We start from the raw sequence: 71,700 nt of genomic DNA on the forward strand, positions 1-71,700 counted from the left end.
ATGATGAAGAGATTTTGGAGCCTGAAGTTCCTTATCTAAGTGCGATAGGCGCTTTATTGTACTTAGCTCAATGCACTAGACCCGACATCTCCTTCGCTGTTAATCTTTTGGCAAGATACAGCAATGCACCAACACGCAGACATTGGACTGGCGTGAAAGACATCTTCCGTTACCTTAAGGGTACTACGGATTTGGGCTTATTCTATCCCTACGAATCCTCGAGTGATGCCGCACCCTATGCTCATCGGGTTGATTCTCGCCTTGTTGGTTATGCCGACGCTGGATACTTATCTGATCCGCACAAGGCGCGTTCTCAAACGGGTTATGTCTTTACCGTTGGAGGCACCGCAATATCTTGGAGGTCAACTAAACAGACCTTAGTTGCCACTTCGTCTAACCATGCTGAAATTCTCGCCTTACATGAAGCAACTCGGGAATGCTTTTGGTTGAGAGCAGTAGTGGGCCATATTCGAAGCTCCTGTGATCTTCATCCCGCCGTTAATGCCCCGACGACGATTTTTGAAGACAACGCAGCTTGCATCGAACAGCTCAAGAAGGGTTACATCAAAGGAGACAACACCAAGCATATTGCGCCGAAGTTCTTCTTTACACATCAACAACAAGAGCATCAGAAGATTGAAGTCACGCAAATCCGATCACAAGACAATCTGGCCGACCTCTTCACCAAATCACTACCGAAGGCGACGTTTCAGAAGCTTGTTCATGGAATTGGTATGCGTAAACTTTCTGAGTTGTAACTTTGCTATTTCTCTTTGGAATTATGTCAAACTCAGGGGGAGTATCTTCTAGATACTTGCTTGATCTTAATGTACTCTTTTTCCCTACGATTAGGAGCATTTTTCCCACTGGGTTTTTGCTACCTAACTAGGTTTTAACGAGGCACCCACCTTGGGCTGGTCATATCCCTGACGACGTCCTGTAGACGTTTCTTTTGACTTTGCATTTCTCACGCATTTTTCCTTAGACTATGGATTTTGCCCCTACTTGGGTTTTTGCCATAGCCTTAGGGTTTTTTTTAGTGAGACTTACTACTTATGCAAGTTCCTACCTTATTGAGAATAAGCGTTGTTCCTTGGAATCAGTGCCGGCGAGTCGACTTCCTCAACTTCTGCATGATGCTGAATCTACCTTGAGTATTTACCCACTCAAGGGAGAGTGTTGTAAACATTCCTAGTTTAAGTATGATTGTGTAAATCCTAGATAAGATTTGATTCTAGTTATCCTTTCCTATTACAACTTGTATTACTTGGAGAAGAAGAAATATCTTCTCTCCCTTTACTACTATAAATAAAGGCACAATGTAGGAGGGATAACAACACATACATTCCCCTACAATTCTACAAACACACATCTCTCTCCTCTCTCTCTCTGCCGCCGGCCCTAGTCCCTCTGTCAGATAAAATAGACCACAACAGATTATCTGTTTTCTTATGTTTTTTTTACACAATATTTTATAATATTAACACGAAAATTAACGTTAAATTATAAAGTGGCAAAATGTCTCATAAGAGTCTCCTTAGCAGGAACAAACCAAATGGAAGCATTTGATGCGGCAAATGATATTTACTTTTAAATTATATTATATGGTTTAAAAGTTAATCCCCTATGGTCCCTGCGTAATTATGAAATCTATCATCGATAATCTTAATCTCTTCTCTTTATGCAGAATAAATAATTAGTATTTTAGTTCCACATGCATCCAATCCAAGCTTTCATGATTTCTTTGCGAAACAAGAAGGAACAAACCAAGTTTCGGTCTCGAGAAACTTCCGACTTTTCGTGCGGACGTGCATCGTTAGGGGCACCCGACCCACCATGCTTCGTATTGGCAAATCACACTTCCCCCATCCACATGGGTGTTTATTTATTTTTATTTTTTTTCCACCATCTTCTTATTTGGTTGACTTGGGATACTCTTTTTTCCGTTTACAAATGTGCATTCCTTGCCGGTGAAATGTCATTTATGATTTTTTATTTAATCGACTACATCTCGGATTTGAATTTTTGTTCCTCTCTTTAATGTAAGTTGGTATAGCAATTCAAGTTAGATGATGCTAAACAAAATTTGTTTGTTGATGAAACTCTTTTCATGGTTTTGTAAATTTCTTTTATACTATCGATATTTTCATGAAAATATCCAAAAAATCAGATAAAATTATAGAAATTGGAGGTTAAGTCTAAACTTCTTCTCATATCAGATAGACTCTTAAGTTCAGGCTAAAATAGACAAATATCGTCGATATTTCTGATACATCTGTTAAATACCGGATAAACTGTTATATTTCGTCCAAACTAATATTTGACAATCTCTTAAGAATCATTTTAAATCTATTATTAAAAGCAACCATATCAATATTAATATTCGATATATCCACCGATAATTATACAATTTACATATCTAGCACCGAATATTTTAAGCACCTGTTATAACTGTACCCACGATCATAGACTCCATGATTGGAAAATAGAAATCTAAAATATTAAGCAGTCCCCACAAACAAGGCCCACTTTTAGCTCCCAAATTCCCCGGCAACCCAAACCCACAACATGGCCCAAGCCCAACAATCTTTCACCACTCTCTTGTCTCCCCCGCCCTTCAAAACCTCCTCTCGCTCCCTCCTCGCTCTCTCAGCAAAGCAGCTCTCCTTCCTTCTGTCTCACTCCTCACTCTCTCTCTCTCTCTCCCTCCTCCGCAATGGAGCCCTGTCTGGACGACTTAGCCGACGACCTCCAAAGCCTGAGCTTCACCTCCACCACAACCACCAACACCACCACCACCAAGCGCAGCACCAGCTCCTGCTCCGAATCCACGCTCCCGCCCTCCGCCTCCTCCTCTGCTCGCCTCCCCGCCTCCGTAGTCCCCAAGTCCCGACCCCAATCCTCTTCCTCCGACCCTCTCTGGTCAGCAATCTACAAGATCCGGTCCGAATCCCCGACCCGGCAACTCTCCCTTTCTGACCTCAAATTCGCGGAGCGCCTCGGCTCCGGCGACATCGGCTCCGTCTACTTGGCCGAGTTGAAGTCCCCCGGTGGGGTGCAGGGGTGCATATTTGCGGCGAAGGTGATGGACAAGAAGGAATTGATTAGCCGGAGAAAGGAAGGGCGGGCGAGGACAGAGAGGGAAATATTGGAAATGTTGGAGCACCCGTTCTTGCCCACGCTCTACGCGAATATCGACGCGCCCAACTGGTTTTTCCTGCTGACAGAGTTCTGCCCCGGCGGCGACCTCCACGTCCTCCGCCAGCGCCAGCCGCTCAAACGCTTCGACGAACCTGCCGTCAGGTGCGCACGTTAGCATTTCCTTCCTTAATTCACTACTTTCCATAACGAAATTAAATTCAGGGCAGTAATTAATGACGATCGGAGGGCTTAGATTTGATGTGATGTAATGGTACGCGTTTGCACGGTTCAGACTTTTCTGAATCGTGCTGTGCGGCCCCGACACTTATAGCGCTTTACCTGTCAGGTTGTTTGGTGGGGTCTACCTATTTTAATGGAAAAATATTTGGACAAGGATTGTCTACCTTTCTACTTCTTGTTCATTCTGTCATCTCCTGTTTTGTGTGGTCATAATTAAATCACGTCAGTATTTTATATTGTTTTTTATTTTGTATGGCCTAAACCTTATTTATTTTTATCTTATTATCTTTATAAAAAAATAATATAAAATGTTGACGTGGTTTAACTGTGATCATATAAGCATGAGGTACTGAAGTTGGAGGGCAAACAATCTTTATACAAAATATTTAGAGTGTGCCTGACAAGCACCTGATAAAAAACTGGAGACATAGATTGATGGGTGAAAATGAAATTTAGGATTTTGGAGTAAATTGTCAATTGTGGTTAAGCAAACGTAAGCACGCTACAAGAAATAACAACTTTTATGACGTAAGCACGTTGGAAGAATAACAACCTATGTGACACGAAATCAATAAGTGGCTGTTTATGTGTACTGAATTTTTTTAATTCTCTTTTGCAAATAATATTACTATTTTAAGCTACATTAAAGATAGAGAAAATATGAAATTCAGATGCTCGTAGAATGTTCTCTGCTAAGACGATTGACCACCTTCACTTGGAGAGCAATTTGTATGAAAGGAGTCCAACTACACCACCAAACATTCCAGTCTAATAATATCATGTTATATGGAAAATATATATGTTTATATTATGATATTATTAGACCGAGATGTCACGCTACGATAGTATTGGCAAATCGTTCCAATAAGTCATCTGCTTTGTGCTTGAGATGCCATGTGGGTCGTTTGTTTCGTTGAAAGTACGTTTGATTAGTTTTGACTGTCATGTGCTTAAAAAGGCCAATAATAATTACATGCACGTGCACACTATATAGTTTGAGTCAAGGCTATCACTAATATGGCACGTCGAATGACATGTGCTTCACCCTACACTTAGCAGCAGTTTTATTCTCTTTGCCAAATCACATTTTTGCCGCTGTAGTTTTCCCCGTTTGCCACTTTGGTCCTGGTCGTTTAGGCAGCTTTAGTCCTTTAGTTTAGTTTAGTTAGCAATCAAGTCCTACAAGTTAAAAATTGCTAAATAAAATAGATTGAATAATTACGTTTTCGGTTGATTGCAAATGTTTTGGATGTTAATTTTATCTGAGTTTTTCTTTTCCCTATTTCTTGTTGATTTGTTGGATAGGTTTTGTTGCATTCAAGGACCAAACAGGTCCCTTAAAATCTGAAATTCCAGTATTTTGGGTTCAGATAATTGTTGCAGAATTTCCAAAAATAGTGGCCCCAGTATTGTTTTCTTGCTTTTGGCTTGTGGTTGAGACTACTCTTAATTTAGGCAGTTGTGTCTTTTGAATTTCAATAATAGTAGGGATAAGGTCCCAGCAGTCTGAGTATGTCTGCAAATGAAAGGTGAAATGCCGACGTAACGTGGGACACAAAAACATGATTTAGAGGGCAAGGTGGGTCGTCAAAGTGACCTCCGGGGGCAAAGTGGATTCACGAACGCTCTCAGGAGGCAATGCTGTGATTAAGCTTAGTAGTAAAAATTTTAGCAAGTAAAAGATAAAGATGAAATGTTGTTGGTGATCTGTTTTCTTAGCATAAAAAATGGTGAGGTTCTTCTTTTTCGTCATTTTCCATTCCAAAAGTGTTCCTAGCCAAAACACATTAAGGAACCACCATGGGGTGTGGTTAGGGATGAATTACAGGTCCGTATTCCACTCAACACATCCTCGGTTCGATTTCTGGTGCTGGTGAATCGCACGATGGTGGTCAAGAAGAGGCTGAAATATCTTTGTAAGTCTTTCTGGGCCCGAAAGAGTGGAGGCGAAGCCACTAGCTGGTCCCCTTTTAAAACAAAAAAAAAACACATTAAAAAAAAAAACAAAAAAACACATTAAGGGCATGGGCCAAGGGACTTTAGCATTTTAGGAAATGAAAGGAGCAACCAAGTAGTTCAAAATATAATAGCAAAAGTAGGTTAGGTGATGTGAATAAAGGTAATTTTCATATGCTTTTGCTATTAATTGATGGTATGTGAAAGTAGAAAGTTGGTGTGTGCCATGCAACTAATGTATGATACATTTCTCATTTATTTAGACAAATTTGGAAAGATTAGAAACCACATGTAGAGAAGCACATCAAAAGTACTTATTTCATCAATTATATGCAAGTGCTTTTCGCTTTTCTTTATCATCATCAATTATATAGAGTTTTTGTTTGTGATAATTGCAATTTACAAGTGCTTTTGACTATAATGGCAATGGATTGCTTGCATGTGTTTTTATCATTAACTTGCAAATTGGTTGAGAACCCTGTTAATTTAGAGAGTTATGTCTTTTGAATTTCACCTAAAAAGTCAAACCTCTCTATATATGATTGAATACTCGAAGTAGGGCTAAGGTCCAGTATGTTAATAACCCAGCTATATTTTCGTATACTTTTCTCTTTCCCCCCCCCCCCCGCCCCCTCTTTTTTCTTCCTTTGCGCACTTATGTTTACTCTGGTCTTTTGATTGAATAAATCAAAGAGAATCGAGGGACAAAATCAATTGGGGTGTGCAGAAAGAGAAAAAAGATGTGCGGAATTCACTTCCGGAAGTGACCCCAACCAAACGAATGACATTTTGGTAAACTAAATTATTTTGGTCACATGTAGACAAGTGAACAAAATGTTTGTTAGAAATGATGTGGTTGGTTGTGTCCTATACCTTAAATCCATAATACTTTTGTTGAAGGATAACAATTGATCATGATATAACAAATCATATGTTGGATCCTTGATTAGCATACTAACTGGTATTTAATATCATGATTAGGTTCTACGCATCGGAGGTGATTGTAGCTCTTGAGTACCTCCACATGATGGGGATTGTGTACCGTGATCTGAAGCCGGAAAACGTTTTAGTTCGATCTGACGGTCACATCATGCTTACGGATTTTGACCTCTCATTAAAATGCGACGATGGTACATCAACGCCTCAGATCATCTCTACTCAAAATACCCCAAATGCTGCACCACAAAAAGACTACTCACTTGATCCACCCCCATTTGCATCATCTTCATGCATACTTCCCAGTTGTATGGTCCCTTCCGTGTCATGTTTTCACCCGAAAAACAAGCGGAAGAAGAAGCAGAGCCATAAAAATGGCCCCGAGTTTGTGTCCGAGCCCGTTGACGTCCGGTCCATGTCGTTTGTCGGGACACACGAGTACTTGGCTCCGGAGATTGTGTCCGGTGAGGGACATGGTAGTGCAGTGGACTGGTGGACGTTGGGGATATTTATTTTTGAACTATTCTATGGTGTGACACCCTTTAGGGGCGTGGACAATGAGCTAACCCTAGCAAATATTGTGGCTCGAGCCCTAGAGCTTCCGAAAGAACCGGCTGTGCCGGCCACAGCCAAGGACCTCATCTCACAACTGCTGGTCAAGGATCCGGCTCGGCGATTGGGATCGTTGATGGGTGCATCGGCAGTCAAGAGGCACCCATTTTTCCAAGGGGTTAATTGGGCGTTGTTGAGATGTACACCTCCACCATTTATTCCCCCACCATTTAGTAGACGAGTTGTATCTGATCAAAGTTGTTCTGAGAAAATCGAGTATTATTAGTCACAAAACAACTTAAATAAGAAATATATGTTGCACACTCGTCACAAATATTTCATTACGTTGTCACAAAACAAAACAAAGTAGATAACACGTACATTTACTCTTAAACACTTCATCTTTATATGGGGTGGCTTAATTTATGTGGCCACATATGATTTGGTAAACCGACATGCTAAATTAATTCACATATTTCCAAAGTCAATACCGGTGTTGAAATCCCGACAATATGAACATAAGCAATGACATTAACTTCGGACGGCTTGGTAGATCCGCTCGGCTTTCGTTGTCCACCCGCTAATGATCCACCTCATAACAACGCCGCCCCACCCCGCCCCCCGGGGGGAGTGGCTGCCCCTGTAGCCCTTGGAGCGTTCATCGTTTGGATGGAGTTTAGAGTGGTTGTGAGAAATTGTGAAATGAGTGTTTGGGCCGCCTTCCCATGTGAAGTGCTTGGTTTGGAAGGAGATGGGGTTGGGATTAGGCTGAAGGTGTTTGAGAGCTAGTATTCTTGAAAATTTGTTTCATTCTTTAAGAGAACCTACCTCACATGAGTTTTGGTTGCTTGCTTGCAAAGTTTCATTCATCTCCATTAATTTTTATTTTGTTTTTGGATGAGTAACATCTACATTTTGTTTGCATCTCCTTGTTTTCTCCTTTTTTAAGTTTGTATCTTGTATTTATTGTTAGCAAAGGTGGATTGAGTTTTCAAATCTATTATTGTCATGAATAGTTTACTGGCTCTTATTGTTTAATTTTTTTTTTAGTAGTGTTCTAAAGAATGGCCTAGGCGCTGGGCATGGTGGTGCCGATGCAATTAGGTCCGAATTGTTAAGAAAAATTGAGGAGCTGTTAGGTGCTCGCCTAGGCGCTCTTAGACCTAGTTTGGGAGTGAGGTGCTTAAAAAAAAAAGCACCTATGAAAAAAAGCTGTGAGGGTTTTAGGTGTTTGGTAAACTGAAAAAAAATGGCTTATTTTGGAAGCTGCTGTGAGAATAAGCTGAAATCAAAGGAAAAAGCTGAAGCTGCTATTTGCAGCTTTGGAAAACTGGCTTTTTTTCAAAGCACATGGAGCTACCGTGCTCCTTTAATGAAAAGACCCACTATCAGACTGCTTTTTTTTTCCAAAAGCACTTTTACAAAAAAGTTTACCAAACGCTCTGCTGCTTTATTTCACAGCCGCTTATTCTCACAGCACAGCCGCTTATTCTCACAGCAGTTTTTTTTCAAAGCACAGCAATACCAAACCAGCCCTTAGGATGCTGTCTAGGCGATGGTCTAGGCGGAGTGGAGGTTTCCTGGGAAGAAATTCCACAGCTTCGACTCCCTCTCTCTATGCACCACAACTTTCTTAACTGTTGTGACTCCCTCTCTTTGAAATCCATCAAAAAAGAGGAACTTGCAGCGCAAAACAGAAGAAGAGAAAACAAGAAAAAAAAGGGAGAATGTATAGAAGGAAAACAGAAAGAAAAAGAAAGAAGAAGTGGAAAGAAAAGAAGACGAAGATGATGAGAAAAAGGAAAGAATAAAAATGAATAAACATTTTCGGTTTTCAAGGTGTTAAAAAAGGAGTCTCTTGACTGATGTGAGGGATGGGGACTAGGGTGGAAGGCAAGGGTCACACCACACACGTGGTGCTTTTTGAAATTGGGGAGGATGCATGCACCTCTTCACACCACACACGTGGGATTTTTATTTTTATTTTTATGAAAATTAGATATAATTATTAAAAATACCTTAACTAATATGGCATATATGTGTGTTTTTAAATTTTGAACTTTGGATACTAGTTTTGCATTTTATCATTTTTTATTTATTATTGTATTCATGGATTTCATATAAGTATAATTTTTTTTTAAGTGTCAATATGCACTTACTTACAAGATATACAAGAAATTTACCTAAATCCGCCTAGGCACCCACCTAGACTCCGCCTAGGCGCTAGGCGCCAACCTGCCGTCCGACTAGCGTCTAGTGTTTTTTAGAACCTTGTTTTTTAGTCACGTTTTGTTGATGTAATGTTTCATTAGTTGCCCCTTAAACCTAGCAAATGGGTCGTCTTTGTCATGTTTGTGTCAATTTGTTAGCTTAACGTGTCATGTCATGTTAACTTGTTAAGTTAACGAATTCAAAAATCCAAATATGAACTTGACCTGTCAAAATAACGTGTTACCAAACCCAAACTATGTCACATTTTAAGATTCTTTTCTCTTTTAAGTTATCACATTACAAATGGTCAAATTATTGATTTTACTTAATGAACACATTACCTACTTCAAATTTACTTGAAGTTATAACTTATATGCGTTCCATTTCGGTGTTACGTAGCATTAAATGCTATGAGCATTGGATGACTTGGATCCATGGGATCACAACAAAAAAAAAGCAATAATCCAAATCAATGTCAAGAGCATCCAATGTTCGTAGCATTTAATGTTAAGTAACATGATTTTAAAAGATGCTAGGCACTAGTTGAGCGATAGGCTGGGATCTAAACGGATTTAAGTAAATTTATTATTGTATCATATAAGTAAGTGTCTATTCACACTTTCAAAAGCCTCATGATTGTAATTTAGTAAGCAAATAACAATTCAAAAGTCTTGCATTATTTATAAAGGAATTTGACAGTGGTTAGTAGGTCTCGACTCTCATCTCATCAATCACGATTCGCTCCAGATAAGAACAAGTTCAGAGAGATGTGTGTTGAGTCTAAATCACAGAGTATTTTCAAATTACAGACGCGATGAATAGACAGCACAAAGGCAGAGCAATGGAGGTTGTAGGATCAACTGATCAAGTATGGGTTTACACAGAGCTTTTGGGTTTGTAAGATCAACTAATCAAGTCTGGGTTTATAGGATCGACGAGATGACATGCGGCGCGAGCGAAAGCTTTGGGTTTGCACAAACATAAAGCAACGAGGCAAGATGCGGCACCAGAGCTTGTGGGTTCCTTTGTGTTTTGGGTAGGTTACGCGTTACCCACTTTAACTTAATTAGTTTATTAAAAAAATTTGGAACCTAGCGTTTAGACCGCCTAGTTCCTTCTCAATTTTAGTGATTGTTTTTGCCCAAAATCGTCACGGAACCCCACCACCTAGCACCTAAGCGTTGTCCAAGCTGATTTTTAGTAACACTACTACGTAGCATAGAAGAAATTTCCCACATTACATGTCAACAAATGTAGTATTCTCTTGGCATTTACTTAATAGAAATAGTAATTCTTCTTTTTACTAGCTAGAAATAAATCGGGTATGATGCTTTATTTTATTCACCATCGCTTGCGACGCTTTCTTTTAGCCATGAAAGTAAGTTATTTTTGTGGAGCTTCATTTTAACCATTGTAATTAGGAGAAACCTTATCATATTAAAAACGAAATAGTTATGCAAGTGATGAATGACTTGGTGGAGACGACATCTTGGCATTCGTGTCGTGTTTTTCGTGTTCGTATCGTTTTCGTGTCATATCCGATATTTTAACGGGGTCGTGTCGTGTAACACTCATTAAAATAAACGGATAAAATGACTCAACCCAAAATCGACCCCGATAATATTAACTGATAATATGACCCGACCCATTACCCGTTAAGGAAAATATATTTAAAACCAATAAATAATCAAATGAAAAACATAATATTAAATAAGTATATACATACTATATTGTCATATTCAAAACATAAAAACGCATTTTTCTTTTAAGTATATATTTACATATCCAAAATAAGAGCATAATTAAAAAAACATTAGAACATTACAAAATATCAAATGTTCAAAAGATTTGCAAAATTAAGGACATTGGAACATTAGAACATTGGAACCTTGCACATTTTCTTCCAATCAAACCCTTCAATTTTACTTAATCACCATAGGAAACAATATTGGAACTTTGGCTTGATATGTTGTCTTCAAAGCAATCCTCACAATTAGACCACTTTTAATGCACAAGATCCAAGATACCCCATTCAAACAAAAAAAAAAATCCTAAAACTTCTTATCCATCTCAAAGCAATTTCAAAATGTATCCTCCAAAGCAATAATCTCAACTGACGCCAAAACACCAATCCCCACCAGAGCTCGTATTTGACCTTTATCCAATAATTGACATAAGATATTAAAAAGAGGTTGAATGCTCTTCAACCCCTACAAGACTGTCCAATGAGCATAGGGTAATTTTTCATACTTGTGATCACTCTCTAGTTATTTTTTATCAAGCATATATTGTGATGCATATTAAGTCACATAAGAGTTGGATATTACTCATCGCATTTTCGATACATAAAACAAATTAGTACAAATATGATTATACTCACTCATCTTCATCAAACCCAAAACTGTATCTTTCAAACAAACCCATCTAATTACACTCACATACAGGTCCCTAAGCACTAAATTTACAAAAAACTGCACGCATTCAAAATTTCAAACTTGACAGAAATAAATATTACACTATACCTAGGGCTGGAAAAATATCCCAAAAATCCCAAACCAAACCGAAAAAATCCCGATCCCAAACCAAAAAAATCCCAAACCAAAAATCCCGAAATTTTCGGTATGTAATCCCGAACCAAACCGATATTTTCGGTACGGGATTCGGTTTTGAATCTCAAATTTTCGGTATTCCCATACCGAACCGAAAATAAATATATATATTTTTTTTCTTTTAATTATAAGAGAATTATTTCAACCGTTCATTGTTTTAGATTTAATCTTTGCCGTTCATATGTTATTAGGTCAGAAACCATTTCACAACCATTTCACAAACTTCACTTTCGTTCTAGCCGACCCTAATCTCTTCTCTCGTCTCTGATCTCTCCCTCATCTAGCCGACGAGCCCTCATCTCATCTCTCTCTCTGTGACGAATTCCGGCCAACCACCGGCCCACCACCACACTTGACGAATTGCAGAGTTCACTACTTCACTTCTTCCTCGTCCTTTCCTTCCACAACCCACGGTCCACCTTAGGCATCCTCTTCCTTCTTCTTCTTCCTCCACCTCAGGTAAAAAAGTTCGTAACTTCCGTGTTTCTTACTTGTAAATTTAAGACTGTTTGGATGTATATGTTGTTCTGTTTGAATTAATGTTTGGGATTTAAGACTGCTTGGTTGAACTTTGAACTCGTGGGTAACAGTCACTTGAAATGGAAAAAAAGAGATTTCCGAAACGTTTCAGTTAATATGATGTTTGGTTGGTTAGGTATCGGTGGTTGGGATGGTTTTCGATAAGCCGAAAGGAACACTGATGTTGGTTTCACTGTGGATGACGGGACAGGGCGAATCAAGTGCTGAAGATGGTAACTTTTTGCATTGTCCGTTTTGATTCCGTTTATATTATCACAATGTTAATTGTTTGAAGAGTTTATTGCGTTTTGATGTTCAGTGCAATGCATAATCTAGCAAAATAAGCTAGACATGTGTTTCGATTATATGGATAGACGCATAATGATATAAGTTCTGAATCTTCTATGTTTAATTATCTCAACAGGGTGAATGAGAATTTTGACTCGAGAAATGCAGGAAATACAGTAAGTTCTCTCATTATCATCTGTGAGCTTTACGTTGGAATTGAATCTTCGTATATAGATATTGGGATTGTTGAGTAACCAAAACCTTGTGAAGTGCTTATACATATTAATATATTATGTTCTGACCTATTTTGCAACAGAAACGGTATGTATGTTCGTGTTAACGGACACTTGAAAGTCATTCAAGGTGTTCGAAAGATTGTAGCCTTTCTGTGAGGTACGGGTATATAGATCTTTTTTTTTTTATTACTTTGAGTGCCTGTAGAAATTTACACTTCTCATTGCACCAATGCATCATATGGATAATTTCAGATGTCAATTGATGTAGAATGATGCTAGCAGGACTTGTCAAATATGAATATTTGTACATAGCACACACAATAACACAGGTGCACTGTGCATGTGAACTCAAACAAACATTGTGTCTCATATGTTTGAAGCAAGATAAAGGTGAATTTATAAATCTGTTAGCATCAATGTATTGTGACTACTGAGCTTTTGATCTGGCTCAACAATTTCTTAACTTGTTGGGAGCAGTCCCCCTGTCCTCTAGGTTACGTTGAAGTCTTTATGTATTGTCAAAGAACTTAGATTTTCAGACAACTATTGTTGAAAAATGACATTCACTTTAATTTGCTTATCTGATTAAAAACAATTGGTCAATTCTTTTTCTTTCTGTAAGGGAGCATTCTGTTATTGTTGATTTGCTGCATGATTGACACAAACTAGTACTCCTTTTGGATGCTTTTATTTATCTTGTTTTTGATGAATATATGATCGTTGTGTATCATGCTTTGTTGATACTGCTTTAACAACCACTCATACTAAAACCGACAGTATATGCCTTGAATTTGTTATAGGCCTGTGAAAAACTTTGACGAAGTTACCCTGTTGAGACGATCTCCATTGTTGGAAATATTTGCTCTGAGGTAACTCCATTTATTATCTATTAGACTATAATTCAATGTAAATGATTTGTGGTTTATTGTTTTAGACATGGCTAATTTGGGAGGTGAGGAGAATACAACACAAGAAAATGAAATGCCACCTCCACCTCCTCGACCACCTCAAGTACAAGTTCAACAACGTCAAAATCAATCACTACCTCCACGACCACGACCACCCATTGTAAGGGGAAGGGCTCAACCATCAACATCAAGGGGAAGATTACAAGTGCCAACAAGAAGGGGCCGAAGGGGCCGAAGAGGTCAACAATCTTCATAAACTTGAAACTTTGTTTTTTTGCTTTTGGTTTGTAACTTAATTATTAAAACTTTGGATTGTAACTAATTTTTTTGCTTTTGGTTTGTAACTTAATTATTAAAACTTTGGATTGTAACTTAATTATTAAAACTTTGGATTGTAACTAATTTTTTTGCTTTTGGTTTGTAACTTAATTATTAAAACTTTAGATTGTAACTAATTTTTTTGCTTTTGGGTTTGTTACTTTATTTATTTTAAAACCTTGGCTACCATACAAGTGGAAAATGCAGCTGAACTGCTCTTATAAACATTGCAGGTTTGCCCAATATTTTTTTTATTTGGTTGAATAAAAGTTAAGCCCATATGTGGGGGCTGTTACATTCAGTGGGCAGGCCCAATATTAGGTTTTTGTCCAATTGGATCAATATTAGCTTTTTTTTGTCCAAAAGCCCAAAAGCCCAAAATTATTTTTGGGATTCCCGATTTGTCCCGAAATCCCGAAACTATTTCGGGATTCCCGAAAATTGGGATTCCCGAAAATTTCGGTATGGGAATCGGGACAAGGGTTTCGGTATGGGATCCCATACCGAACCACCCCTAACTATACCCACTATTTTGTAACACAAAAAAAATGTTCAGAAATAACGATTTTATCTTTTTTTTATTGAAAAAAAAAATTGTTCACTCGGATGAAAAGCAAAGCACATTGGCCACCAGAAATACCAAAGTAAAGGAAAAACACGTTAGATCTCAAAATGTCCAACTTCCAATTCGCAATTCCAAAATTTTCTTAGGAACCAAACAAAGAAGGATAAATGATGACTAACCACTGTCGCCAATGAGGAGAAGCTTGATGAGATAATCGTAATCCGCTCGAGCCCTCATTGGTTGCAAAGTAGCCATGAATTGATTGATTCTCTAGCCGACCCCAAATTCCAAATCGAAACCACTCTTTGCAACCCAAATTCCAAACCAAAAAATCAACAAAAATCAAAATCTAAGAAACTGCAGGAGACCACAGCAAGAGAGAGAGAGAGAGAGATGAGAGAGAACCCTTCAAAGAAGCTTGTAACGGGCGGTCGGTGGCAATGTGAAAACGATCCAATGAATTTGGGAGGCGACGTCGAGTTTCAGGAATTCGAGTTTTTGGGTTGTCTGTATAATACGTGGGATCTGATCATCAGTAGTAATTCTTTCTTGATGCACAATCTCGTATTCCTTACCTACATTCTTAACAGCTAAACCAAAATCAAATTAGTTGGAGGAACATGGAAGAGGAGCAATACTATAGGATGCAACATCGATATGTGTACTTGCAGTAGCTTCATGATTAGCGATTGGAAGCTCAACATCTGGTTCAAGGGAATTGGAATATCGCAAGCAGGCTCACGTGTCCAACCTCGAGGCACCCCCATTTTGAGGCGCCAATCTCTAATCGGCTTGAACAATCTAATCAAGAACGAATATGGAACAATTATGGAGAAAGGAGATGCAGAGATGTAGAGATGTAGAGACAATCAGAAATGACAAGGATGATTCCGTCCACTGCACGAGGGAGGAGAAAAGAGAGACTGAGAGAGGCTACCGGAATAACTGAACAATCTAATCAAGAACGAATATGGAACAATTATGGAGAAAGGAGATGCAGAGATGTAGAGATGTAGAGACAAAATCGAACCTGGAGTGGAATATGGAGAATGGAGAATAGAGATGCAGAGATGAAGAGATGTAGAGACGATCAGAGATGACAAGGATGATTCCGTCCACTGCACGAGGGAGGAGAAAAGAGAGATTGAGAGAGGCTATCGGAATGACTAAACATACGGCGGAAGAGAAGGGCTAGGAAAAATAGACGGTGGGATCGGCAGAGAGGGTTACAGCCTTATGGGAGTGGGGAGAGAGAAATGGATTAGGGCTTTTGTTTTGATCAAATGGTAAAATTGGAAAATAATGGAATAGAAAAGGGGAGAAGGGGTTTTTTTCGTCCAAAAAAGTTCTAATAATATAAGTGAAATAGAATCCAGCGGTACAGATTTACTCTAATTTATCTTACGGCTGTTATTTAAGTAAAGTCTTTAATAGTTTTTTAATTAATGTAGAAGTGTAAAAAATATAGAAAAAAAATATATAAACGCTCATAATGACAAGCTTTACAACTTCGTGAAGAGCTTAACTTCGAAATTTGCCAGTATAATCATGTAAATCATATATCAAAATTTAAACGTTGATTGTTGTTTACATTTACGCTTCATTTTTCTCATCAAATTTTATTTTTTCGGATTTTCTTTTTTGAAAACATGATCTATTAGAGGATGGAGGAAGATTAATGGTTTGCATCGTTGATATTATGTTCAAAGTTTTACGGTTAGTGAAAATATTGCTTGATATTTATCAAGGTTCTACAAACTATATGACATCGATTTATATTTCAGTTAACCATAAATATCGAAACGTGATATCAAAGGTTTGAACCGTTCATCTTCTTACATCCGCCAGATGATCATGTTTTCAAAAAAGAAAATTAAAAAAAATGAAATTTAGTAAGAAGAATAGCGTAAATGACAATCGACGATTAAATATAAATTTAAGGTTTATGGATTATAATGTTGGATTTCGAAGCTGACCCCTTCATGAAAGTTGTAAAACTTGTCACTATGAGTGATTGTGTGTGTATATATATATATATATAATTTTTTTACATTTTTTACACTTCTACAATAATTATTATTGATTTTATTAATTTTGCGCTCAAATAAAAAACATTATTCATGAGGATTTGGAGGATTTTAAAAATCTAAACGATAATATAAGTGTAACCATTATCTACTCGTGGAGGAATAATGATGAATCACGAGTGTTTATATATTTTTTCACATTTTTCATAGCTATATGTATGTCTTCTTAGTTCTTGCCTATACAAATACTATACTAGTTTATTTTAATTTTGAACAACAACATGTTAAGTAAAATTTATCCTAGTAATGATAATAAGGAACTATTTTTTTCTTAACTTATATAGATTAATAATACAAAACTATATATTTAATATAGAATATATTGTATTTATTAAAATGGCTATTGTATTTTATAATAAATCTTTTAGTAATTAAACTTTAAAATTATCAAAATAATTTTTTTCTTAACGGGTCGAAATAGGTTACCCAAGCCTTATCCGCGTGTATACCTGTTAAGAACTTGTTATTAACGGGTCACCCGATAATGACCAAATTAGTTATCGTGTTGATCCGAAACCTGTTATTTTCGTGTCGTTTTCATGTCGTGTCAGAAACTGCCGGGTCATTCTCTTCAACCCACTACATCCGTCATTCAAACACCCCCTTAGAGTAGCTTCAAGTATTAATACCATTTCTAGTAAAAGATAGAAGTAAGAACGAAATAGTTATTGGTAGCAGCATAAACAGGCCAGCCTTAGGACCATAAGGCCATCTCTAATCGAAGGGTCCAAGGGGCCAAATGGCCGAAAATAGCCCGAAAACCATCTCTAACCGAGGGCTAGGCCAGAGGGCTCTGGAATCTAGAAGGGCCCCACGGAATCGGAGAGGGCTGGCTATTTTTTTTTAATGTTTTGTTATTTCTGTCGGTTATAACCGACATGATTTCTTAAGAAAAAATTCAAATGCAACGGCTAGTAGTCGTTGCATTTTTTTTTACAGTTTTATTATTATTTTTTATTTACAAAATTTTTCATATAACTTCTATTTTTTCCTATAACTTCTATTTCACAAAATTTATTTCATATTTTTTTTAAATTCCATTTTTTTCCTATAACTTCTATTTCACAAAATTTGTTTCATATTTTTTTTTAAATTCTGTTTTTTTTTTCTATAACTTCCTAAGCCATTATACAACATTAAATTAAATTGTAGTTTTAGTTTTGAATTTAAGTTGTATTTCCTTTGGCCCTCAGTTGGAGACAGTTTTTTGTAAAAGGGCTAAAACGAGCCCTCTGGCCCTCGGTTGGAGACGGAGGCAAATATGACCCTATACTGTTCATTAAAATATTAATATTTTGGAGAATCTTGGAGGGCCAGAGGGCTAAAACGAGCCATCTGACCAACAATCGGTTGGAGATGGTTTAAGGTCCACAACCAATCATCGTTAGGTCCAAAGATTACACTAGTCCGGCCCAATCTTGAGCAAAACTAGCCCAACTTGTAACGGTCCGGAACCCCGTCTGAAAAATGGCGGCGGTGTTTCATTGTCCCTGTTTAAATTAAAAAATCCAGATTTCCAGTGCCTTCCTTTCACTCCAACAAAATCCAGCTTCGCCTTACAAACCTACTGCTTCGGTGCGATTGCAGTGTTTCGTCTCCAGCAAAACCCTAGGAGCAACCATGGAGGAGCCTCAGAACGGAGGAGAAACCCTAGCAACAGACGTAGCCGAACCCCAGAACGGCGTGGCGGAGACCGAGGAGGAGCCCATGGTGGGTCCCGGCCCACCCCCACCCCCTCGCACTCGCCCCAAGCGGCCCCTCCAGTTCGAGCACGCCTACCTCGATGCTCTTCCCTCCGCTCAAATGTATGTATTGATTTTCCTCCCTTTCGGTCTCCTGATTGTTTTTTTTTGGTCCAATTCTTAGTTTGAATTGGGAATTTCCGTGATTATGTATTCCAATTTAGTTGGAGTTTCAAAATGTAGTTTCGACTCGAAAATGTCAGTTTGTTGTTTGGCTTCATAAACCCTTAAACCCTAGGAAACTCAGCTCGTGTTAATTGGGCAAATCCCATGTGTTATGATCCCATGTGTTATGATCCCTATTGTTTTGGCCGAATGAGTTGAATTCAAATTCTTATGTTGATTTCTTTTGGTTCTCCCTGCCAAGAGCATTAGCAGTTAGGTAGAATAATTCTCATGTAATTTTTTCTTGTATTCTCTGATTTTTGGTGGCATAAACAGGTACGAGAAAAGTTATATGCACCGTGACGTTGTTACGCATGTTGCTGTGTCAACGGCGGATTTTGTTGTAACTGGAAGCATTGATGGTAATGATTTTGCAAGTCCGAAAATTAATTTGAAGTTATTTCTCTTGTATTGTACATGTCATCTGCTACTTGGGTAGATATGGTGTTAGTTAATGAATTGGCTACCCAGTTAACTACTCTTGTGAAATCTGTACGGGTAACGTGATTAATGTGCATCCACGTGGCATGATGTGGGTAAGATAAGGAGTTGTAGCCTAAGCAGTGGTTGCTAAGTTTTGATGACATTGTGGTCAGTAAGAGTTTAATGCAGGGCAGGGTGGCATATATTCTAAGACCAGGTTTGGTCCCAAGGATTGGATTGGATAAATTGCCACTTTGAAGGTATGTTGAATTAAGAAATGAAGGCCTACTTCCAAATTTTTATCCAAGTTGAAGGAATTAGATGGACAAGTGAGCTATCCAGTCCTATCCAATCCAAGTTTAGGAACCAATTGGATTGGAATGTATAACCTACAAATTAAAGGTATGTCGAAGGAAGAAATTATAAAATTATTGCAGAGGATAGAAGATGGATTACTCATGAAGGAAACTTACCCATTGTAATCCTCTTTAAAATGGTAGGATTAGAATGGATGAATTTCCTTCAAAGCTAATCCTCTTCTAATCCCCTCCAAATGAAAAACCATTCACTTCCACCTTCAATATACCTTGAAATTTGAGAGTTCTCCATTCCAGTCCAATCATGTGTACCAAATGAGCCCCATATGTAGCCTAATAGTATATATATGTCTGCAAGAAAGAGAAAAAAGATTCTTTAGCCTAATTTTGATTCCTATGTGTTCTAGTAAAATGGAAGTATGCATTTTAGATGATGACTGCGTTTTAGTAAAATGGAAGTATGCATTTTAGATGAAGTGTGTGTTTGAGTCAAATGAGATTTGCATGGCTAGGATACTATGTCTATGTTTACATCCTGAAATATCAAGGAATGGACTTTCCTGATTTTCAAAATAAGTGTGTAAATACAAGGATGGGTATAAGTTTCCTTCTGCCACTAAATATCGCAGTAATATGGCCAATTCCTATTACTACCTGGACTGGGGAATTGATGATGTTACTCATAAGACCTTGCGTTACGATCTTTTGGTTTTCTTCTATTTGTAAGCTATTTATATGTGTTTGATTCCATTCCTTATTCTTGTTTTTTGTTTTCGTTTTTCTACCAGGACATTTGAAGTTTTGGAAGAAAAAGGCTGTTGGCATTGAGTTTGCAAAGCATTTTAGGTCCCACCTTGGTCCAATTGAAGGCTTAGCTGTGAGTTATTCCTCCACATTACTACATGATTACTCATGCCGTATTTTACTTTTAGATTGATCACTGCTTTCTTTCTAAATATTGGGTTGACTCTAAACATGCAATCGGAAGTAGTTTATCCTTAATACAACAGCGTACACATAAAAGCTGCATATTTTTCTCCTGTTTTAGTTTGCGCGACTTAGGATTCCTGAATATGTGTTAGGTTGTATTAATCACAGTTAGCTGAAGTTTTAGCTCTCAAACTAATGAGGTACAGTTATCTGTTTCTAATCCTGTTTGATAGAGGATATGTTTGTCAAGCACACAAGCTCTGTATTCTCAGTTTATTGTGTAGAGAACTAGTGGTCATCCTGTTATTCCATGTATTCAAAGTTAGCTGCGCTTTTTTTTTTCCTTTTTTTTTTCGATCCCCAGTTTTGTTACTAAATAAAAGTGATTTCTGATGCTGTGTCCTCAAATTTCAGACTCTGATGGTAATGAGAAAAGTTTGTCCATAACCATGTTTAGTTCTCATGTTTTTCTTAGTTCCTCTTACTCATGGTCATGGCATATACATGAGCGTCCTGATTTGTGTGTGTTGATATGTGAGGATTTTTTGTATTTGGTTTGTAATTTTCAGTTTATTGTACACCTATTTATTTGCGTGAGCCAGCCTACCTTTTTTATTTCTTTGATTATTAATGATTTTATGTAGATTTCAAACTCCCTGTATTGCAGTCATCAACCATAACTTGTTCAGCTATGCAGGTTAGTGTTGATGGTTTGCTTTGCTGTACAATTTCAAATGACAAGTCTGTGAAGATATATGATGTAGTCAACTACGATATGATGGTCATGATTCGCACAGAGTTTGTTCCTGGTGCTGTTGAGTGGGTCTACAAACAAGGGGATGTCAAAGCCAGGCTTGCCATCAGTGACAGGAACTCGTCATATGTACACATTTTCGATGCACGATCTGGTACAAATGAACCTATTATCTCCAGAGAGGTATGTTGTTGCAATGTTGGAGTGGCATATTTTTATTAGAAAAATACGTACCTACTTTAAACAAATTGAACTTCCAATTTTGTTTTCCATTTCTTTTCTTAATCCACTCCTCAGGTACACTTGGGCCCAGTGAAAGTTATGAGGTATAATCCTGTATTTGATACAGTGATTTCAGCTGATCAACAGGGAATGATCGAGTATTGGAGTCCTGACACCCTTAAGTTTCCAGAGACTGGGTATGTGCACTTTGGCATGTTAATACGATAATTTTCCTTCACCAATATGGTAGAGAAACTGTATAAAAGTACACCAAATTTTTGTATGGAAAACTATATGAGGATCATAATCTCGGCTGGTTCCCCGTCTTTTCTTCCTTTTTGTAAGTTTGTGCTTGGTAACGGGGAGAGGTTGAGGTTTTGGGAGGATGGCTGGCTGGAGGGCGGTCTTTTGAAAGATATCTTCCCCAGATTATTCATGCTTTCTACGACAAAAAACCTGAGCATTTCACGGCTGACGGTTCATTCTTTACAGTCGGTAAGCTGGAATTTCGATTTCAGGAGAAACCTTAGAGATTCTGAGATTGAAGAGGTGGCCGGTTTACTGCAGAAGGTGGAAGCTGTGCGGCTGTGTCTTTCCAGAGCTGACAGGAGAAGGTGGATTTTGGAAGGTTCCGGCCAGTTCACCTGCAAGTCCTATTTCTCCTTCCTTCGAAATAACGATTCTGTGCATCAATTCCTTCCGTCCCCTCAGATTTGGAAAGCTAAGGTCCCCCCAAAAGTTAAAGTCCTGGTGTGGCTAGTGGCGCTTCGGAAAGTTAACACTTGTGATCAAATCCAAAGGAGAATGCCCTATACTTGTTTTTCTCCTCATTGGTGCGTTCTGTGTAAGTCAGGGGAGGAAAGTGTCAATCATGTGTTCCTCCATTGCCCGTACAGTATCCAACTCTGGTGGAATTTGCTCAAGGAAGTTGGAGCAGTCTGGGTCATCCCAAAGGGCTGTTTTGAGCTTCTAAGCACCGAGTTTGATGCCTTAGGAAAAGGGAGGAAAGCCAAATCCTTGTGGGGTTCCCTGCTGATGGCCCTCATCTGGAACATTTGGAGGGAGCGTAACAAAAGAGTTTTTGAGGATTACATGGGAGTTGAAGTCGAGGAGCTCTGGGATAAAACGAAACACTGGGCTGCTCTATGGTCTTCTGTGGCTGCTGAATTTAGAGATTATAATCCTCTTTCTATAGCTAGGGATTTGGTGGCAGCTGTCATTTGATTTGGCGTAGCCTTTCTTGTTTTTCTAGTTAGTTTTTTTTTCTAGTTCAGGGGTTTTCTCCTGGTTTTTTCACTGCGCCTGGTGGTTATCTTGTCCACTTGGCTGTCCTCTTCTTTCCGCGTTTTGCCCTCTTTTAATATATTTTCTCTCGTTTCTTCTCAAAAAAAAAAATAAGATCATATGATCAACATTCACATTTCCGGTAAGATTGGTTTTGGTATAAAATTGCGGTAAGACAATAGTACTACTGTAGCAGTCAGAGCAGTCAAACTTACCAAATTTTGCTTACCTTTATCCTAGTCAAATATAACCAAGCCAGCTTTTTAGAAACTAGAGAGATAGAGAGAGAGAGAGACTGCTAGTAAGAATTCAACATGTGCTGTTTTTGAGAGTGTTGGCAATTACATTTTGTGTGCATATTTTTTGTTCTCCATTCACTTTTCTATCATTAACATAGCAAATAACACAATTCTGGTTACATCTGTTCATTAAGGATTTACTAATCAGGTGTTTAATTTGTTCACTTCCTAATAGAACTATACTGCTTTCATGTGGTGTTTGCAGGGTGAAGTTCAGAATGAAAAGTGATACTAATCTTTTTGAAATCCCGAAATGCAAAACTACCGTTTCTTCTATCGAGGTACTGTATGCGATCAATCTCATAAGAATATAGATCTGGAAATTGATTTGACTTTTTCAGGCTTTTGATCCTTATGAAGTATGTAGTGTACTGATTCTATTTGCACATTTAGATAAAGCTCAAACTTGTCTTTTGTTTTGTTTCAAACTTTTTTAATAGCTGATGTATGATGAAAGAAATTTGTTACAAAATCTCTTTGGTTCCTCAGGTTAGCCCAGATGGTAAGCAATTTTCGATTACATCGCCTGATCGCAGGATTCGTGTATTTTGGTTTAGCACAGGAAAACTACGACGAGTTTATGATGAAACTCTTGAGGTATCAACAGTTTTTTACCTGAACATTTTTTTTGTATGTATGTTAATTTCTAATGCGTAAGTGATTAGATACCAATGAAGGAGAGTGTGATATCTATGAATTAGCTAGAGTAAGGGAAAAGAAGACAAGGGACCTAAACCAAGTGAGATGCATAAAAGATGAGAATGGAAAGGTTCTTGCTACAGAGAACGCAGTCAAAGACAGATGGAGAGGTTATTTTCATAATCTTTTCAATGAAGGACATGAAAAGAGTACTTCTTTGGGGGAGTTGACTAACTCACAAGAGTGTAGAAACTATTCTTTTTACCGCTGAATTAGGAAGGAAGAAGTGGTTGTAGCTTTGAAATAGATGAAGCATAGAAAAGTAGTGGGCCTAGATTATATACCGATGGAAGTGTGGTAAGTCTTGGGAGAGACAGGTATAGTATGGCTCACAAATCTTTTCAATAGGATTTTGAAAATGAAGAAGATGCCAAATGAGTGGCGAAAGAGCACTTTGGTACCTATCTACAAGAATAAGGGCGACGTACAAAATTGCATGAATTATAGGGGTATTAAGTTAATGAGTCATACAATGAAGCTCTAGGACAGAGTAATTGAGCCTAGACTGAGGCAAGAGACATGGGTCTTGAACAACCAATTCGGGTTCATGCCAGAACGGTCAACCATGGAGGCAATCTATCTCTTCAGTGCAAACGGAGGCTCAAATGAGTTAGGGGTGAGGATTGGAGATCAGGAAGTACCAAAGAGCAAGCGCTTTTGCTACCTAGGATCTATCGTGCAAAAGAATGGAGAGTTGGATGGAGACCTCAACCATAGAATACAAGCTGGGCGGATGAAGTGGAAGAGTGCATCCGGCGTGTTGTGTGACCGTCGTATGCCATTGAAGCTCAAGAGAAAATTTTATAGGATGGCAATAAGGCCGGCAATGCTTTACGGCATAGAATGTTGGGCGATGAAGCATCAACACGTACATAAAATGGGTGTAGCAGAGATGAGAATGCTTCGTTGGATGTGTGGGCATACGAGAAAGGATAAGATTAGGAATGAGGATATCCGAGGTAAAGTAGGAGTAGCTGAAATTGAAAGAAAGATGAGAGAAAATCAGTTACGGGGGTTTGGACATGTGAAACAACGGCCTACTGATGCTCCGGTTAGAAGATGCAATTACAGAAGATGTGACACAGAACCGAGCGCAATGGCATTCTAGGATTCATATAACTGACCCCACTTAGTGCAAAAAAGCTTTGTTGTTGTTGTTGTTGTATGTTACTTTCTAATGTTTTAAGAATCTTTTTTTTTTGACACTCCTATTGATCATCCTGCGCTGATTAGGTGGCCCAAGATCTCCAAAGAAGTGATGTGCCTTTGTACCAGCTGGAAGCTATTGACTTTGGGCGAAGAATGGCTGTTGAGAGGGAAATTGAGAAAACAGAATCTGCCCCACAGCCGAATGCAGTTTTTGATGAAAGCTCAAATTTTCTCATATATGCAACTCTCCTTGGAATAAAAGTAATATAATAGAGTTGGACTATCCTCTCCCCCTTCCCATTACCTCTCTTGAGTAAAGAAGGAAACTAATTTGTTTTTTTTTTTTTAATTTTGTTTTTCTATTTCAGGTGGTAAATTTACACACTAATAAAGTTTCCCGAATTTTCGGAAAAGTGGAGAATAATGATAGGTTTTTGAGAATTGCCTTGTACCAAGGTGACAGAAGCAGTAAAAAAGTTAGAAAAATTCCTGCTGCTGCAGCAAATGTTAATGAAAGCAAAGAGCCTTTGACAGATCCTACTCTCATATGTTGCGCTTTCAAAAAACACAGAATCTATCTATTCAGGTACTAAAATAATTCAGACATCCTCGAAGACACTTGTGTGTTGTTTTTTTCTTTTAAGCTTATACTTTTGGTTCATGACTACATGGCTAATGATGATCGGATGCCCAAATATATTTTTCTGGCCCAGATTTGTACTTGGAGGAAATCTTGATAATGGTAAAAGTTCTTGGAAAGAAGAAATTGGATTACGATTTGGGATATAGGATTGAAGTATTCATATAGCTATTGTGGGATGCATATCTCATCCATTAGTGTGACTACTTTATATTCTGGTGTTTTGGAACTGTGATTCTGCATTTTTAATATGATCTGACTTCCTTGTGCTCTGTTCAGTCAGAGAGAACCAGAGGAGCCTGAAGATGCAACCAAGGGAAGAGATATATTCAACGAAAAGCCTCCTGCTGATGAACTCTTGGCTGCATCAGAGATTGGTAAATCAGCTACAACATCTCTTCCTGACAATGTGGTAAGTTTGTTTTTTCCTTGTATCTTGAATGTAATGGTCTTCTCCTCCACTTTACTTGTACTTTTCTTAATTTTTCAATAACAACGCTTGATTCTCTTGTAAAATAATTTTAAGCATGGAAACTGAAATTCAAACGGTACACTTCCCTTCTGTTCTTTTCTGACTTTACTGTTGTCCTCAAATTAGAATGCAAAGGGGAGATAAAAAAGGAGTAAAAAGAGGAAATATAGGTTTTGCATGTTTTTCGATTGTAAAGCATATTGGACTCTTTTTGCTTCTTCCTGTTTTCTTGGTATGCTATCATTCTCACATTACAAAACAACAACAACAACAACAACAACAACAAAGCCTTTTCCCACTAAGTGGGGTCGGCTATATGAATCCTAGAACGCCATTGCGCTCGGTTTTGTGTCATGTCCTCCGTTCGATCCAAGTACTCTAAGTCTTTTCTTAGAGTCTCTTCTAAAGTTTTCCTAGGTCTTCCTCTACCCCTTCGGCCCTGAACCTCTGTCCCGTAGTCACATCTTCGAACCGGAGCGTCAGTCGGCCTTCTTTGCCCATGTCCAAATCACCGGAACCGATTTTCTCTCATCTTTCCTTCAATTTCGGCTACTCCTACTTTACCTCGGATATCCTCATGCCCAATCTTATCCTTTCTCGTGTGCCCACACATCCCACGAAGCATCCTCATCTCCGCTACACCCATTTTGTGTACGTGTTGATGCTTCACCGTCCAACATTCTGTGCCATACAACATCGTTGGCCTTATTGTCGTCCTATAAAATTTTCCCTTGAGCTTCAGTGGCCTACGACGGTCACATAACACGCCGGATGCACTCTTACACTTCATCCGTCCAGGTCGTATTCTATGGTTGAGATCTCCATCTAATTCTCCGTTCTCTTGCAAGATAGATCCTAGGCAGCAAAAACGGTCGCTTTTTGTGATCTTCGCTAGATTGCTCCGGTCATTAGTGTGGATAAGTATATAAATGAATAGAGATAGGAGAGCAAACACAAAATGTACGTGGTTCACCCAGATTGGCTACGTCCACGGAATAGAAGAGTTCTCATTAATTGTGAAGGGTTTACACAAATACATAGGTTCAAGCTCTCCTTTAGTGAGTACAAGTGAATGATTTAGTACAAATGACATTAGGAAATATTGTGAGAGAATGATCTCGTAATCACGAAACTTCTAAGTATCGGAGTGTGGTATCGTCTTGACTTGCCTTATCTGTCTCATAGGTAGATGTGGCATCTTCTCTGGAAGTACTCTTCCTCCATCCAGGGGTGGTATCTTTAACTGGTGGAGATGCACAAGGTAATGTATCAATTTCACTTGAAGCTTACTTGTAGTTTCAGGCTTGGTCAAGCGCGATACAAACCATGTAGTAGGAGTCTCCCAAGTCGCCGAGCTAGGGGATTTGCTGAAAGAGGTGACAGACAAGGTAAGCAATCAGAGCTCCGGCTGATTGTTCACCTTCTCCCCATCTTGCAGCAGCATGAAGGATAAAGAGAAGAAAGATGAGAAGAGATGATATGGGATACTTTTGCTTTTGAAGAAGTAACTTTCCACAGGCTTATTCTTGAACTGAGCTGGAGGGTTTTCTGGTTTCCTCCAGAGCCGACTGAAGAATTTGAGGGTCAAAACAAGTCCATCAAATCTAGAGTACGTTCGACCCTGCTGATATGGGATACTTTTGCTTTTGACAGAGTAATGGATGTATCGGCACGTGTGCTGTTACGCTTGTCTCCACATGCTTCCTTGTATCCTTCGCACTTGCCCTATCTGTTCCTCAAGCAGATGCGGTATCTTCCCTGGAAACATAAGATGTTGAAGATGAGTACTCGAGAGCAATGCCAGGTAAGTAATCAGGTAAGGGGTTCCAGGCAATCAGTTCCTGGCTGGAAGCTTGATTCCAAGTGCTGACTGATTGCTCTCTTTCTCCTTGTCTTGCAGGTAACAACAAGGCCAAAGGAAAAGACAGGGAAAAAGCATGATATGGGATACTCTTGCTTTTAACCCTGATGATATGAGATATTCTTGCTCTAGTATAGCTTGTTTGCAAAGGTATTATCGGGGGGAAAGAAAGCTGAATATTTCGAAAGGCTTCGTTGGGAGTGCCCTCTCAAATATGAGGAAGGGTTGAACATTTTTGCAGGTCTGCCTGTCCGTTGGGGATGGAGGTCGACATATATAGGAGTCTCCCTAACAACAAGTAGTAATGCTATTCCTTTACCCTGCTTGGTCATAGCACGGTAGTGGGAGCTGCCAGCTTCACATGTTTTAACTCTGTCAGAGCACTTTGAAAAAGTGGTCTGTGCTCTCGAGAAGTCTTCGACATAATGCCCATAATTTCCGCAAAGCTGAGTGTGCGTGTGACAGGTGCTGACAAGGCTAGAAAAGTAGGGGCCTCTTCGATTTCTGAGATCGGCCCTCGTGGTCTCTGAGCAGCCCAGCTTTTGAGAAAGCGAGGGTCTCTTCGATTGATTCGGAGAACGATGCATCTTCGATTTTTAAGAAAGCAATCATGATGGGGGTCTGGCTCTCGAGATTCGGAGAGCAGTGTCACTTCAATTTTTGAGAAAGTAATCATGTTGGGAGTCTGGCTTTCGAGATTCGGAGGGCGGTGCCTCTTCGATTTTGGAGCAAGCAATCTTGTTGGGAGTGTTTTCTCGAATGTGAGTAAAGGTTGGGCATGTTTGCTAGTCTACCTTGCCACGAAGCACAGAGGTTGACACACAGGGATTTTCCAATTATCCAGCAATGGTACTGTTCCTTTACCCTCTCTTCGATTTTTGAGAAAGTAATCATGTTGGGAGTCTGGCTCTCGAGATTCGGAGGACGGTGCCTCTTCGATTTTGGAGCAAGCAATCTTATTGGTAGTGTTTTCTCGAGTGTGAGTAAAGGTTGGGCATGTTTGCTAGTCTACCTTGCCACGAAGCACAGAGGTTGACACACAGGGACTTTCCAATTATCCAGCAGTGGTACTGTTCCTTTACCCTTGTGGGTAATAATATGGTAGCTAGACCTTCAAAATTTATGGGTCTAAACTTTGTTAGTGCTGTTTCTTTGCTATTCTTTTACCTTTCTTGGTCAGAGCGATGTAGTGGGAGCTGCAAGCTTTACGTGCTCAATTTTGGCAGAGAACTTTGGCAAAGTTATCTGTGGTACCCATGAGCTAGTGTTGCGTGTGGGAAGTGGGTGATTGAACAGTAAGATTCATGTGTTTTCTACTTCCTCAGAAGTCTTCGACAGAATGCCCATAATTTCCGCAAAGCTGAGTGTGCGTGTGACAGGTGCTGACAAGGCTGGAAAAGTAGGTGCCTCTTCGATTTCTGAGATCGGCCCTCGTGGTCTCTGAGGAGCCCAGCTTTTGAGAAAGCGAGCGCCTCTTCGATTTCTGAGATCGGCCTTCGTGGTCTTTGAGCAGCCTAACTTTTGAGAAAGCAAACGCCTCTTCGATTTCTGAGATCAACCCTCGTGGTCTCTAAGTAGCCCAGCTTTTGAGAAAGCAAACGCCTCTTCGATTTCTGAGCAGGCGCCTCTTCGATTTCTGAAGATCCGTCGAGTGCAGATTTTTATAGGGGCTGGCATTAAGTTCCAAAGCACACTTGAATCTCCACCAGTAGAAGCTCCATTCTTGCACTTCTAAGATCTTGATTTGTCCAACCTCTTCTCTCTTCAAGACCTTTGAAAATGTCTGGCCCCTCCGACCGTCGTTTTGACTTGAACCTTGTTGAAGAGGCAACCCCGCCTTCTCCAGACAACATATGGCGCCCATCCTTCGTCTCCCCTACTGGTCCTCTTACCGTTGGGGATTCCGTGATGAAGAATGATATGACTGCTGCGGTGGTGGCCAGGAACCTTTTCACTCCCAAAGATAACAGACTACTTTCCAAACGGTCTGATGAGTTAGCTGTTAAGGATTCGCTGGCTCTCAGTGTTCAGTGTGCAGGTTCTGTGTCTAATATGGCCCAACGCCTATTTGTTCGAACCCGCCAAGTTGAATCATTGGCGGCTGAGGTGATGAGTCTCAAACAGGAGATTAGAGGGCTCAAGCATGAGAATAAACAGTTGCACCGGCTCGCACATGACTATGCTACAAACATGAAGAGGAAGCTTGACCAGATGAAGGAAACTGATGGTCAGGTTTTACTTGATCATCAGAGATTTGTGGGTTTGTTCCAAAGGCATTTATTGCCTTCGTCTTCTGGGGCTGTACCGCGTAATGAAGCTCCAAATAATCAACCTCTGATGCCTCCTCCTTCTAGGGTTCTGTCCAGTACTGAGGTTCCGAATGATCCCCCTCCGGTGCCTTCTCTTTCTGGGGCTCTACCGACTGCTGAGACTTCTCCTAAGCAACCATTGTGAAGGCTCCCTCTTGTTTGTTTATTTTGACTCATGTATATGTACACATTTGTAGCTTATCGGGGATATCAATAAATAAGTTTTCCTTCATTTCAACGTATTGTGTTAAATACACCAAAACCTTCTTCGCTAAGTTCTTTGAATTTTCTTTTGTTGAAGCTTGTATGTTGAAGCTTTCTGAGTGGAGCATGTAGGTTGGGGTAGTGTTCCCTTAATTTCCCGAGTGAGGAAAACTTCTCGATTGGAGACTTGGAAAATCCAAGTCACTGAGTGGGATCGGCTATATGAATCTTAGAACGCCATTGTGCTCGGTCCTGTGTCATGTCCTTCGTTAGATCCAAGTACTCTAAGTCTTTTCTTAGAGTCTCTTCCAAAGTTTTCCTAGGTCTTCCTCTACCCCTTCGGCCCTGAACCTCTGTCCCATAGTCGCATCTTCTAATCGGAGCGTCAGTAGGCCTTCGTTGCACATGTCCAAACCACCGTAACCGATTTTCTCTCATCTTGCCTTCAATTTCGGCTACTCCTACTTTACCCCGGATATCCTCATTCTTAAACTTATCCTTTCTCGTGTGCCCACACATCCAACGAAGCATCCTCATCTCCGCTACACCCATTTTGTGTATGTGTTGATGCTTCACTGCCCAACATTCTGTGCCATACAGCATCGCTGGCCTTATTGCCGTCCTATAAAATTTTCCCTTGAGCTTCAGTGGCATACGGCGGTCACACAACACGCCGGATGCACTCTTCCACTTCATCCATCCAGCTTGTATTCTATGGTTGAGATCTCCATCTAATTCTCCGTTCTTTTGCAAGATAGATCCTAGGTAACGAAAACGGTCGCTCTTTGGTATTTCTTGATCTCCGATCCTCACCCCTAACTCGTTTTGGCCTCCATTTGCACTGAACTTGCACTCCATATATTCTGTCTTTGATCGGCTTAGGCGAAGACCTTTAGATTCCAACACTTCTCTCCAAAGGTTAAGCTTTGCATTTACCCCTTCCTGAGTTTCATCTATCAACACTATATCGTCTGCGAAAAGCATACACCAAGGAATATCATCTTGAATATGTCCTGTTAACTCATCCATTACCAACGCAAAAAGGTAAGGACTTAAGGATGAGCCTTGATGTAATCCTACAGTTATGGGAAAGCTTTCGGTTTGTCCTTCATGAGTTCTTACGGCAGTCTTTGCTCCTTCATACATATCCTTTATAGCTTGGATATATGCTACTCGTACTCCTTTCTTCTCTAAAATCCTCCAAAGAATGTCTCTTGGGACCCTATCATACGCTTTTTCCAAATCTATAAAGACCATGTGTAAATCCTTTTTCCCATCTCTATATCTTTCCATCAATCTTCGTAAGAGATAGATTGCCTCCATGTTTGAGCGCCCTGGCATGAACCCGAATTGGTTGTCCGAAACCCGTGTCTCTTGCCTCAATCTATGCTCAATGACTCTCTCCCAGAGCTTCATTGTATGACTCATTAGCTTAATACCCCTATAGTTCATGCAATTTTGTACGTCACCCTTATTCTTGTAGATAGGCACCAAAGTGCTCGTTCGCCACTCATTTGGCATCTTCTTCGTTTTCAAAATCCTATTGAAAAGGTCAGTGAGCCATGTTATACCTGTCTCTCCCAAAACTTTCCACACTTCGATTGGTATATCGTCTGGGCCTACTGCTTTTCTATGCTTCATCTTCTTCAAAGCTACAACCACTTCTTCCTTCCGGATTCTACGATAAAAAGAGTAGTTTCTACACTCTTCTGAGTTACTCAACTCCCCTAAAGAAGCACTCCTTTCATGTCCTTCATTGAAAAGATTATGAAAATAACCTTTCCATCTGTCTTTAACCGCGTTCTCTGTAGCAAGAACCTTTCCATCCTCATCCTTGATGCACCTCACTTGGTTTAGGTCCTTTGTCTTCTTTTCCCTTGCTCTAGCTAATTTATAGATATCCAACTCTCCTTCTTTGGTATCTAGTCGCTTATACATATCGTCATAAGCCGCTAACTTAGCTTCTCTCACAGCTTTCTTCGCTTCTTGCTTCGCTTTTCTATACCTTTCACCATTTTCATCGGTCCTATCCTTGTATAAGGCTTTACAACATTCCTTCTTAGCCTTCACCTTTGTTTGTACCTCCTCATTCCACCACCAAGATTCCTTTTGGTGTGGGGCAAAACCTTTGGACTCTCCTAATACCTCTTTTGCTACTTTTCGAATACAACTAGCCATGGAATCCCACATTTGGCTAGCTTCCCTCTCTCTATCCCACACACACTGGGTGATTACTTTCTCTTTGAAAATGACTTGTTTTTCTTCTTTTAGATTCCACCATCTAGTCCTTGGGCACTTCCAAGTCTTGTTCTTTTGTCTCACTCTTTTGATATGTACATCCATCACCAACAAGCGATGTTGATTAGCCACGCTCTCTCCTGGTATAACTTTGCAATCCTTACAAGTTATACGATCTCCTTTCCTCATTAGGAGAAAATCTATTTGTGTTTTTGACGACCCACTCTTGTAGGTGATCACATGTTCTTCTCTCTTCTTAAAGAAGGTGTTGGCTAAGAAGAGATCATATGCCATTGCAAAATCCAAGATAGCTTCCCCATCCTCATTTCTCTCCCCAAAACCATGGCCACCATGGAAACCTCCATAGTTGCCTGTCTCCCTGCCCACGTGTCCATTTAAATCTCCTCCTATAAATAACTTCTCCGTCTGAGCAATTCCTTGCACCAAGTCTCCAAGGTCTTCCCAAAATTTCTCCTTCGAACTCTTATCCAACCCTACTTGAGGTGCGTACGCACTAATCACATTGATAAGTTCTTGTCCTATTACAATCTTGATTGCCATGATTCTATCTCCTACCCTCTTGACATCTACAACATCTTGTGTCAAGGTCTTGTCCACGATGATGCCAACACCGTTTCTCGTTCTATTTGTGCCCGAATACCAAAGTTTAAACCCTGAGTTTTCTAGATCCTTTGCCTTACTACCAACCCACTTAGTTTCTTGTAGGCACATAATATTTATCCTTCTCCTCACCATAACTTCCACTACTTCCATAGATTTTCCCGTTAAGGTTCCTATATTCCACGTTCCTAAACGCATTTTGCTCTCTTGAACTCTACCCTTCTGTCCAAGCTTCTTCACCCTCCCCCGTCTAATAGGATCAAAGTACTTCTTTTGTGTGTCCCGTGTAAAGTTAATACCCCTATAGTTCATGCAATTTTGTACGTCACCCTTATTCTTGTAGATAGGCACCAAAGTGCTCGTTCGCCACTCATTTGGCATCTTCTTCGTTTTCAAAATCCTATTGAAAAGGTCAGTGAGCCATGTTATACCTGTCTCTCCCAAAACTTTCCACACTTCGATTGGTATATCGTCTGGGCCTACTGCTTTTCTATGCTTCATCTTCTTCAAAGCTACAACCACTTCTTCCTTCCGGATTCTACGATAAAAAGAGTAGTTTCTACACTCTTCTGAGTTACTCAACTCCCCCTTCATTTCAACGTATTGTGTTAAATACACCAAAACCTTCTTCGCTAAGTTCTTTGAATTTTCTTTTGTTGAAGCTTGTATGTTGAAGCTTTCTGAGTGGAGCATGTAGGTTGGGGTAGTGTTCCCTTAATTTCCCGAGTGAGGAAAACTTCTCGATTGGAGACTTGGATGAGAATTTTGGAGTGCCAATAACAATTCCCTTTAAATATACAAATTTATATATTTTTATGTTGAAATACTTTCCTCTATCAAAAAAGGAGTTTTATTTGTCTTCATGAAAAAAAAACGTATATTTTCAAGGTGAAAATTCTTGTTATACATTCCAATATACGTTTTTCTTTTAGTTAATAGTTATGGTTTAATTTCTTATATCTTCTCATCTGGAATTTATTTGATAATTGGATGAATCATTACCCAAATTATTAATGTAATGGAAATTTTTATGTCATGTTTTCTTTTCTAGATATTGTCATCTGAGCAAAAAGTATATAATTTCACCCTCTTTAGACTTGAATCCACTAGTTCTGGTTTGTTTTCTAGTATAGATCTTTGGATGTGTGTATAACGTCACTTTCTTTTGACTCAAATCCACTAGTACTGGTTTGTTTTCTGGTTTAGATCTTTGGATGTGTATCTTGTTAATTATGAGGTCTGTTTCTGATGAAGATTTATGGGTTCAGCATTGCTTTGTTTTCATGCATCATGCTCTGTTTAACTGTATTCTTTGGAATATGTTACAGCCTTAGGTGTCTAATGTTCTATTTTCTTATTCTTCAGATTTTGCGAACTACAATGGGTGACATACACATGAAATTGTATCCAGAGGAATGCCCAAAAACTGTGGAGAACTTCACAACACACTGCCGAAATGGCTATTATGATAACCTCATATTTCACAGAGTCATCAAAGGTTTCATGATACAAACAGGAGATCCTTTAGGAGATGGTACTGGTGGGCAATCTATTTGGGGACGGGAGTTTGAGGATGAATTTCATAAAAGGTAAAGAATTTAATTTCATTGACCGAGTTGAAGTTGTAACGAAGTCAGTTTCTACTTTGTCTGTTTTCTCTTTGCAATTTTTTGTAGTATCACAATTCTTTGGTAAATGGGGGTAAGGCTAGCCGACATTTACCTCTCCCAGACCCTGCGTAAAGCGGGAGCCTTGTGCACTGGGTACGACCTTTATCACAATTCTTTGGTAAGTATTCAATGATGTAAATCGTTCTTTTGTTGCAGTTTACGACATGACAGGCCTTTCACTGTATCAATGGCAAATGCGGGCGAAAACACAAATGGATCTCAGTTCTTTATCACCACAGTGGCTACTCCCTGGCTTGACAACAAGCACACAGTTTTTGGCAGAGTTATCAAGGGGATGGATGTCGTGCAGGTACGATTGAGCCTTAGCTTTTATGTTTATCATCTGCATGTGGTCTTTCTTTTTTCTTCTCCTTGAGATGGGGAGAGGGAGAGTGATGTGCAGTCTTCTCGAAGAGGAGAGGAAAAGATTTTAAATTGCCTGAAAATTAGTCATTGATTAGGGACGAAAATGTTCTTTGCCAAAGACATTTTGTTTTTCTTGCAAACTTGGAAATTATCCAATGATGACTGGCATTTATGTATACCTTTTACTCGTGAATCACGGCTACTAGTATGAGGGCCCCCCGTGTGACTGGTTAATTAACGTCTGAGACCCATCTTATTGTATGCAGGCTATAGAAAAAGTGAAGACAGACAGGGGAGAAAGGCCCCAAGTAGACGTGAAAATTCTGAATGTTACTGTCCCCAAGCCTTAAGATTCTCCCTTTCGACGATACTTTCCAAATATGGTTGGTGATCGGTTTGGTGGAACCTTGACTGCAAAAGATTGCATTCAGGTAATTTGTTTATGCCGTTTAATGTAGGGTAGATTCACCTGTTTTACTTCCACGCTTCATGCTTGATGCGGATTACTTAGCAAGATGTTACTTGTTCAGGGGAAAAAAAAGAAACAACGTTGCCATGGTAATTTGTTTATGCCGTTTAACCGTTATTTATGTAATGCTTTTAACCAGTTGAGTTCCATGGTCGTATGTCGTTAATTTCCTTCAACTAAAATACCTTTGACAAACAAACTTCGTTCACTAATGTTTTTAAAGTTTAAGCTGTAACCGAGGCAAAGTATAATTCAAACTTTTAGTTAGGGTTTCCGATGAATATCTTAATTAAGAGCCTACAATTTTTGACAATCGAGTGTATAACTATACTGTAGGAAAATGCTAAAGAGATCGCATGTATTTGATTTTTGGTATGGAGTAGCCCAGAAAAAATAAATGTAGCATAATTTGTTCTCATAATAACCGATGTATGGTAATGACAGATACATTCTTTCGTATGTAATTACGTTCAAATTTGAGTACATTATTCGCACATATTTTCCTAGATGTCTCATAATTGGGAAGTAACAAGGAATGCAACATCCCAATATAACATGACAAAAAACATCATCGTAGATAGTGAATTAGGAAGCTCAGCTTCAACCGAGGCCAAGGCTTTTTCGCAACCAACAAAGTCGTCTCCGGCATCTGAGCACAAAACAAATCGGCTAACCCAAAATCGTACGCACTTCTTTGTAGCTTCGGAGCCATTAACACTCTTGTCGGTGGCGTTGAGCGTTTAAAGAAAAAAAAAGGTTTCCTTTGTGCTGCATTTGATAGTGCTAAGGTAACAGTGGCTACACCAACATATTTGGGATTAGATGCTGAACGATTTGGAATATCTTTCCATAGGATTTTTACGCATTGTTTATGGTTGTAGCCGAATTGGTTTTGGGTTTGCTTGCAAACACTCCTAACTAATTGTGGCGCTCTTTGCATTTGCAAATGGTGCTGCAGACGATGAGAGACATAAGACTAAAGAAGCAATGAACACTGCATAACCGTTGTGGAGTCCATTGCTCAAGGTGTGTATTTTCAAATTCAAGCTAAAGTGGTTACAAATTAATTTCTTGGATTAAGCAATGAATAAATGGAGTATGATATATATACCAGCAACTCAAGGAGGGTATAGGGCTAAATTTAGGAGCGTAAGTTCAAGTTCATGTACCTTTTTGTTTTGGTTTTTTCTTTTACTTATTAAACCCTTGGATGTAAAACTAGCCTTAACATGTTCCTCTAGTTCATTTTGTTTGAACTAAAACTCAGCAAAAGCTGGACATCATGGTTTCTAGAAATCCAATACAAGTATATAATTGGACGTCACAGTTTTTGGTACACATTTATGGTAATTTAGCCTCTCTATAACTCAACGAGTTTCACCGTTACTTCGCATCGTCGATCATAATTTTGACTTCAAATTTGGCCATTACAGAATTGTCGTAGTTCGTCTTCATTTTCTGCTATTGAATGAAATAATGGCAGAGTAAAAAATCGAAGCAAGAAGGGGTCTCTAGACCATATAAGAAATAAAATAGAATATAATCGACGGGAGAAAAATTTAGGGATAATTCTAGTTCTAGTATAGGAATGGAATATTGTAAACAAAGGCAAGTAGCGGAGTAACGAAAAAAAATATTTAATATTTGAGAGAATTATATTATAAGCACCGAACTTGTTTATAAGTTTTGCAAAAAGAAAATTACTATTTTAGGGTTGAACAAACATCAATCATCATTACTCAACCAAAAACACACAAAATAAAGCTAAAGCAAACAACCACAAGCAAAAGCATACAAAATAAAGAAAAAGCAAGAGAGGCCCAGGCCTGTCCCTCGTTCTCGTGTAATACGTATTTCAACGTATTTTTCGGTTGAGTTGTTTGTGATATGTAGCCCCAGTTTGGGGTTGAGGTGATTTTAAAAAAAGCTCCTATGAAAAAAAGCTGGGAGTGTTTTTGGTGTTTGGTAAACTTAAAAAAAACGGCTTATTTTGGAAGCTGCCGTGAGAATAAGCTGAAATCAAAGGAAAAAGCTGAAGCTGCAATTTGTAGCTTTGGAAAACTGGTTTTTTTTCAAAGCACATAGAACTACAGTGCTCCTTTAATGAAAAGATCCACTATCAGACTGCTTTTTTTTCCAAAAGCACTTTTACAAAAAAGTTTACCAAACACCCTGCTGATTTATTTCACAGCCGCTTATTCTCACAGCAGCTTTTTTTCAAAGCACAGCAATACCAAACCAGCCCGTAATCTCGTTTTAGGAGAGTTTTGTGTTATTGCTATAAGCGTGTTCCAAGTGTGTGTGTGTGGGGTTTTTTTTTAATTTTTTTAATTTTTTTTAAATTTTTTTAATATATGGGATGTTATGCCGATTTGTAATTGATCTATATTAATGATCATTGTCATTTTGGCGGCTGAATTGGGGATTTTATTATGGTAGGGTGTGTTATTTTCTTTAGATCATGTCAGCTCTTGGTCTCTAAAGATTCTTTACCCGTATTTAGAGTCATACATGAGTCTTGTAATCTTCTCTTTTCAATAACATTATATATTGTCTTCTAAAAATAAAGAACAACTGCGTGTAAAATTCCGTATTAGGTTCATTCATGGCATATTTCTACATGTTTAAAAAATATTTGGGGTTCAAGTTTTGACTATTATATTTTCAATTATGTTTGGTTGAAAGCTGAACCAGAAGCTCATACAAATTGAATAGACTCCCAGGCAAATGAAAAATGACGCTTAAAATTACACCGGTTATTTATCATTTTTTTATTTTTTTTATTTTTTTATGAAACGGAAACATTCCATTAATCAACTATACAAAGAACATCATCAACATAAAATACAATTCATGAATACAACCGCAACAGAAAGACAACACAAAATTTCAATCACATCCAACCGCATAGAAAGATAACGCTCATCATGACATCTTGCTTCACTTTCTAATGAACTTGCTTATGAGAATGCTCATTTGCAAAGAAACCCTGCTATGAGACATAGAAAAAGGTCTTCATCATCCTTTGTCAGGTGAACAGACCACAAAACCACAAACTTAAATAAAAAACACAACACAACCTAACGGTGTGATTCCCTCAAGCCACCACAATGGTACCACCAGTGAGAGATTGCACCACGCTTCGACGATCCTGCAATCTAGCTATTTGAGTCAAATTTGAAATTTATTCCCATCAAGTGGACAAAACTTCACTACACAAAAAGCTAATTAATTTGTGCTTCATACCAAATTAAATTTTGAACCAGATTTCGTATCTGATATATTCCCAAAAAACAAAAAAACAAAAAAATTCCGAGACTTTTATACCATTCAATTTTCTGGATAATGTTTCAAGGAATTTTATTAAAAGAACCCTATATTAGTCTTGCCAGAATTAATTTCTTAATTCTCCCCCCTAAAACAAACTCCATTATTAAAGCAACAGAAAATGACATGCAGTGGAATGATCGTAAAACCGAAGGAACCAAAAGGGAAGGCATTAGAAGTACTCGAGCAAAAACACAAACTGAGCTCCATTATTTATAAGTGGTCACACAAACCACTTGCAGAGGTCACACAAACCACTTGCAGCGGTCATACGGCTACGCATTTGATGACAATATATTCTGAAAGTTCTGAAATAAACTGCACGTCTATAAAAACACCACAATTGCAATTTTAATCGTAAAAGATATATCGATGGCTCAAATTGCCAAGATTGACGCCCAAGCAGAGATAAAATCCTCGCCAGATAAGTTTCATGGCTTCTTCAAGAACAACATCACCTCTTTCCCGCAGATGTTCCCTCAAATCTTCAAGAGCGTTGAAGTAGTAGGAGGAGGTGCGCTCAGAGCCGGTGCCGTCTTTTCTTGCAAATACGACCTTGGTAAGAGACTTATTATGTTTAACCAACAATTTAAATCATTTCTTTTTGGGTTCTTTAGATATATACATATACATACATACATACCATACGAGTGAACCTAGAGATCGAGGAGAGAACTGAACACATGACCTCGAGTAGAGAAGGAACCTATGTATCATATTATAGTTTGTTTTAATTTTTTTAGCTTTTATTAAAGCGTGTCTTGTTCTTGCTCAAAATGACATGGCAGACATGCAGTTCTCTCATATTGGTTCGAGTTTCGTCTATGAGATTTGAATCTCAACCAAGTAGATAGTAATACCAGCATCACTATACAAAATGATCATTTTCGATTATATACATTTATAATCAAATTTACATCGTGCAGGAGAGGGTCCAGTGACGGCAAAAATTAAGATTCCAGCGGTAGATGATGAGAATACATCAATCAACTTTGTTGTCCTTGAAGGAGATGTTTTGAAGCTGTATAAGACTTTCAAGGCAAAACTTGAGATTAGCAAAGCAGGAAATGGTGGCAGCACAGTAAAATGGACTTTGGAAGTTGAGAAGGCAAATGCAAATGCACCCGAGCCGAAGCTCTATGCGGATCATGCAATTAAAGTGTCCAAAGGCATTGATGCTTACCTGGGCAGGGCTTAATTCAATGCCTTTTCTGTAACACATGCAAACTCTATTATGTGCGACACGAAGTTAATGAGTGCTACAGAGACTTATTATATTGTCAACTAAATTACAATAATAAGAAAAAGTGGCCTTTAATATCAACATGAGTGTATAGAAGGAAAAAATTGGGTGCCCACTAGTTATTTTTTTTAATGATATTGAAGAGGTTTTAAGTTCAAATCTCCTCACCCTATTTGATATAGGAAAACAATTTAGAGAAATTGAATGGTGCAGTGAAACACTTTAGAGCTTGTATCAGAAATGATGTCAAGTTTTAATTAAAGCACGTATAACATACTTTCATCTTAAAGTCACTGCATATTAGAGTGAACGTATTATAAAAAATTCAAATTTAAGAGGAACATACGTTGGTTGTGTTGTAGGCCTAATTTATTGAACTGTATAAAAGACAAAGAGAGAAAGGGGGTGCAACAATAGTAGAGAGAAAGAGAGAGAGATGTGTAATTGTGAGGTGTGATTTATTCCATCCCATTGTGCCTTTATTTATAGTAGTAGGAAGGTTAATTCCTTACCCTTTTAGGATTACAACTCTAATAGGATATTAACTACTAAAGAGAATATTTAAAGATATTTCTAGATACACTAGGATTTACACAATCACATTCCTAATTTAATAGGACTGCAACACTCCCCCTTGACTGTGTAAATACTCAAACAAATGGCACATCAGGTCTTCAACGATGAAGCAAGTATAGTTGATGAAGTCATTGGCACAATGAGCTAATGCAAGTCGCAAATTTACGGAAGAATGCATAAAAGGTAAAACTCACAAAACCTCGCTGTGGTAAAACCTAATGTGGGATAAAAACCCATAGACTAAGGAGAAAAGTGAGAAGTTGCATTAAGTCAAAACTATACATCTTCTGGACGCAAGTAGAAGAGCTCACAATGGTATGATTTGCCCAGGATGGGTGCCTCGTCAAAACCTAATTAGGTAGCAAAAACGCAGTGGGAAAAATGCTCCTAATCGTAGAGAAAAAAAGTACATTAAGATTAAGTGAGTATACTTTTGGATACTCTCCCTGAGTTTGACAGAACTTCCAAATGAGAACTACAAGCATTGCATATGATAGTTAGGCATACCAATTCCTCGGAGAAGCTTCTGGAAGGTTGACTTTGGCAGTGACGTCGTGTAGAAGTCGACAAGGTTGTCTTGCATGACTTTAATCTCTTGATGCTTTGCTGATGTAGATGCAATATGTCTTGGTATTGACTTCGTTGATGTGTTATGACTTGGTCGGGTTGATACATGTGGCATAGTCTTCATAGATTGTCGTTGGACTCAAGGATGGATGAAAACAACAAGTACTTTGAATATGCTCAACAATGACTCCTAACCATGTCTCACGTGTGGCATAGTGAGGTGAGTCTTGGAACGATTTGAAGGTTTTGCAACTAAGGTCATATCATGGACCTCCAAGATATTGCGATATCCCTAAATGATAAAGACTTAACTATTAGGGGATGTTGCCTTGTGCAGGTTTGATAAGTAACATGCGTCAGCATAACAACAAGGCAAGCATCATTCCGAGGATTATGAGGGTCGGATCCGCTCGAGATGCATTGGGATTAGCCCAAATCCGTAGTACCTTTCAGGATAGCGGAAAAACATCTTTAATACCAATTCAGTGGTTGCATGTAGGCGCGGTGCTGCATCTTTACCAATAGATCAACAGCGAAGGAGATGTCCTATCTAAGGTAATGAGCTAAGTACAACAAATCGCAAAGTTGAACTTAGATATGGAATTTTGGATTCCATAACCTCTTCAAGGGTCTTATTTGCATATAGTGTATGGAAGATCGTAGGTATACTCAAAGGTAACACCTTCAGGGTGTAGTTCGACTGGTAGACCAAAGTACTGTTAGAACTATACTTAAACTTTAGGTCAAGGCATAAACGAGTTTTCCCAAGATCCTTCATCTCAAATTCCATTTTCAGGTGCGAGGCAGTTTTCTCAAGCTTTTCTAGAGTCTTAGTGAGATTCATGTCAGTAACATAAACTATAACTCTAGCAATTAGGAATAATACTTCATTGTTTAACATGCAAGGGCATAATTCATATCCTTAACTGATCAAATAATCACTTAGATGGGTAAATCACATTTGTCAGATTGCTTCAATTCGTAAGTGAATGCCTTAAACAAGTTGAGATGGTGTTCCGTGGTTTAGAACTATTTGAACCAGTCCATATAATTCTTCGGGAACTTACATGTAAATCTCCGTATCAATATCCCCATGGATAAATACTAACCATATTCATAATGCTGCAATCAATCATAGGGCGTTTGAGAGAAACCTTGCACCGTAAGGCGTGCTTCATATCGCACTATTTCATACATCTTATTACACTTCCTTTCCCACTTGTAACACAACAAGGTTACCTTGGGCAGTGTAGGAACGATAGGTCCAAAACACACTTTGGTAAGCAATTTAACCTGGATTGTAATTTCGGTTGTCCAATCAGTTCTACGTTGTCACTAATCAACAGAACACGATTCGATATCGTCGCTTTTCATTTATGTCGGTAGCTACCATATAAGTGAAAGCATCATTGATGATAATCTCATTCCAATTCCACTATCTCATCCAAGCTAGTATACTGGACCAAGAACTTCAAGTCTCGGGAGTAATTCGGATTAATCTCATGAGATGGAAATGATTTGAGCAGCGATCGAGTATAGATTCATTGTTGTGCCATGTCTTCTTCTAGGGAAGTGAATCCTATAAACTGAGTGATATTTCGTGCTTTAGGCCAAGACAGATTGATTGGCTATTCGCTGGCGTACCGGATCGTCTAACAGGGGCGACACACCCTTTGGGGATGTTGACTTGACTTTCGTTAAGAAAGTATATCCTTGCAGGCATGTTTGTAGCTGGTATATGATCTCGTCACTTTAGCTAGATTAGAGGAATATGTCTGGAGAAACATTTTGACAGTTAGAATACATCGCACTTGTGCGGTATGGGGATCGAAATGAGACATAGTGGGTAACGTCCACGCAAATTCACGTTGTTCTACAAGAACATTGATGTTCTTATCTCTCCTTAACGATGGGAGGATTGTCTCATTGAAGTGACAATCCGCAAATGAGCAGTTAAGAGATCGAATGCAAGAGCTTTAAGAGAGCTAGTGTGAAAGAGAATCATAATCGACAAAGATTCACATCCTTCTTTTGAGGACCCATATTGGTACGTTGCGATGACGCAACATGGCACATGGAATGCACACCCAAAATGTGTAAATACAAAGCATCAGGTTAGTACCCAGTAACCAACTGTAACGTCGAATAAGTTGGGTAGCAATGGATCTCAAGGTGGACCAACATAGTTGCATACAAGATAACATAGCCCTAGGCAAAAACAGAAAGCTTGGTGCGTTCACCAAGGTTTGGGCGATCATTGAAATTGTGCTTTATGATCACTCTGCAAGGCTATTTAGGGTAAGCTGAAATTCGATGTTCAATTATAAACCCAAAAAACATGTAATACTTTATCGAAAACCGTCGATATAAACTCTCCGGCATTATCCAGTCTTTTAGACTTTAGGGATAAGTAGGGTGGTGAACCCTTAAAATTGGCCAGGAGGTTTAGCTACAATGTGTGTGGATAAACATGTGATCAATTTGTCGATTCATCAACCAAAACCATAAGTATTTATATGGTCCGCATTTTGGTTGGATTAGTCCATATATATTCCCTTGAATTCATTGTGAAAAAAAGAGTCGTTTTGTATCTTTGCGAGGGATGATTTAAAAAATTAATTTCCCCAATGAGGAGGCTTGGAAAAGTGTGCTTGTAGGCACAAGATCCTTACTTCGGGTAAGGAGATGTGTTGTAGTATCATTGTTCGACCTAAGTGTCCTAAATGGTCGTGCCAAAACAAGTAAACTGCTCAATCACCAAGCTCCAGGCCGGCCACATGTGGTGTGTTCCTAGTTAGGAGATAGCCCATTGACCCCAAAGCAAAGCTTCAGGCTCATTTTTGGAGTGGTGCAAAGATATTTCACTCTATTTTCTCCAGTGGTTTCATTCATGATCATTGTCATCTCGAATATCCTTAAAAAAGCTCAACAATGTTCTTCAGGAACGAATAGAGTATAAGGTCTTTGCCATGGTAATTCAATACCATTCATACAACGAGGAGTGTGCCAATGTTCTTAATTAGGTTGGATATACCTGAAGTCGTTCCTAGAGATGTGATTTAGGTATAAAGTTAGTGTGCGTAGTATCGCATTCATCTAGACAACTAACTATCCACATTCGTACCTAATCATGTGTTTAATTGAATTCGGTCGCATGTATATAAGAAACATGACTCAATTAACTCGTATTCAAGGACAATATCAATAAGATTATCCATAACTAAAACAAATACCAAAACTTGAATCCAAGAACATGAAAAAATATTCACAAAGTAAATAGTTTACTTTAGGGGATTCGGCCAACAAGGCCATCCATGTCAAAATTCTACTCTTCTAACAGTGTTCGATGGAGCAAAATTAGTCTCACATATTGACTACAAGAATGGTACTCCTCAACGACATTGGTAAGGGCAAGAACAGGTGCATAACCAATGATCTATTCCATCAAGACGGAAGTAGATTATGCAGGGTTAAGGTTTGGAAATATTATCCCTTATTCTTGAAGTTTTAGGTCTTAGGTGCCAAGGATCACGCTTCGGGCATGATGCCACACCTTGGTAGGCCTTGATTCTACCATATGTTGTAAAGTGAGAGAGACAGACCCAAACTTGGGTACAGTAGGCTCTAGTCGAAACTGGAGGGGTTTGTTCAGTAAGCCTCTATAGAAGCAGAGCAGTATCGTTCGGTGCACCTTTGCCGAAGTAGATCATGTCATTTCGGTGCATCACTGTCGAAGCAGGGCATTACTGTTCAGAAAGCTTTGATTGAACTGGGTCGAGCCATTTGGTAGAATCCAGTCGAACTGGGTCCATACCTTTCTCTCACGTTTGTGGGTGTAATTAGATCCAAAAATTTGGTAAACTTCCACTTTCTACATTGCTGCTTTATGAGCGAGTTAGAAACATGGAAGGATGAGAAAAGTATTCTCTAGTCAAAATTTGTTTGGATTTATAAATTTCATAATTGTACTCATTCGTGGACGTAATCATGGTGTGCTTCAGGCAATGTCTTTCATGATTAAACGGTCCGTAAGAGTGAGCCAAAGAGCCATGAAATCCTCATTTGGGAGGTATTTCCGTGAGTAATGCTTTGGGCATAAGTCTTCGAGTGAAGATCATGGCGGAGGGTTATTCAACTATTTCATGCCATTGTTGACTACAATGGTTAGTCAAATGGAGATTCACGTCTTGTACCCTACATAAAGTGGTTTTGGTTAAGAAACGTCCAAATCAGTGAAATCGAACTTGTTACGGTTTGACAATCCATTGAATGAAGGGAACGAGATTGTGATTGGTGCTACGGATATATTATATCCATAAGCATCAAAGTTAGAACATTCGAGGTTCTAAGACATGATATACATGAAAAACGTCATGTTTTCATGGATGTATTGTTTTATGAAAACTTCGGGTTTCAAAGGCAGTAAATTTGAAATTACAGGTTCGAGTTTAGTTACGAACTTCCAGTTCATAAAAGGAGGTACCTGTAACACAAAATACAATATACAACTAAGTGTAATGGATTTGTATTGCTTTAGGAACTCAAGTGTGAGTGCTTCGGGACTACGAAAAGGAGTCAGCGGTTTAAAGAAAAAAAATAAAATATTGAATCGTTAATGTCCAAAAGTGGGCTTCAGGCTAATAATTGTGGATGTCTTGTCAGATTAATGGACTGCTGATCACTTTAATTAATTCAATAAATCGGGACCATTCGGGGTCGATCGTAGAAGTAAAGAAATATAAAGATCCAGGCCTATGCACAGAATTCATGTTGGCTACAGGCCATTTAGGAGGCAGCCCAAAAAATGGGCTTAAATCTGCTGTGGGCAACCCCAGCCCAAGCTGGATTACCGGCCAAATCAATTAGGGAAGCCCAATTGGGCTTGGTCCGTGAAAAAGAAAAGGTAGCCTAGGCTGCTAGGTGTTTAACCAGCGTGAGTTGGTGTGGGCTTTGGGGAAAAAGTAGCCCATCTTCAGGCTGGCTACAAGTCTAGAGGGCTATAAGCCCAGAAAAGAAAGAAAAAAACTGAAGCCCGAGTGGGCTGAGTCTGGACAAGGCCTAAACAAAACCCGGTTTGATTCGAGCACCCTAGCTTCACCATGATATGTGGTGTTCTTAGGTGAGGACGGCTTGAGGTTCACCTGAAACCGTTAAATTCACGACGAAGACTCGCTCGACGTTAGAATCGAAGAAAATGGCAAGTTGGTTGTCCAAGTTCCAATGAGATTCACGGAGAATCTCCAAAACATATCGAGGTTTGAATCTCGAGGTTGAGGACAACTTCTAGTCGTCATGGCTCACCTACAATCATTGAAATCAATGGTAAGGGTTCGACTTCAGGCGAACCTGTGAGGTGGTGACAGTGACGATGAGAAATTGTGTCTGGATTTTTGGGTAGCAGCAGCTCAGCTCCTTAGCAATTTGGCTCGGCTCAGCTTGAGCTTGGTGTGAGTGTAGCTTCAAGTTATGACTCCAGCGTGTTTTTTATTTTTCCTTCAAATTTTCCGATTTATATTATTTAGGGTTTTCAGAACCCCAAAAAATAATAATAATAAATCATGCTTCTATTTTATTTAGATTCTTTGACTCACAAATTCCACATAGTATAATTGCGCATTGCATGAACGTATGTATATATTGACAAATATATGAACATATACAATATATATCGGAAGGAAAATATAAAAGTAGAGGGTTCATGCATCATGGGGAATGTTTTCATGCTTCAAGGTTTTTTCAAATATCTTAATTTGTTTTAAAAGAACCTGATTGGCAGAAAAAAAAAACCTTTGAATTTGTAGAAGATCATTCTCTAAAAGCCGGAATTGCATCTCCAATGCGTTGTATCACATTCAACAAAAGAAAATTAAATTGATCAATAGCATGTAGATCAATTCAATAAAATAATAAATTAATCATAAAAAGAATGATTAAAACATAATACTATCCTGATTGAAGATCAAACTCTTTTTAGCGTAGTGTTAAGAGCGTGCTGATAACGTGTTGTAGACCTAATTTACTAAACTGTATTAAGGAAAGAGAGAGGGGGTGCGACAATAGTAGAGAAAAAGAGAGAGATGTGTAATTGTGAGTGTGATCTATTCTACCCTATTGTGCCTTTATTTATAGTAGTAGGGAAGGTTAATTCCTTACCCGTTTAGGATTACAACTCTAATATGATATTAACTACTAAAGAGAATATTCAAAGATATTCCTAGATACACTAGGATTTACACAATCACATTCCTAATCTAATAGGACTTTTTGTTCACCATTCCTAGATACCCTTTTAGGATTACAACTCTAATATGATATTAACTACTAAAGAGAATATTCAAAGATATTCCTAGATACACTAGGATTTACACAATCACATTCCTAATCTAATAGGACTATTATTTTCACCATTCCTAGATACCCTTTTAGGATTACAACTCTAATATGATATTAACTACTAAAGAGAATATTCAAAGATATTCCAAGATACACTAGGATTTACACAATCACATTCCTAATCTAATAAGACATTTTTTCACATTCCTAGATACCCTTTTTGACACACCCCGATCCTAGAATCAAGGCGTGCTGGCCGTCACGTGAGCATGACGTAACTGAAAGTGCGATGCGGAAGCAAAAGATAAGAGAAATACGAATAAACAAAAACCAAATACTAGCAATAATAACCAAGTAACGTGCTAGAGTAAGTTTAAGTGTGAGACACACAAATTCAGAGCACAAGTACTAGGTGCAGTCAAGTAGGGCCATAACTAAATTACAACACCCGCAGGTGAGTCCTACATTTATGTAGTCTGTCAGTACGCCGTGGGAATCCTCGTGGGCCACCAACACTGCTAACTAGAACCTGGAGGGGAGCAAAACAAAATTGAGTGGGTCAGTAAAACCAAAGCTTTTCAAAAACATTTCATCAAAAACAATTTTAACCCCTCGCTGTAAAACCTGTATACTTTCCCAGAAAATAACATAATAGTATATAATTCCTCATATATCTCAAATCATCAATCTTTATCAATTCCAGAAAATATGTCATGCCATAAATGTCAATAACAGATTATGAATGCATCAATATAACAGGTGACATAATGAATCAACCGGAGACCCTGCAGTTGGTCCTGTATGGTTAATTCCATAGCTCAATATCCAAACCAACCGGAGTCACCACGGTGACCTGTACGGCACTACTCTGTGCATAAGTCGGAACTACCTGAAGTAGTCTGTACAACAAGAATGGTGTAAGAATACGCTCTAGTGCTTCTCTCGTCAATCATCTGTGCACATAATCTAAGGTCACCTACCAGTCGGAACCACCTCTAGTGATCTGTACGACTAGCATGTCGAAACCCTCTCATGGTCTGTACGACATGCACCTACTTGGATCCAAGGTGAGCGTGCGGTGCGGTAAATACTATAAGCACTAACACCAGGGTGCAAGTTATGAGCTCTCAACACAATTCACATCATCAATGATTCACATGAATAACATAAAACTCACCTGATACTTACCTGTGCGTCCACATCACCAATTCACACATATATATGCATCAATTATCAATTCATATATTTCATGTATATGTATGCATGGCATTTTAAAAACATACTTTCATTTAAATTCAATTTCTAGGAAAAATCAATAGTATATAGGTAAATACAGAAAATACTGCCCACTCACTGATAAGTCGAAGGGTCGTAACCCCCGTGACGCCCTTGAATCCGCTCGTCCTCGGGATAGGTATCACCTATATGCGAAACAATTAAAACAACGTTATTTAAAGCACATAATCGACAATTCATAATAACTTCTTATACGGTGCTCAATTTGGGTATATGAATATACCACAGTGACCTACTCGACGTCACGGACATCGAGGTATTTTTAGAAAATTGTTTTGAGGCCGCACGCACCCCTACGCGCCGGGAGGGGCACGGACATACGTGCTCCATGCGCGTCATCTTCTTCCTTCAGTCGCCGGACCTGGTTTTTCTGGTCACCGGAAAACTGGAGATTTTTCAATCTCCTTGTTCTCTGTCATTTCTCAACCATTTTCACGCATTTTATATCAAAATGAAGCCCTAAGCATGTAGAATCACGATGTACTAGTTTAAGGCTCTAAAAACTACGAAATCTCACCGGAGAAATTCCAAGAAAACCGGCCAACTTCAAACTCAACGATCCCGACGTCCAAAACCTTCAAACTAAGCACTCCGAGCTTCCTTAGGACCCCACTAAGCTCACAATAAGCTTAGAATTCCCTGAAAATCAACTCATCACGAATGCATGAACAGTACTTAAATTGGACCTCGAGTTTTCAACGTGATATCGAGGGTTTTAAGTTCTAAAAATGGTACCATTCAACTCAGGAGGTCGAAATGATGAAGAACCTTACCCTTTTGGCGTCGATCCGTGATGATTGGAGGGTTTTGTGCTTTGGTCCGTACGTTTTCGAGAGGGAGAGAGTGAGACTGAAACGGAGAGGAGAGAGAGATAGCACGGGGGAGAGAGAGGAAGGGTTTGACCTGTGTGTATGTGTGTGGTCCATCCCAAAATAATCACCATCCATTTCCTTAACTCCCTAACCACAAAAAAAATACAACCTTATCCAATTTAAATTTTCCAAAACTTAGGAAATATGCATATTCAATAACATGCCACACACATACCTTAGTAACCGTCAAGGGTACTTTCGTCATTTCACAACGTCGATAAATAGAATCTCGGGACGGGCTGTGACAATCTACCCTCCTTATAGAATTTCATCCTCGAAATTCATGCAACCACACAAGCCATTAATATTCATAAAACAACCTCGGATACATCTCCCTCATTCGATCTTCTGTCTCCCAAGTAACTTCTTCTACTGAGTGGTTCATTCATAATACTTTTACCAAGCTCACTGTTTTATTCCTTAGAACCTTGTCTTTCCAATCCAAGATAGTCACTGGTTCTTCATCATACGTCAAATCCGGATTAATCTACAAAGGTTGAGGAGGAATCACATGTGAAAGATCTAAAACATAATGTCGAAGCATCGAGACATGAAACACATTATGTACCTTAGATAACTCCGAGGGCAACTCCAACCTATAAGCAACTTCACCAATCCTCTCAGTGATCTCATAAGGTCCTATGTACCCAGGACTTAGCTTGCCCTTCTTTCCAAACCGCACTACACCTCTCCAAGGTGACAATTTCAAGAATACCAAATTACCCACATCATAAACTCGATCAGTAGCATGTCTATCTGCTAAACTCTTTTGTCGATCCTGGGCTGTTTTTAGGTTAGACTTAATCACCTGAACATTTTGAGTAGTCTCATCCACAATATTTGGGCCCTCAAGCATTCTTTTGCCAACCTCTGACCAACACAATGGCGTACGACAAGCTCTACCATAAAGTGCCTCAAATGGTGACATACCCATGCTCGAATGAAAACTATTATTGTAGGCAAATTCCATCAAGTCTAGGCGATCATGCCAAGAATCACCAAACTGTAACACTGAGGATCTCAACATATCCTTTAACGTCTGAATAGTCCTCTCTGATTGCCCATCGGTTTGAGGATGATAAGCAGTGCTGTAAAGTAATTTGGTACCAAGAGCTTCTTGAAAAGCTACCCAAAACTTAGAAGTAAATCTTGGATCTCGATCAGAAATAATATTCACTGGAACTCTATGATACTTCACAATCTTCGTGATGAACAACTTAGCCAATTTATTCAGAGGATACTTTTCCCTCATTGGAATGAAGTGTGCTGACTTAGTAAGCCGATCTACAATCACCCAAACACCATCAAATCCATTTCGTGTACGAGGAAGCTTATACACGAAATCCATAGTTATATTTTCCCATTTCCACTGAGGAACAGGAAGTGGTTGCATCCGACCAAAAGGCTTCTTTCTTTCAGCTTTAACTTGCTGACAAACAATACACCTACTTACATATTATGCAATCTCCCTCTTCATACCCGGCCAATAATAAAATGGTCGAATGGTATGGTACATCTTAGTCCCTCCTGGATGCATCGCATAAGCTGAACAATGTGCTTCATCCAAAATTTCCTTCTTTAATTCCTCATTATTCGGCACATACATTTTGTTCTCCTGCATAAGCATGCCATCTGATTCTCGAATCCTGAGGTCTTTCTTTTTCCCTTCACTTCTCAATTGAATCATTTCTTGGATTTCTTCATCAGCCATCTGAGCTTCAAGTATACGATCGACCAAAACTGGCCTGACTCGAAAACTAGCAAGAAAAGCTTCTCTTTGTTCTTCTAACTCCAACTTTACTCCATTAGCTCTCAAATCTGCAAGAAGAGGAACACGACAAGCATACAAAGCATTGAGTCGACCTTGAGATTTCCTACTCAGTGCATCAGCTACCACATTTGTACGACCCGGATGATACTCAATAGTGCAGTCATAATCACTTAATAACTCCATCTACCTTCGTTGACGAAGATTAAGATCATGCTGAGTGAAAAGATATTGAAGACTCTTATGATCTGTGAAGATCTTACACTTCTCACCATAGAGATAATGCCTCCAAATTTTCAAAACAAAGACAATGGCTGCCAACTCAAGATCGTGGGTAGGATAATTCCTTTCATGAATCTTCAATTGTCGAGAAGCATAGGCAATCACTCTATTATGCTGCATCAAAACACATCCCAAACCATTCAAAGAAGCATCACTGTAAATCTTAAAGTTACCGCTATCATCATGAAGTACCAATACCGGAGCATGAGTGAGGCAATATTTCAACTGCTGGAAACTTTGCTCACAATTCTCGTCCCACTCGAACTTAACATCCTTCCTGGTTAACTTCGTTAGTGGCAAGACAATCATAGAAAAATCTTGAATAAACCGTCGATAGTAACCTGCTAAACCAAGAAAACTCCGTACCTCAGTGACGGTTCGTGGTTGTTCCCAATTCTCCACTGCGGCTATCTTTTGAGGATCTACTTGAATTCCTTGTGCCGATGCTACATGCCCTAAAAATGCCACTTCATTCAACCAAAACTGACATTTACTGAACTTGGCATACAACTGATGCTCCCTTAATTTCTTTAATACCAAGTTAAGATGTTGAATATGATTTGCTTTTAACTTAGAGTATACCAGAATATGATCGATAAAGACAATGACAAACCTGTCAAGATATTGCTAGAATACCGCATTTATTAGCCTCATGAAAGCTGCAGGTGCATTAGTCAATCCAAATGGCATCACCAAAAACTCATAATGCCCATAACGGGTCCTGAAAGCCGTTTTAGGTACATCATCACCTTTAATCTTCAACTGATAATAGCCAGATCTCAAATCAATCTTAGAGAACACACACGCACATTTGAGTTGATCAAACAAATCATCGATACGAGGTAAGGGATAACGGTTTTTAATCGTTACTTGGTTCAATTGCCTGTAATCAATACATAATCTCAAAGTTCCATCCTTCTTTCTTACAAACAATACCGGAGCTCCCCAAGGTGAAGTACTAGGTTGAATGAAACCTTTATCAGTTAATTCCTGTAACTGAATTTTCAACTCTCTCAATTTAGCTGGAGCCATTCTATATCGAGTCAAAGATATAGGATCCGTACCTGGAAGCAAATCAATCGAAAACTCCACATCTCTGTCTGGCGGCAATCCAGGAAAATCATCTGGGAATACATCAGGATAGTGCCTGACTACTCCAACTTCCTTCACACTGCTAGGAACAACATCATTTAACACCACATGTGCTAAGTATCCTTGACAACCTTTCGATAACAACTTCTTTGCTCTCATGGCAAAAATAACACCATGTCTCACCCCACTGCTTTCACCCACGAAAGTAACCTCTGGTAGTCCAGGAAGATGAAAAGTAACTGACTTCCTGTAACAATCTATATGGGCACGATTATAATGCAACCAATCTGCCCCTAAAATCACATCAAAATCCACAATATCTAACGGGATAAGATTGGCTGGCATAACCACACCATCTACCATCACTGGACACCATGGATAAACACTATCACCATAACATTTGTCTCCTCTAGGCATAGCAAACTCTAAATCAAATCCTAAAGGTGTAGGGTGAGGTTGAGTCATTTGAGCAAACGTATGAGAAATCACAGAATATGTAGCACCACAATCAATCAAAACTCTAGCAAAGTGACCAAGAATATTTAACGTACCTATAATCAAGTCCGGATGATTCTGAGCATCTTGCAGTGATATGTGATTAACACGTCCCTAAGCTTGCTGTCGTCCACCACGACCTCTGTTGCCTTGGTTACCTCGCCCCTGAGAAGTACGTCCCTGTCCTGGCTGGCTAGACTACCTAGGCGGTCCTGCACTGCTAACAGCAACCTATCCCTATCGGGGCTAACCTTCCTGATGCCACTGAGATCGACTAGCTGGCATGGAAGAATAAGAAGTATAACCTCCAGGGTCTTGGGAATACCCAGTCTGAGAATAAGGATCCTGGGGATACTGATACTGTCTGGAAGCATAGGGAGCAGTATCACCCTGGTAGTGGTAAGCACCACCACGACCTGTCTGACCATAACTGCCTGATCCAAAGCTCTGTTGAATCTGCGCTGGAGGTGGCATAGCAGACTGCTAAGATCTCTACTGACTCTGGGAACACTGAGCAGCCCTATGTCCCATCTGTCCACAAGTGTAGCAAGCACCACCACTACCACTTCTCCTACACTCTCCATGATGTCTGAAGTTACAACGGCGGCACAACGGAGCACCAGAACCACCAGCACCACCAAAATCTCTATGTCTCTGAAACCTGGGTCCACCAGCAAATCTTCCACCTCTCATCGGGCTTGTGACACTAAATCCTCCACTGGAAGAACTCGAGCTCGCTCCACTTTTCTTACAGGGTCCCTGAGTGGAGATACCTTTACCCCTATCATCTTTCTTTTGATTATCATTCTTATCTTCATCATCCTCACTGTTACTAGGAAGGTTGTCGGAATCCTCCATCCGAACCAAAATTTCAGAAAACTCATGATAATTGGTGCAAGGAAGCGCACTAGCAAAAGTCTGCCATTTCCTCTTAGTTCCCAGCTTAAAACGGCGAAGCATCTCTGCCTGATTACTAGCTGTATTAGGATCATAACGAGATAAGTCTGTAAATTTCCTATAATACTCATGCGCTGACATATTCTTTTGCTTTATTTGAGTGAACTCCTGCTTTTTACGGTCAATGTACTCCGGAGGAACAAATCTTTTCATAAAATTCTCTTTGAATACTTCCCAGTCAGCTGCCATCTCAGGCGACATAAACTTAGTTTGATTTAACCACCAAGCTGCTGGTTCTCGTCCTAAAAACCAAGTAGTGGTCTCCACCCATCTATTAGCAGGAAGATTCCCTTGACTCTGCATCACCTGGAAAGTCTTCTCAATATGGTCTAACCACTTTTCTGCCCCTTTATGACCCTCATTACCCATGAAACGGTCCAATTTCAGATTATACATAGTCTTCAGGGGTGTTCTCTGATGAGGAGGATGAGGACGGATTGCATTCTGAAAGGCATGGGTCATCGCTTCCTTTAATTGAGTTATATCAGGGAAATTAGACTCAGAAGCACGGCGTGATTCCCTACGAGGTGGCATAGTTCTGACAGAAGACACTAAAAGATCATTAGAGTATTAACAATTTATACATGACTGCAACCTAGGCTCTGATACCAAACTGACACACCCCGATCCTAGAATCAAGGCGTGCTGGCCGTCACGTGAGCGTGACGTAACCGAAAGTGCGATGCGGAAGGAAAAGATAAAAGAAATACGAATAAACAAAAACCAAATACTAGCAATAATAACCAAGTAACGTGCTAGAGTAAGTTTAAGTGTGAGACACATAAATTCAGAGCACAAGTACTAGATGTAGTCAAGTAGGACCATAACTAAATTACAACACCCGCAGGTGAGTCCTACATTTATGTAGTCTGTCAGTACGCTGTGGGAATCCTCGTGGGCCACCAACGCTGCTAACTAAAACCTAGAGGGGCGCAAAACAAAATTGAGTGGGTCAGTAAAACCAAAGCTTTTCGAAAACATTTCATCAAAAACAATTCTAACCCATCGCTGTACAACCTGTATACTTTCCCAGAAAATAACATAATAGTATATAATTCCTCATATATCTCAAATCATCAATCTTTATCAATTCCAGAAAATATGCCATGCCATAAATGTCAATAACAGATTATGAATGCATCAATATAACAGGTGACATAATGAATCAACCGGAGACCCTGCAGTTGGTCCTGTACGGTTAATTCCATAGCTCAATATCCAAACCAACCGGAGTCACCACGGTGACCTGTACGGCACTACTCTGCGCATAAGTCGGAACTACCTGAAGTAGTCTGTACAACAAGAATGGTGTAAGAATACGCTCTAGTGCTTCTCTCGTCAATCATCTGTGCATATAATCTAAGGTCACCTACCAGTCGGAACCACCTCTAGTGATCTGTACGACTAGCATGTCGGAACCCTCTCATGGTTTGTACGACATGCACCTACTTGGATCCAAGGTGAGCGTGCGGTGCGGTAAATACTATAAGCACTAACACCACGGTGCAGGTTATGAGCTCTCAACACAATTCACATCATCAATGATTCACATGAATAACGTAAAACTCACCTGATACTCACATGTACGTCCACAACACCAATTCACATACATATATATATATATATATGCATCAATTATCAATTCATATATTTCATGTATATGTATGCATGGCATTTTAAAAACATACTTTCATTTAAATTCAATTTCTGAGAAAAATCAATAGTATATAGGTAAATACAGAAAATATTGCCCACTCACTGATAAGTCGAAGGGTCGTAACCCCCCCGTGACGCCCTTGAATCCGCTCGTCCTCGGGATAGGTATCACCTATATGAGAAACAACTAAAACAACGTTATTTAAAGCACATAACCGACAATTCGTAATAACTTCTCATACGGTGCTCAATTTGGGTATATGAATATACCACAGTGACCTACTCGATGTCACGGACGTCGAGGTATTTTTAGAAAAAAATTTCGAGGCCGCACGTGCCCCCACGCGCCGGGGGGCACAGACCTACGCGCTCCACGTGCGTCATCTTCTTCCTCCAGTCGCCGAACTGGTTTTTCCGATCACCGGAAAACTGAAGATTTTTCAATCTCCTTGTTCTTCGTCATTTCTCAACCATTTTTCACTCATTTTATATCAAAATGAAGCCCATACATGTAGAATCACGATGTACTAGTTTAAGGCTCTAAAAACTACGAAATCTCACCGGAGAGATTCCAAGAAATCCGGCCAACTTCGAACTCAACGATCCCGACGTCCAAAACCTTCAAACTAAGCACTCCGAGCTTCCTTAGGACCTCACTAAGCTCACTATAAGCTTATAATTCCCTGAAAATCAACACACCACGAATACATGAACAGTAATCAAATCGGACCTCGAGTTTTCAACGTGATATCGAGGGTTCTAAGTTCTAAAAATGGTACCATTCAACTCAGGAGGTCGAAAGGATGAAGAACCTTACCCTTTTGGCGTCGATCCGTGATGATTAGAGGGTTTTGTGCTTTGGTCCGTACGTTTTCGAGAGGGAGAGAGTGAGACTGAAACGGAGAGGAGAGAGAGATAGCACGGGGGAGAGAGAGGAAGGGTTTGACCTGTGTGTATGTGTGTGGTCCATCCCAAAATAATCACCATCCATTTCCTTAACTCCCTAACCACAAAAAAAATACAACCTTATCCAATTTAAATTTTCCAAAACTTAGGAAATATGCATATTCAATAACATGCCACACACATACCTTAGTAACCGTCAAGGGTACTTTCGTCATTTCACAACCTCGATAAATAGAATCTCGGGACGGGCTGTGACACTTTTAGTATCTTTTTTTCCTTTCTTATTTTCACCATTCATTCTTTTTTTTTCCTTTTTATAAATAGTAATAGCAGAAACATTTTTTTTTTTTTTTGTACATAAGTATTTTCAAAATTTAATACATTATTTGAGCATATTTTTCTAGATATTTAATAATTGGAAAGTAACAAAGAATGCAACATGCATGCTTAATATGACCATAAAGTTTGGTAGATACTAAAATATGAAGTTGAACTTCACTAGGCTCCCCATATCCCTATGATGTACCAAAAATTATTATTCAATAGGCTCCATCAAATCCCTCTTGATTAAATGTTAATGAAGCTACGCCTATCTTTTGTATTCGTTACTGCTAATTCAAGAGTGACTCGAGCAAGCTCTTCGTACTAACTATGATCGAAGATTTTGCATTCTTGAAAAGGATGTCATGAGTAAAAGGAGTCAGTCTTAGGAGATTATCAAATTATTTTGGAATATTGTCTAAAGAAAGGTCATAACTAATTGAGACGCCATTGAGACGCATTGCATAGAGTTTTAGGCGAATTGGTTTCGGGTTTGGTTGCAAACAATCCTAACTAATTGAGACGCCATTGCATTTGCAAATGGTGGTGGTGACAACAAAAGACATAAGAGCGAGGAAGCGATGAGCATTCAATAAAAGGAAAACTAATGAAAAATGCTTGAAAACTTTGAGTTTTAATGATAAGGACAAAATAAAGGGTAAAGTGAATAGTACTAGAATTGACTTTTTAGTGTAAAAATGTGGTTTTTCGTTAAAGTGAACAGTACCTGATGCTTTTCGTTAAAGTTCCATTTAAATAAATGATTGACGAGGCCATCACTTAAGATGTATATGGATGCAAGAACAGCAGAACTTGGATTCCATTTCCGCTGCTTTATGTCTATTCCACACACACGTCTGAGTAGTTACATAATTCTAACATTTTGCTCAAGGACAGGTTGGTTTTGTACGAACCAAACTGCGAGTCAAAAAATGAGTTGAATTCAGACTCATCAACACCGAGCTAGAACGAGTTGGAAAACGAGTAGAGCATCAGTTGAATTCGAACTCCATCAAGCCGATTTACAGCCCTAATAGAACCCGCTACGTTATGTGATCAATTCAAGGTCTCCCCTTTGATGCTAAAAACCCATAGTTAAAAGGCTTTTCATACATATTTCCATTCAAATATAAGTAAATGAGCATTTCAAAAAGTTGATTTTTGGTTAAAGTAGGAAAGATCGATGAATTTTGCTACATAATAATCTAACGAAGCAAAGAGCAACAGGATATAAGAGGCATGGTAACGCAAAATTTGAATGAACCAGACCCGCGTTAAACCACAAGCAAGCGATCTTAAGTCGACTAAACAGATGGATATAATATATAAAGCAAATTTCTTCGATCGAAACAAAATTTTTGAGATCTGGAAATAGAAACTTAAAAACACAGCATTGGCCTGAAAGTAATACTGAAGATGTCAAGTCTTGATACAGGAAACGCACCAAAAGCAAGTCCCTTAGTCGAAAAGGCTGAAACCCATATCCTGCAAAAAAAGAAAGAAAAAAAACGATTTTAGTAGTTATTCAACAATCACAATAACATTAGAACAGCCCAGCTTACAAATAAAGCAAACTAGATATTATCAACAGCTGCATTTGACATAATATACTTACATCGTCTGATTCTTCCTTTTCTTCCACCTTCTCCTCCTTCTTCTGCTCGGCAGCGGCAGGAGCAGCAGCCCCACCACCACCGCCAGCTGCAGGTGCGGAATAAGCAACTGCACCGCCACCAGATGGAACAGATGCCAACTTCTCCCTTCCAGATGCAATTAGCTCGGTGATATCTTTTCCCTTGACTTCGGACAATAGCAACTCAATCTTGTCACTGTCAGCCTCGGCTCCAACTGTAACCAAACAAATAAATAAGTTACATTTCAAAGTGCGAAACGTTGCTGCACAAATAATAATATACCACTTTTTTCAAACACTAGTACCAAGGGCAACCTAAGCATCTTCTCCATGCAAACAGTACCTAGTCAAGGATAAGTTACTACTAATGACACATCTCACATATGAAGGCTCATTCTAACTTTCATTTCCCGGATAACATAATGTTCGAATTCCAATAACAAAACCACTTCCATTTCAATACAGAAATTCAACCACGTGCATGGATATAGGTTGCAAGACTGATTATCAAAATTCCATCTCAAGTTAAAAATTAATAAGAACTAATAGACAAAATGAGCATTACGCAACCGAAATCTCCACAATTTTGTTTTTAACATACAAACTTTTTGAGAAGAGTTTTTAACATACAAACTAAATGAATAACTCTTTCGTCCAAGAGTGGTTGGGTGCAACACTAGAACCCTTGCCAATGGTGTAGGGGTTAAGAGTTCAAAACCGTAGAGCTGGAAGGCCGCAACATCAAAATTGATAGTCTAAACAAATTCAAGCTAAGAGGACTAACATGACTAGGAAACCTGTATGTAAAAGACTAAATATACTAATCATCAGCATACGAATAACAAATAGAAAAATTATAACAAATAAATTTAAATTATCTAAACCAAGCAAAACCCACAAACGGAAATCCCAATTTAACACAAACAATACAGTGAAAATAATAACAATTTTTACATGAATCGCACGCCGTTGCAGCAACAAAGAATTTTTTTTAATATAAAAGTTACCTGATCCAAGAATGTCCTTCAAGTCAGCAGCTGAGGGGCTCGTCTTCCCTCCCAAAACAGCGAGCAAGTATGCAGCAACAACCTTCATCTCTACACATCCAAACAACATCACAAGGTATATATATACACATATACATACATAAAGATACATAATATACATGAGAATCAGATTCAATTTGCTCTACTGATAATAAATTAATAAAAGGAGTACTGTAAAGGATGGATGGATGTATGTCGAGGAGAAGTTACCGTTTTACGTAGGTGAACAAATAGAGCTTCGTAGCAGAGCTTCAATGGCGGCCGAATAGGGTTTGCGGAGAAATAAGAGCACGCGAGATTTAGGTTAAAACTCTTGTGAATCAATTTATACACTAAGAATTGTTTTTATTTTAAGGCTTCACAACTGGCATAGGCCCAACTTTTAAGTGTGGAAAGACGTGGGCCGAAACGTGCTTCTATATGCCCAATGTTGAAAGCTATCTTGTTAGTGTTGGTTTAAGGTATGTTTGGAAGTGGATTTAAAAAACTAAAAACGAACCAAAAGTGCTTCTGATATTATTTGAAAAAGAAAAAACAAAAAGTGAATTTCAGTTAAAAAAATGCTTGAAGTACTTTTTGATTAACAATGGTTAACAATATTCTCATGAATTGAAACTTAAACTTTCCACTTCAAAGTGAAAGTGAATACTGTTAGATTGTAATATTAAATAACAGATTTCAAACCTGTTAAAAATTAATGACTTTTTAAGTGCTATCATATTTTGAAGACATTTTAAAGTCACATTTAAATACCATGAGACTTCTATTAACTACCATCTCCAAAGGAGGTGTCAAATACTCCAACTAAAACTAAAACACATCAAGTGTTTTCTAAGGGAAATGCCATTACACCAAGTAGAAGAGTACGACAAGGGGTCCCTCTCTCTCCATTTCTTGGAAAGGGATCATCTTTGGATCCCCTCCACCAAATCCATCAAATCAGGGTATCTGAGCCATTGAAATTTGATTGAACGACTACAAACAAGGGCCTCCTTTAAAAGTTATAATAACTTTAGCCGTTAGATCAAATTTCAATGATCCAAATCTTCTGATTTGGTGGATTTGATGAAAAGGATCCGGAGAGGATCCCTTTCCCCATTTCTTTTCTTGATTTGTGTCGAGGGTTTTTCCTCACTTTTACTAAGGGAGGAGTGAGACGGAAGGCTACGGGGACTCAAAGTAGCAGAACATGCCGAGCTCTTATCCCATGTGTTCTTTGTAGATGATTTTGTACTTTTTTTTCAAGCAACGAAGGCGGAGGCAGTATGTGTTAACAACTTACTCCAATGTTATGCTGAAAGGTCGAGTCAATTTATAAACTTGGAGAAGAGTTCTGTTCATTTTAGTTCAAATTGCCCACAAAACATGAAGGTTTGGTTGGCAGAGGTGTTATATGTCAAACACCAAGAATGTTTTGGAAAGTACTTAAGTATCCAAGCTAACTTTGATGCTTAATCAGAACAAACCAATTACCATATCCGTCTATCATCGCCGGCATAACCATAGAAAATATCATTATAAAAGCGTGTATGTATCCCTTCAACATTCTATCCCGAAACCCTTATTTCAATTTACTGTATTGTTTGGTTGATTGCATCATCTTTTGATCCACTTGCCCAAGAGGGAGTATTCTGGTTACAACTAGGAAGTTTGCCTATTCGATTGCAAGAAGAGGGAAAAGAAGCTTCATAGTGGCATTTCTCCGACAAGCTACTGAACTCGAGAAAAAAAAAAGGTATTTGAAGAGGTAAGAAATAAAGTGGACAATTGAGTGAATGGGTGGGTGGAGCAATTTCGTTTGGTTGTTGGAAAGGAAGTTCTAATCAAAAGTGTGGTATCGGCCTTGCCAAATTATGCAATGTCATGTCTCCAATTTTCGATTCGATTGGCGAATGAGATCGAACATGTGATTGCAAAATTTTGGTGGAGAGATCACAAAACAAAGAAGGGACATTGGATGGCATGGAACAAAATGTTGAAGGGAAAAACAAAAGGATGGCTCAATTTCAAAGGAAATAATTTCCTTCAACCTTGCAATGCTTGCTAAAGTTGGGTGGAGAATTATTTGTGATCCGGAATCTATCCTAGCAAAAATTCTTAAAGCTAAATACTATCCTTTTTCTTCGTTTTTAGAGGCACTGATGGGATGAGGAACTTCATGGGGTTGGAAAGGGATTTTACAAGGGAGAAAAATCCTAAAAGCTGGAATCCAATGTAGAATGGGTGATAGACAAAATATTCGAATTAGGGTGGACCCATGGCCGCCCACTCCTCGAACATTTCTACCCCCTTTCGCGGCATGAGGAGATGGCGCCAGAGAAGGTTATGGAGTTAATGGATGGGAGTGGTGGATTGTGGAACAAGGATCTTATTGAAGAAGCCCACATCATTTTTAGTATGCCACTAAGCAAATTTGGGTGCACTAATAAATTAATTTGGCATTACACAAAGAATGGGTTGTATACAATTAAGTTGGGGTATTTAATCCCTTAAGACCTAAGTCAGAATGGATAGCTCGGTCGTAAGGGAGTGGGGGAATCTAGTGGCGGTCAAGAAAAGAAGGAAGTTTGGTCAACAATTTGGCAATTTGAAGTACCCCAGAAACTACGTCGTTTCATTTGGAGGGGCTACAAGAATATCATTGCGGTGCAAGCTAATTTCCAACAACATGGTGATCATTTGGAGATGGTTTGTCCGCATTGTGGTGAGGCTTTGGAAACACAAATCCATATATTCTTCCACTGTCCGCCTGCGCGAGTTTTTTGGTTTTGGGACACCAATACAACTTGATTCGAGTATGGTTTTGATTGATGTAATATTGTCTTTCATGAGTTAACGAGCCTTTGATGTACCGTATAATACATTTAATGGCCAAAAGGTGTGGCTGGTGAGGAGACGCCATAAACTGGGCGACATTGTTGATGACAAACGATATGTCCGGCTGGGTCAAGGTTAGGTACTGGAGACAGCCAATGAGAGCGCGAAACTTAATGGGTATGGAAAGTAAATGACCGTCATGGGCTGAGAGTGAAGTTTTTTGCAGCAACCGGAGTGGAACAGGGCTTGCATTCAAACATGTTTGCGCGCTTCAAGAGGTCATATGCATATTTGGTTTGGGAAAGATGAATCCCAGTAGCAGTTGTTTGTACCTGAATACCCAAAAAATAATGTAAAGGACATAAGTCCTTTAAGTAAAAAACAGAACCCAACGTCTGGATAAATGCTTGTAAAAGAGTGTGATCATTGCCTATCAAAACTATGTCATCAACGTAGAGGATGAGGACTATAGTATGAGTACCATGGTGGAGAATAAAAAGAGAATTATCTGCTTGACTTTGATCGAATCCGTAGGAAGATAAAAATGAACTAAACCTTGTAAATCAGGCCCGAGGGGCCTGTTTGAGGCCATAGAAGGCTTTCAGAAGTCGGCAAACATGGTGAGGATACTAAGGATGGATAAAGCCAGGTGGTTGAGACATGTAAACCTCATCCTGAAGGTGGCCATGTAAGAATGCATTTTTTACGTCGAGTTGAAAAATTTGCCAGCCCTTGGACACTGTGAGGTTCAAGACAGTGCAGACTGTTGCAGGTTTTATCATCGAAATAAACGTTTCGTCAAAATCAAACTCGGGCTATTGATAAAGGCCTTTGGTTACCAAACAGGCTTTATAGCGTTTAATGGTGCCATCGGCATTGCACTTGATGTGATAGACCCATTTATAACCGATCTTATGTTGAGCAGAAGAATAAGGAACAATGACCCATGTGTTATTTTTGAGTAAAGTATTGATCTCTTCTGCCATGGCTGCACACCATTCTGGGTAACGATTTGCCTGAGAAAAATAAGTTGGTTCATTAGTAGATAAGGACATAATCAAGGCATGGGGGAAATGGATAACGAATAGACCCATCAATCCATGTTTTGTGTTTCCGTGTTCCATTTCTGGAATGAGTGACCATAAGGAGCAATGGGGCAGGCTGATGTGGTGGGGCTGTAGCTGGAAGTGGTGGAAGAGATGATAATGATGTAGGAGGTGGACACAAAGGAGCTGGTGTTGGGGAAGATTTGACACATGGGTTGACAAGCTGAAGAGGTGAAGTTGGGTCGTGGGTAAGTAGCGCTGGGCTTAGAGCAATAGGACATATGGAAAGCTCCACATAGGATGTTGGCATTGGACCCGTGGGCTTATGAAAAGGAAACTCAGCTTCATTGAAGACGACATGACATGAAATGTAAGACGAATGAGAGCCAAATGTGAAAAACTGTAACCCATAAAAACACATTTAATGGAGTGTGGGGTTAGTTTGTTTTTAACATAATTGCCCAAATAAAGAAAACAGAGGCATCCAAAGGTACATAGGTGAGAGTAAGACGAATGAGAGCCAAATAATAGAGTGCATGGGGTCGACCAAGAGAGGGTAGGAGTGGGAAGTAAATTAATAAGGTGAACAGAAGTGAAGGCAGCTTCAACCCATAACGAGATTGGAGCTTTGGCTGCAGTGAGTAAGGTACGGGTCATGTCAGCGATGTGACGGTGGTTGCGCTTAGTAAGTCCATTTTGTTGGGGTTTAGTAAGCCCATTTTGTTGGGGTGTGTGAAGACACGAAAGACGTTGCTGAATTTTGGAGAGACGACAAAACTTAGACATGGAGTGATTTCCGTACTCAATGCCACCATCACTTTGTAAATATTTAATAGATGCATGAAATAAATTTTGAGTCATAGCCACAAATGTCTGAAAATAGGAAAAGACTTCAGATTTCTTTTTTCATAGGGAAATCCACGAGTAACGATAATAGTCATCAGTAAAAAAGACATAATAATGATAACAAGAGACATAATCGATAATGGATATCCATACATCAGAGTGAATAAGAAAAAAAAAAGGAAAAAAAACACGTTTATTATTTGATTGAAAAGTGAGCTGAGTGGATTTCCTTTAAGCACATATCTTACAAAAAAAATGAGAAAGAGTATAATGAGGACCTAAACTAGAACCTAAACGCAACAACACAGACGGAGACTGGTAACCAAGACGTTGATGCAAATCAACAGACGACGCAGCTAGAGCTTTAGGAGGAGAAACTAACAACGGATATAGTCATTTCTTACATGGGCCCTGAAATAGCAATGCACCAGTAAATAAAACATAAATGTGATCAAAGAAAGGGAAGAAACAAATGGTGACATTATTTTCATATGTAAAACGGGCAATAAAAAAGAGATTTTTACGTAACGAAGGGACAAATAAGACATTACAAAGAATGAACGAGGGGAATTGTACCAGTGGGTGTAATATTGAGTGTGTTACCATTACCTAATTCGACGGAGTTAGGCCCATGATAGTGTTGGGGATGCGCAAAAGCAGTGGCATCGCTAGTCATGTAGTGGGTGGTACCTGTGTCGGGGAACCAGGTAAAGGGATCCTGGTATTGGACAAATTGAGAGCTAGCAAACAGGGGAAACATCTCAGGGCCATAATAGTGATGAGGATATGTCACGGCAGAATGGTGATTGGTGGAACAAGTGGGACACTAAGTATTGGTGTTCGGTGGATGAGGGCCCAGCAAACTGTCGGCCCAAGGTGTTCTTGAGAAATCATGGGGACCATTCCAAGGTGGTGAAGGCTCTAGTACAATTAGAAGAATGCCTATTCCAGTGTTGAACATATGGATGATAACCATACGGAGGACGCCTACCTCGATAAGAGGCCTGGTTGCGACCGTGTTCACCGCGGTTAGGGTTAAAACGTGTCCTATGCTAGGAGTTACCGCCGCCACGAATGGCAGAGGATTGAGAGCCATATGATGGAGCTTGAGGGGTGAGAAGCGCAGTCTAAGAGGCAGTAGGGCTCGAGGGGGAACATGGGTTCTGCAAGTTAAAGGTGAAGATTTTATAATGAGTTCTTTAAAGGTGGGGAGGGGCATGATGTTGATGATGGCAGTGTAGAGAATCGAGTATTCAAGGCCAAGATCGCAAATGACAGTGGTTATTTATACCATATTTAAGGCCTCGTATAAATACTCGGGGAACTTAAATGTAATTATGTAATAAAAGAAGGGGTAAATATGTAATAAGTGAAGAGTCCTTATTCTATAAAAGGACCCCTCACCCTCACAATTAAGAGAAGCCAACCCTTAGGCCTGAAACCCTTTCACATCCCTATCATATTACAGAGGCTTTCTCCCTCACTTCTTAGAGAAATACAATATAATTAGTGTGGACGTAGCCCAAACCTTGGGGTGAACCACGATACATCTTGTGTCATTTACATTACTTGCAGATTCACGGTCGGATTTACATTGTTCCAAGACCTCAGGTTTTGTGCATCAACATTTGGCACCGTCTGTGGGAATCGATACGAAAAGTTATGTCGGTTCTCTTTAAATTTTTCACCTCCTTCGTGAATCTGCAGAAACCAAGAACCCAACACCTTCCCGTCACGGCAACAACTACGAACAAGCTTCATAATTCTCAGATCTCTCTCTAAGGACAACATTCACATTCATTCTTTGCTTCCTTCTTTTATATCATGAGATCCTATCTCGGCTTCTTTTATATCACGAGATCCCTATCAGAACCTCTTATTTCTCCTTCTGCTGCTTCTGGAGTTTTCTACGTCTGTTTCTGCAAAGCTTCACTGTTCTTCTTCTTCTCGGAGCAGCTTCACACCCATACATTGCTGAGGAAGACGACGATTCCGTGAAGCCCATTTTGGAGCAGCTCGGCCTCGACTCATCGATTCCGTGACTCGCTGAGTTGCAAAGCCAACAAGCTTGATTTCTGAGAACTCGATCTAGGTTCGCCAACTTCACCTCTTCGGACTCGCCAGAGTGGCGGCATCGCCACTGTTACAAGTAGTAGTTCCAGCTCCCCAGGATCGGTTTCCAGTCAAAATAGGCCCAACCAAGTTGCCAGAAGGGCCGATTCAGCCACTAACAACCACTCCGGCGAGTTATCCGGCTCTAGCGAGAGCAGTCCTACCACCGTCGAAAGAGTCTGATCCACCGGAAACACCCACAATTTCAAACCGGGTAATACAAGATCCGTTTTGGGTTCCACACACCTGCATATACACTCAGGTCAGAGCTTTGTGAGCTTTCCGCCGCCAAGTGTTTAGCCCACTGGGAACATATACCCATCTGGAAAAATCTTATATTCTTTTCCAGGGCTACAACCAGATCCAACTGAGGTGGAAGAGCCAACAGTAAAACAGAGACAAAGAAGAAGAAGAGGAAAAGGAAGTCCGTTTCAGACTTTGCTGGCGTAAGGAGGATTCTTGATATTCATAGGCTTGCCGTCACGAGTTTCACGGACGATCTTGAACTCTGGTTTCGCTACCTTGACTTTTGTAAAAGAACGACGAAATGGTAGGATCAAGGAGGTGGAGTCAAAACTGGCCTTCGTCTACTGGATTCACAAAAAGCAGGAATCGTGTTGCATATGCAGGAACTAATTAGTGTTATTCTCGGGTACTCGTTATTTTATTTTTTCCCACCAATAAACAAGGTGCCAGACACCTCCCAACCAGCGAGGCGGAGAGGAAAACTGCTAAGGGGAAGTCCATGGTTGCTACATTCAAACAATGAGCACGCTACTTACATCATTTTTCCAAGTTCTACAGGGAGAAGGAATCCAGTGCAGTGCGCCTCCTCACATGTTACGCTAATTTGGAATGATCAAAAGCAGAAAGCAAAAAAACAAAAGCAACCAGTAAAGCTACAGGAAAAGAAAGAAAAACACTCTGGTGGGATTTTTTTTACAGCTGGAGTACACCAGCTTGTGTTCAAACAGCAGAAAAAGAAAAAGGAAGAGGCATATATACCAAAGTTGTTTATGTCGATGCAAATCTTGTCGGCAAGGCTGAAAGAAATATTCCCGAAGATGACCCAAGAAACCCAGCTGTAATAGCTGATAATTGCCTGCGCACTTCCTCAACCAATACGAAAGCATTGTCTGCCATCTGCCAAAAGGGAAAAGAGAAAGCAAAAGCAGAAAGCAAAAGAGAAAACAAAAGCAAGGAATAAACATCCCACCAGAATGATGTGATTTACTTTTCTTGGCAGATGTATGATGTAATTTATTGCTCTTACCTTTCAGACACATCTGTATATACCCCATCAGAGGGTAATAGTTAAAAAGAAAAAAAAGTCAAAGCCCAAAATAAATGGGCTGGAATGTTGTATGAAGGGCGAAGGCCCATGAGCCTAAAATAGCTCTAACCAGGCGATTAAAAGTACATTCAGTACTCCACAATTATTCGGCAACCCGTCGCTATTACCACCAACTAGATGATCAAAAGTACGCCCAATACTCCAAAATTATTCGGTAACCTGCCGCTATTACCACCAACTAGGTGATGAAATGTACAACCCGTACTCTAATATCATTTGGCAACTAGCCATTCACGCCACTAACCAGGTGATGAAATGTACAACCCGTACTCTAATATCATTTGGCAACTAGCCATACATGCCACCAACCAGGTGATGAAATGTACAACCTGTACTCTTCTTCATGCCACCAACCAGGTGATCAAAAGTACGCCCAGTACTCCAAATTATACATGAGCATTACTCATGTCATTCATACATAAACATTTATGAGCATCGCTCATGACAATCATACATAAACATTCATGACCATCATTCATGTCAACATTCATGAGCATCATTCATGTCAACATTCATGAGCATCACTCATGTTAACATTCATGAGCATCACTCATGACAACAACCATGAGCATCACTCATGTCAATCAACATAAACATTCATGAGCATCACTCATGTCAATCAGCTTCAAAAGCTTCATTTATAGAGCTCTAGCTTCAAAAGCGTCATTTACAGAGCTCTAGCTTCAAAGCTTCACTTGCAAAGCTTCACCTACAAAGCTTCAGTGCAGGGTATACAAATGCCACATCTGAACGACCGCCACTTCGGCCCATACATGGATTTAATTTAAAGTCTCCAGCCAACAGACTCTATTGACCGAAGACTTGGGGGACTACATTATGTACCATATGTACCATAAATTGAGCCTTAACTGGGCCTCATGAAAAATACTTGGGGGACTTAGCCTATTATTTATGTATTAAGGAGCGAGCCCTTATTCTATAAAAGGGACTCCCTCACTTTCATTAGAGAGCACCCATTATTTATGTACTGAGGAGCGAGCCCTTATTTTATAAAAGGGACTCCCTCACCTTCATTAGAGAGCAACGCCACCAGCTGAGCAACCGCCTCGCCACGAGCATCACTCCTAGCCCATCATTTATGTATTGAGGAGCGAGCCCTTATTCTATAAAAGGGACTCTCTCACCTTCAACGCCACAAGCCGAGCCAACCATGGCAACATAAGCCACGAGCCAAGCAGCCTCGCAGCATGTGCTACTTCTAGTTGAGCATCATTTCAGATTGAGTACCGCCTCATATTGAGCATCAAGTTCAAGAAAACATCTAGTTACTTCGGCCCACACATGTCCTGAATTTCAAGTCTCCAGCTAAAAGACTCTCTTGATTGAAGACTTGGGGGACTACTATTTATGCCATATTTAGGGTCTCATATTTAGACCTCGTATAAATACTCGGGGGACTTAAATGTAATTATGTAATAAAGGAAGGGGCAAATATGTAATAAGTGAGGAGTCCTTATTTTATAAAAGGACCCCTCACCCTCACAATTAAGAGATGCCAACCCTTAGGCCTGAAACCCTCTCACATCCCCTCTCATATTACAGAGGCTCTCTTCCTCACTTATCAGAGAAATACAATACAATCAGTGTGGACGTAGCCTAAACCTTTGGGTGAACCACGATACATCTTGTGTCATTTACATTACTTACAGATTCACGGTTGGATTTACGTTGTTCCAAGACCTCCAGTTTTGTGCATCAACAGTGGTAATGAAATCATCAGGATCTACTGGTCGACCAATATTGGCAAGTTTATCAGCTAATGTTTTGGCTTGCTACATGTATTCAAGCACATGGGTGGAACCCTTGGTTAAATCAAGAAGTTGGTAGCAGAGAGTGGCAGAGTTGGTGACAGACGGCTGAGTAGAGTGGAGTTGGAGACACTCCCAAAGAGCTTAAGCCGATTCGTGACTCACGATGAGGGCAATGATGAGTTCAGTGAAAGTGGAAGTGATGTAGCTAACCACCAATTGGTCTTGTTGGAACCATTTGAGATAGTTGGGATTTAGGGTTGTGGATGAGGTGATTGTAGCAATAGTAGAGGAACCATCCACGTCAGAAGCAATGGTGGGGGTATGGTTATAGTGGTGGTGATGGTGGGAGAAGGTTGGGGAAATGAGCCATCAACAATCGTCCAGAAGTCATGACCAATCAAGAATGGCTTAATTTGATGAAGCCATGTGAGGTTATTAGAGGCAGTGAGTTTAAGAAATTGAGCCATGTTGGGTCCGGGAATAGAGGAAGAAGCATGGGTTGACATGGTGATGAAAAAGGTTAGGATAAAAAAAGGGATGATACCATGTTGAAAACTAATTTAAGGTGAGAAAATATTTCTAAAAAGCATTAATTTTCATTTCTCTATTCCTCTGTATAAATAGTTACATAAGATTGATGTACAAGAGTCTTATTGGGATTTCAAGTCTCAATTTATATCAGATAAGAGCATTATCATCAAAAGTCATAATACAATAATAAGTTTAACATATGTTGGACTCTTGTTTAACATAAGGAAAAGACAATACAACTTATTGTTACTAGATTTTTGAATTATTACGAGATTACAGATCTCAATGGCAAAGCCATTGCCAACACTCCATGAAATTATGCGATGGATTGTTTGTGGACTTTGAAGAATTTGGAAATGTAGAAATAGCTTGATTTTTGACAAACAAGCCGTGGAATCCATGGTGGCTTTGAGTTTTTTGAATCAACAATGGTTTGAGATTGAAGAGTTGCATGTGGATCAAATGGTACAGCAACCAAGCAGGCCGGAGCGAGAAGGTGTGAAGTGGCTTGTTCGATGGATGTGTCCATTTAGAACGATCAAAGTCAATTGCAATGAAGCTTGCAACAAAGAATTTGGACGATGGAAGCTTTGGATGGTTAGCTCGGGATTTTACGGGTAAAGGGGCAGGGGGTGCAAGGAACATTCTTTGCGAATCCAATTTGATGATGGAGGTATAAGCGATACAAGCAGCTTTGGGGGCTTGTGTAGAGAAAGGTTTTGAGGTTATGCAGCTAGAAACAGATTAAAAAAACTTGGTGGATATGATAAATGGGATTATGCAAGCGAAAGTCATCATTGAAGGAATTCTCTTGGATATTCTATGTCTAAAACAAACTGAGGTTGGAAGAATTCATTTTTGGTTTAATAATATAATGTGAAGTAATCAACTAAAGTGAATATTAATATAATGGCCTTATTTTGGTTTAAAAATTTGTATATGAACATCTACATACCGTATACGACACCATTCACAGAAAAAATAAGACCCTACATGTATTATGTATATCCCACCATGCTTACTATTTGTGTGAGTGTTGGCATGTACGTATGCGTGATTCGTATGAAAACTTTTCTTCTACTTTGTAGAATAAGGTTTAATTGTTGGTCATTTTAGAGATCGAAACGATCAAACCCTTTCTTGTTTATATTTAGTGAATTTTTGGTGTGCATGGGCATTAAATGAACATGCATTAACCTTAATCTCATGTTGTTTGGACCCGATTTTACACCATCGGCCCAAGCAATCGAGGCCGTTGAGAGAGCTAGCTCCTAACCGTTGGATGAAAGATTGAAAATAGTTTTGTTATTATGATCATTATCGTAATAATTATCTTTCAGATTCATTTTCTTTTTACGATAGGATAAGTGGGATTCTCATTACCTCCAATGAAGGCAACAACAATAGAGTTCGAATTAATTGAGGTTATGTGATTATATCTTGCCTACAGAA

At 39.3% G+C, this 71,700-nt stretch overlaps 5 protein-coding genes and 1 long non-coding RNA gene across 10 annotated transcripts; 4 read left to right on the top strand and 2 right to left on the bottom strand.

Annotated features, from left to right (window-relative positions):
• The first annotated feature begins 2,370 nt into the window (after positions 1-2,370).
• On the top strand, positions 2,371-7,148 carry LOC103447979 (serine/threonine-protein kinase D6PKL1-like). The gene is made up of 2 exons (XM_008387207.4): positions 2,371-3,303; positions 6,319-7,148. Exons 1-2 carry the CDS (start codon positions 2,717-2,719, stop codon positions 7,109-7,111), a joined length of 1,380 nt encoding a protein of 459 aa, XP_008385429.1. The 5' UTR covers positions 2,371-2,716; the 3' UTR covers positions 7,112-7,148.
• Positions 7,149-13,456: 6,308 nt separating this feature from the next.
• Positions 13,457-13,972, top strand: LOC114819836 (uncharacterized). The gene is made up of 2 exons (XR_003767140.2): positions 13,457-13,557; positions 13,762-13,972. It is a non-coding gene; the product is annotated as an uncharacterized lncRNA (long non-coding RNA).
• A 4,091-nt stretch (positions 13,973-18,063) lies between these two features.
• On the top strand, positions 18,064-35,543 carry LOC103413084 (peptidyl-prolyl cis-trans isomerase CYP71-like). Of its 5 annotated transcripts, XR_003766811.2 has the most exons (14): positions 18,064-18,371; positions 18,750-18,835; positions 20,002-20,090; positions 20,841-21,080; positions 21,195-21,316; positions 22,908-22,983; positions 23,192-23,299; positions 24,635-24,811; positions 24,919-25,136; positions 25,470-25,602; positions 34,261-34,484; positions 34,722-34,875; positions 35,198-35,362; positions 35,462-35,543. XR_003766811.2 is itself a non-coding variant. In XM_029088634.2 (13 exons), the coding sequence occupies exons 1-13, from the start codon at positions 18,187-18,189 to the stop codon at positions 35,279-35,281; spliced, it is 1,896 nt and encodes a 631-aa protein (XP_028944467.1). In that variant the 5' UTR covers positions 18,064-18,186; the 3' UTR covers positions 35,282-35,543. The 5 variants fall into 5 exon arrangements, 3 of the variants coding, with proteins under 3 accessions (XP_028944467.1, XP_028944468.1, XP_070664748.1); XR_011573432.1 differs by lacking the exon at positions 23,192-23,299; XM_029088634.2 differs by having other exon boundaries at positions 35,198-35,543.
• Positions 35,544-38,845: 3,302 nt separating this feature from the next.
• LOC103448744 (MLP-like protein 423) lies at positions 38,846-40,051 on the top strand. Its single transcript, XM_008388012.4, has 2 exons — positions 38,846-39,286; positions 39,654-40,051. Exons 1-2 carry the CDS (start codon positions 39,100-39,102, stop codon positions 39,923-39,925), a joined length of 459 nt encoding a protein of 152 aa, XP_008386234.1. The 5' UTR covers positions 38,846-39,099; the 3' UTR covers positions 39,926-40,051.
• Positions 40,052-53,743: 13,692 nt separating this feature from the next.
• LOC139189445 (uncharacterized) lies at positions 53,744-54,742 on the bottom strand. The gene has a single exon (XM_070808400.1). The coding sequence runs from the start codon at positions 54,740-54,742 to the stop codon at positions 53,744-53,746; it is 999 nt and encodes a 332-aa protein (XP_070664501.1).
• A 3,644-nt stretch (positions 54,743-58,386) lies between these two features.
• LOC103405686 (large ribosomal subunit protein P2B-like) lies at positions 58,387-60,122 on the bottom strand. Its single transcript, XM_008344716.4, has 4 exons — positions 59,981-60,122; positions 59,732-59,821; positions 58,707-58,939; positions 58,387-58,576 (listed from the first exon to the last, which is right to left on the bottom strand). The coding sequence occupies exons 2-4, from the start codon at positions 59,817-59,819 to the stop codon at positions 58,550-58,552; spliced, it is 348 nt and encodes a 115-aa protein (XP_008342938.1). The 5' UTR covers positions 59,820-59,821; positions 59,981-60,122; the 3' UTR covers positions 58,387-58,549.
• Between the last annotated feature and the right edge of the window lie 11,578 nt (positions 60,123-71,700).

Source organism: Malus domestica, chromosome 11 (assembly GCF_042453785.1).
Source record: "Malus domestica chromosome 11, GDT2T_hap1".
Classification (NCBI taxonomy): domain Eukaryota; kingdom Viridiplantae; phylum Streptophyta; class Magnoliopsida; order Rosales; family Rosaceae; genus Malus; species Malus domestica.

Excerpts from the sequence above, each read along its gene's own strand:
- LOC103447979 (XM_008387207.4), top strand. The coding sequence starts at position 2,717 with ATGGAGCCCTGTCTGGACGACTTAGCCGACGACCTCCAAAGCCTGAGC. Across the intron at positions 3,304-6,318 it reads TTCGACGAACCTGCCGTCAG|GTTCTACGCATCGGAGGTGA; the intron begins GTGCGCACGTTA and ends TATCATGATTAG.
- LOC103413084 (XM_029088634.2), top strand. The coding sequence starts at position 18,187 with ATGGAGGAGCCTCAGAACGGAGGAGAAACCCTAGCAACAGACGTAGCC. Across the intron at positions 18,372-18,749 it reads GCTCTTCCCTCCGCTCAAAT|GTACGAGAAAAGTTATATGC; the intron begins GTATGTATTGAT and ends TGGCATAAACAG. Across the intron at positions 18,836-20,001 it reads TGTAACTGGAAGCATTGATG|GACATTTGAAGTTTTGGAAG; the intron begins GTAATGATTTTG and ends TTTTTCTACCAG.
- LOC103448744 (XM_008388012.4), top strand. The coding sequence starts at position 39,100 with ATGGCTCAAATTGCCAAGATTGACGCCCAAGCAGAGATAAAATCCTCG. Across the intron at positions 39,287-39,653 it reads TTCTTGCAAATACGACCTTG|GAGAGGGTCCAGTGACGGCA; the intron begins GTAAGAGACTTA and ends TACATCGTGCAG.
- LOC139189445 (XM_070808400.1), bottom strand. The coding sequence starts at position 54,742 with ATGCCACCTCGTAGGGAATCACGCCGTGCTTCTGAGTCTAATTTCCCT.
- LOC103405686 (XM_008344716.4), bottom strand. The coding sequence starts at position 59,819 with ATGAAGGTTGTTGCTGCATACTTGCTCGCTGTTTTGGGAGGGAAGACG. Across the intron at positions 58,940-59,731 it reads GAAGGACATTCTTGGATCAG|TTGGAGCCGAGGCTGACAGT; the intron begins GTAACTTTTATA and ends GTTTGGTTACAG. Across the intron at positions 58,577-58,706 it reads AAAAGGAAGAATCAGACGAT|GATATGGGTTTCAGCCTTTT; the intron begins GTAAGTATATTA and ends CTTTTTTTGCAG.